A 71487-nucleotide genomic window follows, 5' to 3' on the forward strand; every position below is an offset into this window, starting at 1 on the left:
ATCGATTTATCTAAGTTGACTCAGATTGGCTCTGAGTCGCGAAGCCCTTGTTTGACTCAGATAGGCCCTTAGGCGTGAAGTCGTTATTTCTTAGTCGTGATGCATCCTTGTCTTCAACACCCCCCGTCAAGCTCAGCCGGAGAAGAAGGTTGAGCTTGATCCTAATCCAATCAAACCTATTATTGGGTATGGGCTTGGTCAAAGCATCAGCGAGTTGATCCTTGGTGGAGACGAAGGAGATTTTTGGAGTTGTTTTGATGACACCTGCTCTCCAACAAAGTGGAAGTCGATTTCCACATGCTTCGTTCTTGCATGGAAATTGGATTAGCTGCCAGATATGTTGCTCCAATATTGTCACAGTATAGAATTGGTGTTGGATCCGGTTGTAGTTTGAGTTCCTGCACAAGAGATTTTAGCCAGATAATTTCTGCCACAGCATTAGCTAAGGCTTTGTATTCAGCTTCTTGTTGGATCTTGCAAAAGTAGGTTGCTTCTTTGAGCTCCAAGAGATGAGATTTTTTCCTAGATAAATGAGATAGCCACTGGTTGATCTTCGATCAATTTGAGATCCTGCCCAATCTGCATCACTATAAGCATTCAAACAAAGGTTAGAGTTTTTAAAGAACTTAAGACCAAAGTGAATAGTTCCCTTGATGTATTGTAGGAAATGTTTTACTTGAGTCCAGTCAATGGGAGTAGAATGATGCATCGGTTGGCAAGCTCTATTTACTGCATAAGAGATGTCAGGTCTTGTCAACGTGACATATTGTAGAGCCCCGACACTACTTCTATAAATTTTTGGATCTACAGAAGTGTCATTTGAGTGGCAAGTGGAGTATTGACAACATGGAGTTGATGTTGGTTTATAAAATTCCATGTTAGCCCTTTTTAGAATAGAAGCTAAGTATTTTTCCTGCGACAATGTGCATCCATCTGACTCGGAGATAAGTTCTATGCCAAGAAAGTAATTTTCTCGTCCAAGATCCTTGATAGCAAACGGAACTGATAAAGACTTGATGACATATTGAATATCTTTAGTATCTGGACTTATAATTAAAATCTCATCAACATAAACAAGTATAAAAATAGGATGACGAGAGTGAATTTTAAAAAATAATGAGGGGTCTGTTTTGGATCCAACAAAGCCAATTGTAGATAGATGTACAGATAATCTCCTAAACCATTCACAAGGAGCCTGTTTTAGGCCATAGAGAGCCTTTTTTAGCTGACAAATGTGATTAGGAAATCCTTGAGGTTGTTCCATGTATATGGTTTCATTGAGTGATCCATGTAGAAATGCATTGGATACATCTAATTGATGTATTGCCCAATTTTTGGCGATAGCTACAGCAAGCAGAAGTCTTACAGTTGTATGTTTGATCACGGGGCTGAAGGTTTCAAAGTAGTCGAAACCCTCTTCTTGATTAAAACCTTTCGCCACTAACCTAGCTTGATATCATTCTATCTCTCCATTAGCATTATACTTGAGTTTGTATATCCATTTACAACCAATAAAATTCATTGTAGACAGTCTGGGAACTAGATCCCAGGTGTTATTTTGGATTAAAGCCATGATGCATGATGGAGGACCATCCTGAAGACGTCACGTCCGGCCGACACCAACCTCACTGAGCAGCTCGCGCTGATGCTCGCCACCCGGGATTCAAGTACCCCGCGTAAGCATCTCTATCTTACTTGCCTTGGTTTATGTTTTTGTTTGTGTTTTTGGATTTCATCGACTGGGCCACTGTTGGGCCTTGTTTTTGTCTTTTGCCTTTTAAATTTTCAGTTTATTTTCAAATTTTAAGGAGAGGTCAAACCACGTCTCGCGACAGTTCATCCTCCCCCACGTTCACTTGGCACCTATCCTCACTATATAAGGGGATCGCATGCCCAAGGAATATTTGGAGTCATTTGTGAAAGGAAAATTTACCTACACTTGTCTCCCCTATAGTAGTTTAGAGAGTAGAGGGAATTGGCTATTCCCGCCCACGTCGAGATCACTCCATGGTGTATAGCCCGCAATTCTTCCCACGTCGAGATCACTCCGTGGGGAAACATGCTCAAACGTACCGTCGAGATTACTCTAGTACGAGTAAAGAAGTTCAAGAAGTCGCCCGCGCCTGGAGCTGAAGACCTCCTCGTCGAGATCACTCCGAGGGAGCCCAAAGCCGAAGACTCGACGCCAACGCCCGCCTTCCACAGGATCATCATGATCCCACCAAGGTCATCAAGAAGCATCAAGAGGCCACGTTCTTAAACTTTTCTTGGAGCGGTTACTGATCAAGAACACCCAGAAGACCCTCTTCTTGGGTCCCATTGCTGCCAAATTCCACCAAGAAGCGTTCGCCTATCACAAACAACCGCCGCCGCCATCCCCGCCAGCAACGTCGTCTCCACCACCATTGTGCGCCCATCCCGGCGAACCGCTGGCGCCCGCTCACCAGGCTGCCTCCGCAGCTGCGCCCCGCTCGGTTCCTCGCCCCGCGGCTCTACCGCGCAGTCGCCAGAGGCCGCACGCGCGCCTCCCGCCCGCCCCTCTGCCAACGCCGCACGCCACGTTCCCGCCCATCGCCGCGCCCGCGTGCGCACACCTGCACGCCCTGCGCACCCGCGTGCTGCCCTCAGTCACCCGCTCGCCCGCCAGCGCCGCACATCCGCGTGGTCGCCCGCAGCCGCGCGCCTCTTCGCTCGCCCATCTGCCTGCGCCGCACGCGGAGCCCGCCAATCGCCGCGCGCCCGCTTGCCCACACGGCTGCACGCGTTGCGTGCCCCGCATCCGTCCGCCGCCGCGCGCTCTACGCGCCCGCCTGCCCGCAAGCGCTTCACGTCCTCGCAATCGCCCCCGAGAGCACCGGGCACTCGCCGTGCGCCCACGCCCGCCTGGCACATGCCCCGTCCTCCGGTCAAGCCCATCGTCCGAGCGAACTCCTCAATTGTTGCCGTCCCAGGCTCCGCCACCGATGCGGGCACGTTTACTAACGTCGTGGACTAACGACCTATCAGGTGCCTATCCGTCTCTCCTTCCCTATTCTCCAATATTATTACCGCTTTCAATATCATCTTCCACTATCTCGTCCGCTGCCCGGATTCCTCTCTATAATCACTGATAGGATAGCCAGCTTGTCAAGAGTTAGGGATCTTCTTGTGGTAAAGGTTTAGTCCACAACTTAGACGCCGAACTCCTCTGGGCCGTCAAACGCTCCTCACCTTCTTAGACGTCTAGTGGGTCTTCCGGGTCATTGGGAGTCTGATCCTAGGATCAAACCCGTCATTGACCGTCGTGGACTTACTACTTTATCCGCCGGTCTGGCTATTGCTCATTCTACATTTTACTCGTCGGCATACATTCTCATATAAGTCACGAATTCATACAACACATTCTTGTGGCGTAATACGAGCCGATCGATCCCGGCCGATCGTATTACCTCAATGCATTCTTGTCGGTTGTAGGTTCTGATTCAGAATCAAGGGTAGATGTTAAACATAAAGGATGACTTGAAGTAATTTTGGTCCTTTTGGTTTTCGAAGATAGTTTTGAGTATTTTTTTCTTGGAGAGTACGGAGATCAAATCCAAGATCAGCATAAATATCCTTTAAATCCCTTGTCTTGGTATTAGAAGGTGAAGATGTAGTGGAATCCTTAGAGTGATTTTCTGAGGTTGCATCTGAAGAAATTTCAGGTTCATATGGATTTTCTGTAGTATCATTCACCAGTTCTTGTGAACTTGTGATCACGTTATGTGGTACAAACTCATTGTATGATCCTAGAATACCAGGATCATTGTTTGGAGATTGTGAATTTGATAAACAACTTTCAGAATAAGGAAAAACGCTCTCATTGAATATAACATCTCTGGAAATGAAAATCTTACCTGATTGGAGTGACATACATCTGTATCCCACATGGGATCCACCATATCCCAAAAATACACACCTTTCAGATCTATATGACATTTTGTTAGGAGTACAAGATCGAAGGTTAGGATAGCATAAACATCCAAATGATTTAAGAAATCCATATTCAGGTGTTAGTGAAAACAATTTTTCATAAGGAGATTTATTGTGAAGTATTGGTGTAGGCAATCAATTTATAAGATATGTCGCTGTAGAGAAAGCTTCATCCCAAAATTTTTGAGGTAGAGATGCATGATGTAACATTGATAATCCAGTTTCAACAATATGCCGGTGTTTTCTTTCAGCAGTTCCATTATGTTGGGGTGTATGTGGGCTGGAAACTCTATGAAGTACACCGTGAGCTTTTAGGTGACTTGTGAGAGCTTGAAACTCCCCGCCCCAATCAGATTGAATTGCTGCTAGTTTTGTTGATAATTGCCTTTCCATTCTTGAATGAAAGTCAATAAAAACTTGTAATACATCACTCTTCCTTTTAAGTGGATAGAGCCATGTATATTTACTAAAATCATCAAAGAATATAACATAATATAGGAATCCAAAATGTGATAAAACAGGTGACGGTCCCCACAAGTCTGAATGAATCAATTCTAATGATTTGCTAGCATGTCGATCAGATGATTTAAAAGGTAATTGATGACTCTTAGCAATACAACATGAATCACAAATATAATTTCGAATTTTCCTCTCCGTAGGAAGTCCATATCTATTTATTATGTTTTGCAAAATTCTGAAATGAGGATGCCCAAGCCTATTGTGCCAAGTTTCAGGAGGTGACTTTTCTCCTATTAGAGCAGTTGGATTGAACGATGACGTCATTAGATGATACAAGCCATCTTTAAGGTCCCCCTTGAGAAGTACTTGGCCTGTCACCTTGTCCTTTGCCAAACAACATGAAGAGTGAAACTTAAAAATTACATCGTTGTCTGACATCAGTTTTTGAATAGAAAGTAAATTTTTAGTTATGTCTGGGACATGTGAAATATTTTTCAATTCGAGAGGATGTTGTGTAGAAAGAATTTTTGAAGAACCATGGGATAGGATATTCAAAGCTGATCCATTACCTATGTGAAGTTGTCCCGTGCCTTGGTATTGTGCAGCATGTTGTATATGTGATGAAGTTGGAGTGACATCATGAGTAGCGCCACAATCTGGATACCATGATACTGAGGAGCCAATTTGTGAAGGTGCTGAACTGTTAGTCATGTAGACTCGAGGACCAGTATTTGTTGTGTAGGCTTGAGAAGGTTGAAACTGTCTTTGATTGTTTTGAGATCCATAATTTTCAGCATTGAAAACCCCTTGACCTGTTTGCTGCTGATTTGAGCATGCCATCCTTGATATTTTCTGTTGAATCTTTCTCTACAATCATGTGCTCGATGTCCAAACTGTCCACACAATTGACATCTTGGAACAAATTTATTCTGACGCCCTCTTCCTCTATTGAATCTTCCTCTTCCATGCCCTCTTTCAACGTAATGAATCTGATTTTCCATGGGTGGAAAATTTCTTTCTGTGAAAATTTCAGCTCATCTTCTCCTCTGATTTTGGAGATGACATCTTCAAGTGTCATACCATCTATATGAGCATTTAATCCTGATACAAAGGCATTGTATTCGGGTCTTACTCCTCTTAGCAAATTAAAAATGACACCAGACTCATCTACTATTTGTCCTGCTGCAGATAACTCATCATTAATAGACCTGATTTTTTTAACGCAGTCCTCCGTTGTCATTGTACCCATTGTAATGCTTTGGAGTTTGCTACACAAATTCATAATTTTAAACTTCTTTCTGATTGTTACAATTTTGCAAATAGCTTCCCATGCTTCTTTTGCAGTACTGCACCTTACAATGCAAGGTAAAACTGATTCTGATAGAGATGTGGAGATCAACATGAAAACATGCTGATCCATTCGTAGCCACATCTCATGCTCAGGATTTCCTTGTATATTCCCATTTTCATCCAGAAAAGAAATTGGAGGAGGATCTTGCTCTATGATTTTTGCAAGTCCACAACTTTTGATCAATGGAATAAATTGTATCTTCCATAGTAGAAAATTATCATGTGTCAATTTTAGAGGAATTGACATACCAATAGGAAGTACTGCCGAAGTAGTCATGCGTATAGCAACAACATTTTGTTGAGCTTCTGAGCCTCTTCCAACATTGGGTCTTGGATCTGTCATCTTGCTGACAATCTGATGTTGCTGATGGCTCTGATACCATGAAAAAAGAAATGAACAAGAGGGAGATGGAGAGGTAGAAGGAGGAGGAGAAGAAGAATAGAGAAAGAGAATCTCTTATTGCATAACTCAAACATATACATTCATAGGGTATTTATAGTGTTGTAACACAGGGGTAAAACAGGGAATGAAGCCAATAGGAGAAGTTGTTGATCTGTAACTGCTTTGGCAATCGTTGTGAACTGAGTCTCGTTCACAATGGTTCTTTTTCTATTCAAATACTTATTTTATTTTGTGATTCTTATAGTAAAAGGGTTACGTGGGTCTCTCCTATTTGTTCATTATTAAGTGTATCCTGATTGGTCAGTTTCTACAATGTTCTATACTAAGTTGGCTATGTGGCTGTCTCTTATTTGTTCGTTATTAAGTGCATGCTGATTGGTCGCTGATAACACCCTAATTTCTGTCTTTATTTCACGTTATTAGCATGATTTTATGCATTTAAAAAGCTTAAAATGGGGTTGTTATCATATATTTACATGAAAATAGTGTTTTCTAGTGATTTCTGATTTTTCTCTAATTTTCTGTTAATTCTATGAATTTTAAAGGATTTATTGAAGCTTGAAATAATAATTTTTGAATGAAAATGGCATATTTAATATTTTATTTTGACATTTATCAGCATGGAATGAATCAGTGAATTTTATAGAATTTTCTAGAATTTTTTACAAATTTTTAGGATTTTTTCTGAGATTTATTTGAAGAGGAAATGTATTTATTTAAAGGAAAAAAGTATATTTATAATAGAAAAAGAAGTATTTTTATTATTTTCAAACTTTCAAGGGCCTTTTTGCGAACTTTCGTTGCAAAAAGACCCTGAAAACAGCTCTCGGTCGCGACTGCAGGCGTAAAGATCCAATTTAAAATTTTACAAGGTTTTATTGCAATTTTTAATATATATTTTTAATGTTTTTAGGAGAAATCGGAGGAGAGAGAGTGCGCCAGGGGCATATACGCAATTACTTTTGGGTGGCGTCCAAAAGCAATTCCATGCTTTTTAAGGACTTTTCTGCAAAAAGGAGGATTCAAAATGCGCCAGCCAATGAGAGAGCGACACATCATTGCGTGTTTAAAAACGAAATTAATAAATAAATCAATTTTAAATCCAATGGATTAAATTGGTTTAAAATTGATTTGTTAATAACTTTTGATCCTGAAGTCCGATTGAGATGATTTTTTAATGGATTTGTTCATCTTAATCCCCTCTTTCTATCTGTATGGTTGGATCATTCAGATCTAGCCTACATTGATAGATAAATATTAAGTACTAAACGGGGGTAAAATGGTGATTTTTACCATATAACCTAAATATAAAAGCTAAATTTCGAGAGGGGGAGCTCATTCTTGATGGTTCTCTATCACAGCTACAAGACAGAGAGGAGTCCCACCTTGGATCAAGTTATCTGGTACTTTTTCCTTGATTGTATTTGGATTTGTGCATTTTGAATGAGATTAGTTCAATTTCTTGTTTCTTCTTCTTGGTTTTGATCTGAAATTCTAAATCGCTTGGCTTGAGCGGCATGTACAAGCCCTGATTAGGATTGAGAGGAGAATTTGAGGGATTCAACTAAGCATTCAACTGCATTCCAAAGAAAAACTCTAAAAAAAATTAATTTTAATTCTTAGGAGACTAAATTACCCCCATTTCAGTTCTGAATTATCAAAGTTGCAAAAACAAATTAAACTCAAATTAAAAATTCCCTTTTAACCTCTCTAATTGACCTCTTGGATCCTTTTATTAGGATCAAAGAAGCCAATTTAGAGCTCCATATTTCTTCTATTCATCTCAAATCTTCTACCCCCTTTCTAAATTCTCATCAAATTAGGGTGACTTGATCCTCATTGAAGATCAAATTCAGTTTAATCAGAGTGAAACGACCAATACAATCACCAAATCGAATTCCTTACTAGCTTCCCTTGGACGACACTCGTACTTATCACTATACGTCTTAAGTGGAGTTCTTAAAAAATTTAATTGCATAAGCCAAAATCCACAACGACAAGGGCTAAAATTGCATCGTTTTTACCCCTATTTTCGACTTATCATTCGCTTCTATTCTTGTTATTATTTATTATTTTAATTGGTTCTATCAATTTATCTAAGTTGACTCAGATTGGCTCTGAGTCGCGAAGACTTTGTTTGACTCAGATAGGCCCTAAGTCGTGAAGCCGTTATTTCTGAGTCGTGATGCATCCTTGTCTTCAACAAAGACCACTCACACCGCAGAGGTGAATAACACACTTGTTGACCGATTGTTGGGGGGAAGACCGTGCAGTTTCAAGGCCGAAGAATCATGGTATCTACAGGTAATGTTCTGCTAGGAAACAGCATATCAAACAGCCTTGGGACTATGTATTACTTTGATCCAGGAGCAGTTGATGGGTGCAGATTGGACCGACCGAATTCCTCCACGTCCCATGCTTTAGGATCCAGAAGGGTAGCTCAAACCAATGCTCTAAAAAGGCGATCCGGCCGGGTGGCGTTCACCCCATTCTTTCGCTTCGTGTCTTTCCTCCACTTCTTATTACTTCTTCTTCTTCTTTCTGTCCTTCCTTCTCTCCTTCTGCTGATTTGGTGTGATCTGAAAATCGGGAGTAACTGCCACAAAAAAAAACACTTCCAGATCTGATTGTGAACGTGCCCATCATGGCCTTACATAGGGCCATGATGGGCCCATTACAAAGTCGATTTAAGGGACCAAATAAGGGACCCCTTTTTACAATGCTTAAACAGAAAAAAACATAGGGGAAAATTAAAATGATTTTGAAATAAAATGACGGAAAAAATGTGATGATATGGACGCGTCACGATGAGTACGCTGAACTCGTCATGATGAACACAAAACATGAAATTAGACGAATCAAAAATATAATGGTATCAATGACATCAATGCATCAACATCGGACGTGCCACCAACGTCATCCGACACGCAGGGCGTGCAAACTCGTCATTGACATCAACCAAATAACCGCCAGACTTGGAATGTGCCTCCACCGCCTCCCGAGATGTCCCACGTCATGACACGTCGCCAACGACAAATCCAGAACTGCCCTTTGATGTGACATGATTCACATCTGTCACGTTTTATTTTTACATCATTTCCTGTATTTTCTCTTTCCTCCAAGGCCTATATGAAGGCCAATGTTGTGAGAAACACTTTGCAAAGTTTATTTCAAAATTTGAGTTTTCTTCTTGGAAGGATTGCCCTAACCGCATCCTCGCTGAACCGTCGTTGTCGCCGCTGCTGGTCTTCACCACCATCTCCCTCGTTGGCACCCTTGCTCATGTAGACTGCCTGCCAGCCGCCCCGCCAATGCTGTCCACGCAGGCCGCCAACCCAGCCGCCGCGCAGGCAGCCAACCCGGCCGCCGTGCAAGCCACGCCCGTGCAGGCCGACACCGGCCGCGCACGCCTAGGCCGCTTTGATGGCGCGGCTCCGTCCGACACCGTAGGGTCGTCACGCAAGGAGCCAGCACCATCATCGAGCCCGCCACCGACACGTGTCCAGCCGACACGACGAGCCGCAGCATCGACACGCAACCCCGAGTTTAGATATTCGGCGTGAAGGCACGCCACATTCGGAGCGTTCGACTTACTCGTTTCTTACTTTCCCTTCATCGCTTTTCATCTTTATCGTTTCGTCGATGTAGTGAGGGGAAGAACCCATATGAGGATATCTTCCCCTCCCACCTACCTTAATGGGCCTTACAAGCCCTCTTATTTTCTTTCCTTTTCTTCTTTCCCTTTGTTGTTTAAGGGGGCCCATTTTCATCCTTCCTATATAAGGGAGGGGTGGACGCCCCCCAGACTCACTCTTGATTTTTTTTGGATTATAACGTTTGGAATTTGAAGAGTCATTCACATTGGAGGAAGGAAGAAGAAGAAAGGAGAAGAAGAAGGAAGAAGAAGCAGAAGAAGAAGAAGAAGAAGAGAAGGGAGGGAGAAGAAGAAGAAGAAGACAAAAAGGAGAGGGAGTACATCGCGCCACCCTGCCACCCACGCTACAGCCACCGCCCCGCCCAGCCTCTGCCGGTCGGCCACTCCTCAGCCGGTCGGTCTAGCAGCTGTCCGCCCTCCGCTCGTTGCTGTCTGGCTCGGCCGCCGCCGACCAACCTCCCCGTCGCCAGACCCGCCTCGCCACCGTCCATCGCAGTTTGTCCCGCGGCCTGACGATCGGACCGCCGTCGCACGATCTTACCGTCGCCAGACCGGCTTCGCAGTCGTCCGCCGCGGATCGCCCGCGCCCGCCCGCGCCCGCCGACGTCGTCTGACCCTGTAGCCGCCGAACGGCCTCCCGTCGCCATCCGGCTGTGCAACTGTTCCCCGCAGGTGCCCACCGCTGGCCGCGCCGCTGCAGGCCATCGCCGTCCAGTTCTACTGCCTCCGAACGACCTTCGCAGCACCTGACCGGTCTTGCGACCGTTCTCCACGGATTGACCGTGGCCTGACGCGTTCTCTTGCCGATGTATCTAGGCGGGCCGCCCCGAGGCCGCCGTAGTTGCCGCGCCAAGTGCCTATGCGGCGCCCAGCAGCACGCTGCGCCCTCCCGTGCCATGCCGATCGTCGCTGCCGTGCGCCCCTCCCGAGTGCTGCCCCGCGCCGCGACCGCCCGCGCGTAGCACCTCCCTGCAGCGTGCTGTGCGACGCCGTGCTGCGCAACGCCCGACCTGCAGGCCGCGCATAGCACGCTACTTGCCCCTCGGCTCAGCCTCACGACCTGCCTACCGCCCCGACCGCCGTGTCCCGCAGCTGCCGCTCTCTGGATCTCATTGATACGAGATATCTTTCGCCAGCGCGACGAAGGTACGCCCCCCCCCCCCCCAACTCTGCTGCTCTTTACGTCTCTTACTTTCTTCAGTGCACTTTCGTATTGCCTCCTCCGCGCTCGGGTTAGATATAGGTGAGAGCGAGACAGGTTGAGAAAACGATGTTCATCTTTACGAGAGTCGTACCGGCCCGGTACGAGTCGGGTTCTCCTGACGCGTGTGACCATATCAGCAGAATAGTCTCGTTCGGCGACGTACTCGCCCTCGACCCCTCGGGCGAGGTTCGGGAGGTCCGTTTGACCTCACCAGAAACAATCCCGTCATTCTCTGGAACGACAACACCGCATTTCGGCGCATGGACGTACGATAGTAGGATTTTCTCGCATTCACGTCATCAGTCATATCTGTCCACCTACATTGCTCGGACGACGCTGAACGTCGACGTCCAAACGGGAACCTGATTCGATACCGAGCCGCTACCCTCGGTGTCGATCGGACGACGTCTTGACGACGTCTTGACGACGTCTTGACGACGTCCGGCATCACGCTCGTGCCGACCGCTAACCCGGTTGCCCACGCGAGCGACACCGCTGAGGCTGCCACACTGACCGCCCACGCCCTGGACGCCTCGCCGCCATGGGTCGTCGTGCATACTGTTTTGGTGTCGGGGCGCTGCCCCGCACCCCCCAAGGGGGCAACTCCCCCCTTGACCCCTCGCAAACTGATCGCGTAGTTGGATCCGTGACACCCTATCAAAGCACACGTCAATCATCCCGCCAACAACGGCCCATGCCCAAGCACTCCGGCCACCGAGCAACCAGGCTTAGTCCGGCCGTCCCATCGCCAGGGTTGTTTAACGCTCGAATCGCCAAGCTATATCATCCAAGTGGGGCCATACAACGCCCGTATCGTCGAGCCACGTTACGACCAGAATTTCCCGCAGACTCATCCGGAACTCCGGTGCCGAGGTACGCCTGAACCCTTTGGTGTCATGTGTCCTCCGTCCAGTATTCCACGAGAATTCTTCCACCACCATCGGATTTGCTTTGAGTTTCTTGGAATTTCAACGATTAGTGGATTAGATCTTTTCGTGAGTTTTTCCCACGAACGCAAAGTCGAAAGTATTGGATTTGGTGCTTTGGCATTGTCGCGATGGTTGAAGACAGTATTCCCGCCCCCGAAGAGGAAAGGGGCTGCACCACCATTAGTTCATCGGTTTTAAGTTTTCGAAACCGGTCCAGTGGATTTGTGGTCTGCTTTATCCCGCCTATCCTACACCATTCCTGCATTCCGCACCCATCGTCGTCCATCCCGTCTTCTTAGTCGCCCGAACTCGTTGTTCAAGTTGTCTTGCAACATATAATTAAAATGCGAACACATGCATAGACGTGCTCTACCTGACGTATTTGAACCCCTTTGTCTTCACGGATGCTTTGGCGTGCCGGTTGGGCTGGGCACCGACCGACGATGATGCTGATGATGGCGAAGATGGCTCCAATGATGTTTCATCAATGTTGCTGGGGTGCGCTCCATCAGAATCCCTTGATTAGACAGTTATATATTTTAGCCAAAGAAAAATCATTCATGCATAAGATGTGCTCGATCTATCAAGTCAATGTACGACTTTAACAAATGTGACATTATTTTGATTGAAGTTTAGGTACGCTAACATTCATAGATTAATACATATCAATTCAATCATTTGTTTGCCTATAGAGCACCCATCATTTGTCTTAAGTGTCTCCATATTAATGGCCACAAGATCTTCCATATCGTGCCAATATGATAAGACTGTTTTTATTTTCCCATAGTTTGATGTTTGACTCGAATATCCATGGAATAATAATATTTAGGACATATTTAAAAACTAGTGGCCATTGTATTCATATCATAAGTCACTTATTCACTGCTTGTATTAATGACTTCATGATGCAGGACGGATGTCGTCGACATCCTACGGCGGGAGCGTGGTCCGTTCGTCCTTCTCTGAGGACAGTGATCTTGGACGGCACGTTCCGCTCTCGGTGGGTATCCCAGAAAGGTCCTGCGCGGGGTCCTCAATTCATAAGGGCCGAAGGGTGTCTCTATCTTCGTGTGGTCGACGCTCCACGGATAGTCGTAGAGGCGCTGGTGGGCCCGACTACTGGTGGGCGGGTAGGTTCAGCCAGCCGAATGACGAATATGGCGGCGAACAGTGCAGCAGCAGCATCAGCGCGGCGCGGCGCAGCGGTGGCGCCGAGCGACGGCAGCGGCGGCGCGGCGGCGGGCGCGGCGCGCGGCGGCGGCGGCGTCGGCGGCGCGAGCGGCGCGCAGCAGCGGCGAGGTGGCGGCCGCGGCGCGGCGGCGCGGCGGCGGCGGCGCTAAGCGGCGGCGGCGGCGTCGAGCAGCGGTGGCGGCGGCGCTGAAGCGGCGACGGCGGCGGCGTCAGCGGTTACGGCGGGCGGCGGCCGAGCGGCGACGACGGCGGCGCTGAGCGGCTACGGCGGCGGGCGAGCGGCGGCGGCGGTGGCGCGAGCGGCGGCGGCGGTGGCGCTGAGCGGCGGCGGCGGCGGCAGCGGCGGCGGCGCGAGCGGGCGGCGGCCGAGTGGCGGGCGGCGGCGGCTGAGCGGCGGTAACGGCGGCGTTGAGCGCGGCGGCGGCGTCAGCGGCGGCGGCGACGGCGGTGGCGACGGGCGGCGGCGACGGCGGTGGCGACGGGCGGCGGCGACGGCGGCGTCGAGCGGCGGTGGCGTCGAGCGGCAGCGGCGCCGAGCGCGGCGTGTCGAGTGGCGACGGCGCCGCAATGGTGGCGGCGGCCGAGGTAGTGGCAGCGCCAGAGGAAGCGCGCGGAGGCGCGGCGGCTGCCGGTGATGGCAGCGACGGTCGAAGGCGGCGGCGTCGGCAGTGGCCGGAGTGGGCGGCGGTGGCCGGAGGCGGCGGCGACCGGGGTGGGCCGCAGCTGGGCCGAGGCTAGGGCCGCGGCTGGGTCGTGGCTTGGGCCGCGATTGGACCGTGGCTTGGGCCGCGGCTGGGCCATGGCTTGGGCTGAGATCTGGGCCACTGGCGGGATTGTAGTTTGGGCCACGGTCTGGGCCGAGGTCCAAGACGCTGGCGGGACAGCGGTTTGGGCCGCGGTCTGGGTCGCGGTGATGGGCCAGAAGGCCCGATGGGACGGTGGCGGCCCGATAACAAAGGCCCACAGGGGCTAGGACTGACGTGGCAGCCTCAGGAAGCGAGCATGGGCGGCTAAGGGTAAACGGCGCCTCGAGGCGCGGGCTTTCGGCGCCTCGAGGCGCGGGCTGGGCCTGATTGGCGCGGTGTATGCGGCTGGGCCTGATTGGCGCGGTCGGCTGTTGCCGGCCCATTAGGCCGGATGGCCCATTGGGCCGGTCGGCTGAGCCTGGGCGCGCGGTGGCGCGGCCTGGCTCAGTGACTGGGCGCAGCACGGCTGGGCGCGCCGCGGGGCGGCATGGCGGGACGCAGGGCGGCGCGGGGTGGCGCCGGGCGGCGCGGTGGCGCCGGCGGCGCGGTGGCGCTGGCGGCGCGGGTGGCGCTGGCGGCGCGGGTGGCGCTGGCGGCGCGGGCTGGGCACGTCAGCGCGGGGCGCGACGGCCTGGGGCGCGGCGACGGCGGCGCGGCGCGGCGCGCGAGCGAGCGGCGTGCAGCGGCGTGGGATAGCGCGGCGGGCGCGCGGGCGGCGCGCGCGGGCGCGCAGCTGAGGGTGCCGCAGCGCGAGCTGCCTTCTTCTAGGTCACTCGGACCTCGCTCTTTCTGATTCCAAAAAGTTGTTTCTTAAAAATGGAAAATCTACCTATTCTATTACAAAGGGGTTCCTTATATAGGACCCATGAGGAAAAATAAGGAAAAACACTTAACCAAAAAGGTGAAAAATGCAACTAAACCTAGGAAAGAAATGCGGATACGTTGAGGGCTTCGCCATCACTTCATTATGAACTTTATCACATGATAATAATGATGGCACAATTATCTATTAAATGAAATTAAAATAACATGGATGTATGATTACCTTGACAGCCATATAGTATACCATAACATATTTTGATATCTGAAGGAGAACAAAAGAGTGGGTCCAGATACTGTCTTTTGCCCCTTAATCCTAATTTAAGATTGGAATATTTTGAAGAAGAGCCCCTTGTGGAAAAATACCAATTACCAAAGGCTGCTAGAGAAAGCTATTGCATGAATCATACAAGACCTCGTATTGCATTTGTGATTGAGCAATGAAGCATATTTATGAACAGCCCACAAAGCCACATTATGATTTAGCTTACAAGGTATTGACCTTACATATAGTTATCCTAAGGGAGTATAAGTAGCGGTGTATACTAATGCTGACTGGGTACGCTCAAGCATTAAAAGAAGACCTACAACTAGCTATTACTCATTCATAGAATAAGAAACAATCAGAAATTTTATTATATATTCTTAAGGTCAGTTTTTGGGCATTGGTCAAGTTAATTAAGCAAATTTTATGGATAAAAAGGTATCCTCAAAGAACTTGGAAGAAAACAACACAAGAAAAGATTTGTGCATAGATATATGAAAATAACCATCAAAATTTCATGTTACTTTGTTATGGGAAATATCCTCATCGATTGATATTTCACAAATATCCTCAGTAATGAATTTTTCTTTGCGACAGAAAAAAGCGTAATGAGAGGAAAAAACATTGAGTCATGGAGAAAATTGGGCAGCTAAGCTAATAGGTGATATCAAATGATTGTTGAGGTCATTCTTCAAGAAGCTTCTTGGCAAGCTAGGATTAAAATTACCTATTCACTTGTGTCATGTGGGTTGTATCCAAAGCTAAGAACAAAGCTTGCATAAAAAAAATGCCTGCCTCAACGTTTGGGCAGGAATGTTGAGCAACCTTTGCTTGTGTAGCAGATGTCTCCTTGGACAGTTTTAGATTGTTTGGGGGTTAAGGAGAGAGAGTAGAGCTTTTCCATTAACATCAATCACACATGTTATTATCATGAACGTGATTACATCCGAGGCCGTTAACATTAAATGGAGGAAGACTAGGGATGATACCGAATTAACAAGCTGGGGAACAATGCGTGTTGTTGGATAGGCGCACTACTGCACCTTGAGCCGGCAGTGCCCTCGCTCGCCCCTACGAGAACCGTAGCCACAAGCGTGCCCCCACAGGGTGCCACGCACCTGTATATTCATAAATTTTGGCACATCTACTAGTCGAATGTACCACATGTCTCGAGGCCCATACACCACACCCCTATGCTCGGGCCTAACATTGGCGTTCCTCGCACCATCTTCACCAGCGCTGGCACCTCTACTGCTCAGGCCACATTAGCACTGCCATGTTGGGCACCAAAAGCTTTGGTGTCGCACGCCGTAACACTACCCCCAGGGATGCCCCATGTCCCACAACCATCTCTGCACCCTCTCTATGCCATGCCTTAGTATCGTGGCGGAATGTCTGCAACGCCGTGTCCCGCACACGTTACGCCTGTGGCCTATGCTAGCAGCTTGTGCAGGCTGGACGCGTGCCGCGCTTAGTGCACCCACTCACGGCAGTCTGCACATGCACCACCTGTGTCTTGCCGCACAGTCTGCACATGTGCAGTGCATAACGCTCGCGCTTCCTCGGCCACCATCACGGGTAATACCCATGGCATGCGCACGCAGCCTGCCCTCATCTACCATGCTTTCACGTCGATGAGCAAGAGCACCTAGAGGGTATCGGCTTTTAAGATCAGGGTCGAGCATCACCATCCATGATGCGTGCGGTGTCCACGCCACAAACTCAGTCTCCTATTACGAGTCCAAGTATGTGGGGTCTGTCCTCAATAGTTAGCACAAATGCCTTTATGCAGGAACGCCGTCTACTTTGGGGCCGTACAACAAGTTTGAGGGCGCAGCCAGCAAGAGACCCTCCTCATGTTTATTTTTATCATATTGCATCATTTTGTTTATCTTTTACCCAACTCATTTTGTTATTAGGCCTCGTAAGTTTATGGCCAACATTGCAACCATACTAGCTAAAATAGAATGATTCAGCCTAGCTTGGCCCCATCAAGGCAAGGGAATAGATAGTAGTGCCTAGATATACAAACATATAGTGGAAAATTGCAGTGGAGCCAAGATAGTACGATGTTCAAATTATCATGAGGATCTAACCTAGACATGGTTGTTTTGTTCTTTTGTTTAAAACACAACCCAAAAATTCGCACAAAGGAACCGTACAGGGGCTTGTTCTTTGTTCTGCTCTCTTTCTGTGCGAAAATTAGAACAGAAGTTCGAACAATTCACACAATCCTAACAAAATTCACAAGATTCACAACAAAATTCGCACTATCCAAACAAAATCCGCAAACATTGTAAAATTAGCTCAATTCGAATAAAATTTTACGAATATAAAATTTGCACAATTCGAACAAAATTCTAAAATTTGAACAAAATTTATACAATTCCCACATTTTGCCGGCAGTGGGTCTCCCATCGGAGAGTTTGAATGTGACAAACCGCTTTCTCCTCGGTAGACATGGTCCAAACTGTGCGAGCGACCCCCGCTTCTGCCGGTCATGTGCGGTGCGATTGTGCGGTGCGGTAACTTCGCTGTGTGCTGTGCGGTGCGATTGTGCTGTGCGATTGTGCGGTGTTGTGCGATTGTGCTGTAACTTCGCTGTTGTGCGAAACCCCCTCCTTCTGCCGGTCGGCCCCCTTCTAGTTGCCCCCTCTAGTGCTTCCTCCGGTCCCGCCCCTGGCCTCCCCCGCTAGCCCGTGCCCCCGCCCCCCGCGCCCCCCACCACCCGGCCACCTGCGCCCCCCTTTCCCCGGCCGCCCGCGCCCACCCTACCCCCTCCCCGCTCCCACCGGCAGCCTCGCCTTCCTACTCGCCGCCGACGACCGTGCACAACCATGTCTACCTCGAGGGCAGGGGATGAAGCCATCAAGCACTAGGCAGCCCAACAATGGCGGACGACGCGGCAGCCCTGCAATGGCGCAGGCCTTCTGCTGCTTCTTTCGCGCCATCCTCAGCTTCCTCCTCTCCCGCTTCTTCGGCTTCTTCCGCATCCTCGGCTTCTCAGATTCCTCGTCGTTTTCCATCGCCTGGAGGTCAGAATGCGGCTTCACGTCCTCAGGGGACTGATTTTTGCCCTAAATCTTCCCTGATTCTTGATTTCACGGGCGTAGCCTGAAAGAGCAGCTCCTCAGGATCACCCGGGAAAAGAAGATGGAGGGAATCGTGATGTTCGCCTACGATAGCAATGTTCACAGCCAGGAGATGTACTCGCTGGAATTCTCCTCCATTCTGCGGCTGCGTCGGCCGCCATTGTAGGGCCTGCCTGCAACTAGTCTGGAGAGCTGCATGGTTCGCACATCTTTGATTCCACGGATTACGAGAGGAACCGTGCTTCCTATATTGGTTATTGGGGATTCGTATTGCCGATGGAGCTTGAGTGGGCGGGGTTTGTGATGAATGCGAAGTTCTTGTGGAACGACTCAAGAGACATTTCTCGCTGGATTCAAGATCTGAACTTGATCGAGAAAAACGCCGAATGTTGATCGAACCCAAGGAAGCTCGTGCGGATAGCAAGTTCCCAATCAGGTGTGTTCTTCTATTCGTTTTTTTTTCTTCCAATCTCCCCGGGCTATTTGATTGCGATGATATTGCTTCCTAACTTCTGTTCTTCGTTCTGGAGTATCGTTTTTATTTTTAAGTTCGTTTGTCAGTTTTTTGTTTCAATCTCACTGAGTTGTTTGGAACGGAGGGAACTGCTTTCTGTTTTCTGTTCTCGATCATGGATTCTCTTTTTTCTTTCAAATTCGTCTGGTCTGTTCCTCACATTAGTTTTTTTCCCATGTTTATCGAATTTCATTCGAACTGCCCGACCACGCCACCCTCTCAGCTTCTTCCCGAAGCACCACCCCCGCTCCTAGCACACCACCGATGACCGCCACACGCCACTGCCGCTGCGTCCGCCGCTGGGGCGGCCGTAGCAGCAGCCCTGCCGGGGCCTCCGGGACCGCAAAGCCCAGCGGGAAGCTGTTCCCACCGCCCAGCCCAGGAAGCCAAACCCGGGGTAGGGGCTGCCTTGCCGGCGCCTGGCCCGGCGGCGGCAGGGGGGGCAAGGACGAGCGCCGTCACCTCAGGGAGAAGCATGGTCCGTCATCCGTGACGGACATTTCGTCACGTCACTCGTCCAGAGAATCCCGTCACAGTCACGTCACTGTTATCCATATTTATGATATTCATTTTTTGTTACTATTATCCATTTCGTCCGTAGCATATAAATATTTTTAATTTTGGATGGCGATCACATGTCCATGTTGTGGTCACCAATCCTGATACTGCTCTCACCCGAGCACGCTTAACTTTAGATTCTAATGGGATCCGGCCCAATGCATTTGAGGTTCCCAAGGCTTTTTGGGTTAGCACGGAATCCAGAGGCCCCGGTCAAGGAATGTTGGGACGAAGCTTGGGTCCCTATGTTTACAGAAGCTTTATCAGAGCTGCGGTTTGGGGAGCTGATGGAGCTGCAAGAGTCACTGTTACCCTTCAGACCGATAGTTGATTCCCAGGACGGTTGGATATGGCGGGGGTCGTCCTTCTCGGTGAAAGATGCATATTTGAAAATCCGAGGAGCAGTTCGGGACGACGAGACGACAAGTAAGGCCTGCCATATGTTGATGATGCGCAAAGTCCCCCTTAAAGTGCGACTGTTCAGCTGGTTGTTGAGGCGTCGAAGGCATGTCACACGAGTCTACCGACGGAAATGGTCCCCTGCGGCTCCCACTGGCTGCCCTATGTGTAACAGGGGAGAGGAAAATTGCTCCCACCTGTTCTTCACATGTCAATTTGCACAGGGCGTTTGGGCATTGCAGCAATTGCCGGGGGTTGGATACCTCCTCAGACGAGGCCTTTTAAGCTTCAGTTTCTGACGGAAGACACGGAAGCCGACTTGATGGAGGACGCTTCCTCGCGGTACTCTGGACGATATGGATACATCGAAATGAGGTGGTGTTTAACGAGAGACCGGCTTCAGTAGAGAATGCCGTTCATGATGTGGAGGCGCTTAAGTCATTTTGGGGTGGAGGGAGAGGATAGCCTTTTTTGAGTATGATTGTACATCGTTTGTACACAATTTTTATCGTTAATGATAGCACGTAGGCCACCGGTTCGGGGTGGTCTTCTTTATTATTCAAAAAAAAAACTTGATTTCTCATGATAATGCTGCAAACTCCAGATTTAATCTTATGAAGTAAGGTTTTCCACTTGCAGGTGGTCCATTGACACACCTCAAGAGATAAGGGGCACCATGGCCTGACAAGGTTAAGGGCACCATGGACCATCAATCAAGGTCTGGGGGGGAAGTCACACCGTAGTCCCCATCGAAAGAGGAGGCGGTGAGACAAACAAATGCTACAAACAAATGGAAGGACCAGAGTCTCTGCATGTAATACATGAAACTTTGGGTAAGCTTCCTTATTAACGTACATGTTTTTTACATGGCTTACTTATCCTGAAAAATCTCTTTTCTCGCCCACACATCCACATTCATACACACACGCGCATGGCTCGAACGGAGTTATGAACTGATCATTTCTACATTCATCTGGACAAATACAATGAACTTGGCTCTTGTTGGGAGTGAGAGAGGGAGAAGCGCATAAGGTCTTCATAGACGTCACTGCGCGCATTGACCCCGTAGATAAAGTCAATGTGGGCATAGGAGTTCAGATAAATGGTCTCGGGTTCGGCGCGGAGAGATTGGATCATGCAGCGAACGTCAATGGGGTCAGCGAGAGCATCTTTGCCACCATAGGCGACCCATACAGGCAGTGATTTGGGGATGGCAGTCAGGTCATACTCTGGGGGCTTGCTCTGCATGTAATGCTTCAGGTTTCCCCACAACCCATAGTCATACTTGGCAAATGTCCCCTTCCGGATCACTGTAGTATCCCAGCCATGTTAGAGAGAGACATGGTAGATAAACCCAAATAGGAGATACATGATGATTTTATTTATATGATCGGAGTAAGATTATAGTGCAGGGACAAGGACGGGACAGTTTTATTGTCCCAGGACGAAAAAAATCGTCCCGTCCACAAGGTTGGACGATAATCGGGACAGAAATTCATCTCGAGACCTCCGTACGGTACGGTTTTCGTCCACTCGGACGAAAAAACCGTCCCGTCTGAGTCCCTGCACTGATTCCGGACGTTGGACGGCACGATCTTCGTCCCGTCCTGACCATCGTCCATGTCCTGGACAATCCAGAACTATAATAGGGCAGGGAGGCATAAGGGAAGGTTTTTTGTCCCAGGACAAAAAAATCGTCCCGTCTGCGAGGTTGGACGAAAATCGGGACAGAAATTCGTCCCAAGACCTCTGGGCGGGACGGTTTTTGTCCACTCGAATGAAAAAACCATCCCGTCTGGTCGTCTCGGACGAAGAAACCGTCCCGTACGCGTCCCTGCACTGATTCCGGACGTCAGACAGGATGATCTTCGTCCCGGACGATCTGAAAATATAAGTAAGATAGAAAGAGGAAGAGACGATACTAATGGGTTGATGGGTAGGTTTCTATATTTATGGTGAGAGAGAGATAGAGATAGAGATAGAGATAACTGAAAATGTGAATGATAGTCAGTCGTTCACTTGTAATGGGAAGATACCATTCTTAGGGAGATTCTTGATGGGTAAGTGGCATTCTTTATGAAATTGTAGCTGTGGTAGGCAGAGAGATAGAAGGAGACATGGTAACAGGTGTTGGCGAGGTATCAATCTGGTCATGCTCATTCGTCAGTGAGACATTAAGAAGAAAAAGAGGAAATGAGAGGGTCACTGCCTCACTCGTGATGGGTAGGTGCCACTCTTGCTTAAAAAATTTCATGGTGATAGGTTGGTGGCATTCTTAATGAAGTCATTTGTTGTAGCAGCGATAGCCGGAGAACAGAGATGCATGAGCTTTTTCGCAATGGGTAGGCTTCAATCTTATGGAGTTGGGACATGGTAAAACAAAGAGTTCAAGGCTGGTAGGGCGAGAGAAAGTGAGAGATTTAGATGGAGTCAATAGTGAATTCATGGAGAATAGATGCAGTAAGAGATCATATGAAGAAGGAAGTAGGACAAACTTTGGAAGAGATGACGAATGTTCCTTGCGGAAGACGGATGTGGCTCATACTTGAGATAATACTCCACACGTGAATCATTGAAGCAGCAATTTTTTCCTGTCATCACAACAAGTGACTCTTTGATTTCTGTTTCCGTCTTTTCCATGTTAATTACCAACATTAAAATGTCGAAAAATTGACTGAAAATTCATGGATTAGATGAGTGGCATGGAATCAAAGAAACCTGTGATAGAGGACAGGAAGCTTCCGCAGTCCACAACACCATCACACAAGAGGTCCAATAAACGGATCCCGATGTCGCTGTCATAAATTAACAGGAAGAGTATAAAAAAATAAAAATCTAAAAACCAACTGCATTAAATTGTAGTATGACATGCGAGGAAATAGGAGACAAACTTTCGGAAGTTAAGCTCATGGACACCCATTGTAAGAAGCACCTGCCCCATATGACAGAAATATTATATTGTCATCAATCTCCCTTTTGTTTTTGCTTCGATGATTTTCATCATTTCCCATTTAATCATTTGAACACCACAAACCTGATCAAGGTGCATTTCTACGGCTCTGAGCACCAGTTGCGAACTGATATGGTTCAAGTAAGCTATCGGGGAAAGGAGCGCGGCGCGATCAACCATGTCTACTATCTCTGGCTTAGTCAGCGCAGCTAACCCCATAATTGTTCCCTGTCAAACATGGAAAATATTTGGTCATGGAAGATGATGAGAAACACCAAAGAGTGTTTGATCTTATCCAATCTGATCATCATTATCAGAATTGATCGATCTATCTAATAACCACTACGATCCAATCCGGTTGCTGATCCCTGTTGCAGTAGATCTGATTTGGATTGATTGACTAAATCGACCGAATCTTTCTGAACTAGATCCAATTGATAAGATCAATCAAATCGCAATCAGTGCAGAGAGATCCGATCCGATTCGATCTTTCTGACCATTACTTCAGGTTAAAGGAGATGATTGCCAACCTGAGAGTGTCCGACAAAAAGGATTTTTGAATTTGTGACCGAATATACAAACTTTAGCATACACTTCAAGTCATACTCTGTGAGATCTTGCCAGCTCCACTCCCAGAAAGCCTAAATGTCAGGTCAGGATAAGGATGAAGAATCAGGTTCAAGAGAATCGACTATGGTTAGGACTTAACGAATATTGAAATATAAAATTTCAATTTTGGTTTTCAATGAGAAGATTTTAATAATCATTACGGTGATACCCTTTCTCTCACAGACAAGTTAACATGCCCGTGGCTCCAATGTGTTCCACGTACGTTGCCAACCCATACATCAAAACCTTGATCAGCAAAGATAAAGCCAAGTGATTGTTCAGGAGGATTCAGAAACCACGTGTCCCCTCCCTGTGAAATAAGTTGAAGTCAGCATATTTCAGGCAAGTGATAACCTCTGAAAAAAAAGAAACAGATCTATTTAAATAAAACACTTCCGACTTCCAGGGACAAACGACAAATCAGTAAGGGTAAAAGAACCAATATTTACATAGAGGAAGATTATGGGAAAATAATTTTCCCATAATTTTTGCATCTTTTTTGGCTTTCAGGCAACAGGAACCAGGACTATTGATTTTGACATTTTCCATCTTGTTGATCAGTTTATATTTTCCTCAAATGCGAAGATGATTCTGGACCACTTCAAAGAACCTCAGATTCCAAAATTCAATGAGCTATGAGAACGTGCATCTAATTGAGGATGGCTCTAAGCTCTGTTCTTGAAGTAAATGTCTGTTTCCTCGTATGCTCAGCTGTTTTTATTCATGCTGGAAGATTCATCTTTATTTGTTTACAAAACGTAGAAGTTAAACTTATTTCCGTAAGCAAACATCAAAGAACTTCAAATTCTCAAATTCAAGTGCATTTAGTTGAAGATGCAAAACGTCCGTTTCCCGGGAGATTCGGCATAATTCAATTGGTCTGATTCAGGTTGTCATGGTCCAAGCAGGACTAGAATTTCAACTGGACTTTCAAAATGAGACACGTGAGAAAGAAAAGAGCTAAAATCCAAAATCCCAAACCACAAATACAAAAAATCCTGAAGTTATGAGTGAGGAGGGGGAGGAATAGCAATAAATACCCTGAAAACCAACATATCACTACCTGAAATAGACCATGCTGGAGAAAAACAGGGCGAGAGGACTCCGATTTTTTGATGCGTTGAACAGCCAAAAGAAATCCATCCTCCGTCTGTACCTGATAGCGATAATCAAAAAAAAAATTAGCACACCCTGGAGTGAAATCGAAGAATTTATTTGAAGAAAAGATGTTAGGTATCTTATTTCACCATGGAGAATTTTTAGTTCCTGCAGGCCAAACAATTTTTAATATGCGTCAGAAAGAATCATTGAAACATGAATTGATATCATTTGTGGCGATATGAGATATGGTCCACACAAAAGTTTCCGCTATTACACCAGAATTGGTATTATCCAATCAAACGTGTTACTAGATAAACAGACCGAGGTAGGGAGGATTTATCGTATCGAAGTGTGTTAATGATGATGTGCACAAATGACACGTAAAACGCGGTAGGTGAAGGAAGAACGATCAACAGAGGTGCGGAGGCAATTCAGAATTCGACGCCGAACAAGATGGAGAATTCAGAATTCAGAAATAAAATTTAAATTTCTTCGTACCACGTGCTCTGTGCAGGAGTAACCGAGAGGGCGAATCAATTGATCGCAGAAGCCACCCTCGGTAGCCGGCGGCCGATGACTGATCTCCTTTTCTGCAAATGATTTCCCCAAGAAGAGAATCGCTAAAATCAAGCGCTGCAAAGAGGATGTCGAACACCTCGTCATTATTCACTCAAGGAAAAAATGGGAGGACAATGGAAAGCGTCTGAATGTATAATATAAGTTTCAGGACTCCGCATTCGTCATAATAACTAATAATTAAAATGTGAAGGAGAATATAATAAATATATATCCTTACAATTTCTTTGTAGACTGAGAAGATGGGGATGATGATTGTCGATGACAAATGTGGGACATAGGGGACTAACGACAATGGGAATGAGGATTTTCATTTACTGCCGAACTCAGATGACGAGGGTGAGACAAGAGTCGAAAGTGGGACGACAACAGCCGACAACTTGGACGACAACCATGGACGACAGGGACGACACGTGACGTTGCACATTAGATGACTGTCACCAATGGAGATGGCTAACGTGGATAATTGAGATGACAAATGACGATGACAGGATGATGGCCAACTCTAGCATGGATGGTGATGACAACAATGGCGGCAGCCACTGCTAACAACATAAACGATGACAGTTGACAATGTGAGAAGACGATCACTGACAAGGGGGATGATGACTGTCACTGATAGAGACGAAGATCATGGTCGGTGACTGGTGACTCCTTTGACGGTACGGTTTTGGACGGGATGGGAACGTGGACGAAAAAAAACAGGACGGGATGAACGTTGGGCAGGAAGATTTAGAAGAAACTCAAAAAATTGGGACAGAGCACGAGGTAAATCATCTATGTCCGGGACAATCCAGAACTATACTGGTGACCATCACTGAGGATGGGAGCCACGAGCGTCAACGATGCGGATGATCACATCTGACGATGGAAGCGATGATGGGCCATTGATTGTCAGTAATCGCCAATGACACAGAAGACTACCGATGGTGGCATGGACGCCAACGCTTCGACATCGGACGCGCCGCCACCATCAACTGAAGTTAACATCTCCTCTACGGACACAACACCGCAGTCAACCGAAGTCAACACCGCCGCCACGGACACGCCGCAACCGGCGTTACGCACGTCTCCACGAATGCTCACTCCTTCGCGCATCATGACACGTCGCCAACGGCAGATCAACAACTGCCCCTTGGCGTGACACGAAGCACGTTTTTCGTCTTTAATTTTTCGTCGCTAATTCCTCGTCATTTTCTCTTTCCTCCACGGCCTTTATATATAGGCCATTGTTTCAAGAAATAGTTAGGCAGTCATTATTTAAGAATTGAGTTTTTGTTTTAACTCTTCTTGGAGGACTCCCAACCTCCCCTATTCCCTCTAACCCTAGCCGTTGTCGTCGTCGCCGCCGCCGCCGCCGCTGTCACTTTTCGTCGCCGGTCTACCACTCCCTCGCCCCCTCTACCTCTCATCCTTCCTTCTCTTCCACCTCCCTTCTTCCCTTCCATTCTCTCTCTCTCTTTCTCTCTCTCGCGCGCCTCCCAGGGTTGCCCTAGGGCTCCCCTGCTTACCCCTTCAGGGCCGCCCGCTCCTAGGCTGCCTGCTTGGCCACCCAAGGACTGCCCAAGCCGCCCCAGCCAGGGCCGCCCAGGACTGCCTCCAGGCCGCCCCTACCAGGGTCTCCCAGGTCGCCCAGGCCGCCCAACCAGGGCCGCCTAGGGCCGCCCCCAGGCCGCCCGCTTGGGCCGCCCAAAGGCCGCCCAGACCGCCCCTACCAGGGCCGCCCAGGCCGTCCCAACCAGGGCTGCCCAAGGTCGCCCCCTGGCCGCCCGCTTGGGCCGCCCAAGGACTGCCCAAGCCGCCCCTGCCAGAACCGCCCAAGCGAACCGCCCAAGGCCGCCCTAGGTTGCACGCTTGGGGCCACCCAAGGACTGCCCAGGGTTGCCCCAAGGTCACCCCAAGGCCGCCCGACCGGGACCGCCCCAGACCACCCCGGCGCGCGCTTGTGCCACCGACGCCGGTCATCGTCGACGCCGTTCGACGCTTCAAGCCGCGCGCGCTCCGCGCGCTCTGGGTGCGCTGCACGCCCTTCGCGCTCTCCGCGCTCGCGTAGGCGCTCCGCACGCTCAGCGCCCATGCGCGCTGCTCCGCGCGCTCCGTGCGCTCCACGCACCCTACGCGCGCAAAGCCTCTTCACGCACTACGGTGCCGAGGTACGCCTGAACTCTTTGGTGAGGAAGTGTTCCTCGTCCAGGATTCCGCGTGACTTCTCTACCGCCATCAGATTTGATTTGGTTTCGATTTCTCAAAATCTCTCTATTTCGTGAGTTCTCTCGTGACGTGAATTTGGATATTGATTTTGGTGCTTCGGCATCGTCGTAGTGGGTGAAGACAGTACTCCCGCCCTCGACGAGGATCGGAGCTGCACCGCCAGCTTTCATCGGTTTTTAAGTTATGAATTCGATCGCGTGATTTCTGTGGTCTGTTTTATCCCTCCCAAACCCAGTCCATTCACTGCCTTCCACCCATCCTTATCATTTCTCTGTCCCTCCAGTCGTCCATTTCCTAGTCGTCCTACATCAACCGATGGCCGCCAAGGAAATGGACAGTGACTGCCGAGGATGGGAAGGAATGATGACCGTCAAGGATGGGAATGACGACCATCGAAGACGGGGATGACAAACACTGTGAACAGGAATGACAATTGTCGAGGAAAAGGTGATGGGGACCATCTAGCATCGAAGACCAGTGTCAGCTAGCTCATGCAGCATATTCTGAAGGAGAGACCCAGCCATCACTTGTGTGCACCCAAACTCTTTTTTGTCCAGTTATCTTTTCTCCCTTTTTTACCTATCAAATCTTGTTTCGCCTCAAAAGGTAAGGTAAAACCATAGAAACTTTTAATTAATAAAATTATTAATACTTATTCTTAATGAACTTCTCTTTCAAAATAGGAAAAAGGCGTGGTGCGTGAATGGATGTGCGATATGTTAATATAATATGGATCATGGTTCATGTTTCTAACCATGAAATAACCTTTAAACTCATCTAGTCGCATGCATAAAATGTTTTTGGACCATTAAACTTATCAATACTGATTCACAGGCTAGAGTGTCACATGCGTTAGATCTACATATATTGGTGAATATACTTAGATTTTTAAATAGTACTTTTATAGCCTTGGTCCTATAAGAAGAAGATGACAATGCAAGTTCAAAGAACTCAATGAATACCCTTCTATTCTTCTAGAGAAAAGGTTATTTGCATAAGCTGGAGAAAAAAGTCTACTACTCTTGCATTTTTGAATTTGATCAATGGGTAGCACCAAGGAAACTTGTTAATACCAATTCACTTTATATGATTTATTATGAAAAATGATAATAACAATAAGTAAAAAAATTTAATTCATTATGAGTCAATGTCAGCCGTCATCACATACCCACTCTATCTGTCAGTAACTGCATCTACAAAGATATACCTTTCTCACATGATTTTCGCCACAAATGATCACTCACTTAAAAAGAAATTGACATCAATTTTATGAAACATCAATGGCCATAATGAAAATTCATCAAACTCATTTTAATTCGCATATCTTCCTTTTCAGGTGGATTGTTTTTGTTCCACCAGGTGCTTGCTCTTTCTCAGCATTCAAAATTGGATTGAGTTTAATCTAAATTAATAGATCTCATTTTGTTGTGAAATACATATTGCCCATTACATTTCATGAAAATAAATTTGGTGCTTTATGCTTTGCATATCTTTTTCTTACTCATTCTCTCTCTCCATATCTATATCTTTCCGATTCTCTCCCTCCCGCTCTCGATATCTGATATCCTTTTCCATCTCACTGATGGATATTTTGTGGCAATAATCTAATCACAGTTTCATGTCATGTTTCAGTTCATTTGGAAACATATTTTTTCAATTTTATTCTGGTGTGATGTTGTTAATGAAAACCCTAAATATGTGCAGTGACTTAGTGAATTATGACGAGATCATAATACAGTGGTCACCGGTTTCTAAATGTGTATTCAGAATATTCATATTTGAATGATAATTGAGAAGGATGTTGGCTATCTTGAAAGAAATAGTTTAATGAATTGAGCCATATGACTCAAGGAATTGTATAAACTGGGGTTAAATATATTGTTTAAGGCTTCTAATTTATATAGCGATATTTATAATATTCATTAAGAGCATAGAGCACGGATCAAGTCCATAGAGAACAAGTATTGAATGAGTGAAATTTAAATTTTGTTTTAATTTATTTTGGATTTATATTTATTTTAGTGAAGGATAATTCAAAATATGTCCGGAAGGTCAGAAAATATTATTAATATTTAACCTAAAAAGTAATATCATATAAATAAATGTGAGAAATTTGATGGGAAGTTATAACTGAAATACAAATGAATTATAATTAAATATATTTTTCTGGTGATTCGTCAAGCGTGGTGGCAGCTGATGACTGTGGATGTGGTGGAGTGGAGCGAACAAAAGAAATACCATTGTTTACGCCACCTAGTGGGGGGGGGGGGTGCGACTGAAGAAAATTTTATTGTGTCTGCCGCAGAAACGAAGGCGCATATGCAGAACAACAAACAAAGTTAGGGTGGCCAATGTGACGGTGAAAACCTAGGTTACCGGAAATGATAAACTAGGAAAAAAGGACAAAGACGTGAGTTTAAAAAAAGATCATACTAACCTCGTCATCACGCGGCCAACGTGCCTGAGTGGTGCCTTTTGTTCATGTATCATTATCTGAAGTTCTACATATTCCCACTCCTATTCTTCTATTTTGGTTATACCATTTTCTTCTACATATTCCCTATATTCTCTTTCTTGGTAGTTGTATTCCTCTTCTTCTATTTTCTCCTCTCTCTCGATCGCTCCCTCTCCCTCTCTCTCGATCACTCCCTCTTCCTCTCTCTCTCTCTCGATCGTTCCCTCTCTTCTTCCTCTCTCTCGATCGCTCCCTCTCCCTCTCTCTATTTCTGTCGATCGCTCCTTCTCCTTCTCTCTATCTCTATATATATGTATATATCACTGATGTAACATGACTCGATGAGTTCGTCGGTCAGACAACACCACAGTGAGTAAACTATAGATAATGTGACAGATGAGTGGTGCAAATTTTAAAACAGCGAATAGTATTCAATTACCACCGTATAAGATAATAAGACCGGAAGCGTGCCAACTGCCAAGAAAAGAACTAGGGATACAAAGGCTCCAAATGACCCACAGGACAACTCGGACGCGAACGAAGATGAGGTGATCAATCACTGCCCGTATATGTTAGAACCTTTGTCGAAGACGATTCTAAACCGACACCAAGAACGGAGAAAATGCTCTTTCAAAATGGATGTGGCTAATCCTAAGTAAAGAAATCTCTCCGGCAGAGGAACGATGTTTTCGGCACTGAAGGAAATAATTAAGCTAAAAATTAAAGGGAGACGATGGAGAGGATCTTGACCTGGTTTTATCTTGTCTTCCACGTTCCTCAATGCCCAGGAGATCGACGACGGAAAAGTGCTCCAGCAATGCGTATCAGAACTGATGAAAGGCCTTTGGAATTCAATATAATAATAGACGATCCTCAAGAAGTTCCAACTGATTTGAAGCCACGAGATGTTGACAGACGAGAATTGACCAAATATAAGTGCATCAGATCGGTCAACACGTCCCCCTTAGAGGACAAATGAAGCACCCATTCAGGCAGAACCCAATCAGTTTGAAGGTTCCACCGATCGGCAAAGAATGATCGGCAAAGAATGATCGGCAAAGAAATGTTGACAGCTCTTCAAATTAGCGGGGAGGTTGGTTTCCCCGGAGTCGAATGGTAATAGCAATCGTCACGATTAATTTAAAGAGCTGTCCCATTCCACGTTCAAGTAAATATTTTCCTCCGCCGATAATCTATGATTTTGGCGTTGAGAAGCCAGACTATGCAGAAGAGGTTTTTACCCAACGGGAAGGCAATCGTTCACAGCAAACTCAGAGACTTTCATCAATTCAAGGAGGACCAGAATACCCAATTTCAATGTACTGCCGCCAACGTCAATTTGACCATAGAATGGCTACACCACCAGGTACCCTTGACATAACAATCCTGGCATTGAGAAAGACGGCCCGCAGAAGGTCACGATAGAGGAGAAGAACAGAGGCTGACCGCTCTTTGTTGACGAAAAGAGGCCGTCAACACTTCTTCTATCCTCGAGTCTTCTTTCGATGTTCTCAATCACGCAGATGCAATGGATCATTAGGGGAATGGTCCAATTGAGAGACCTTCCCCTAGTGGGCCAATTTAAACAAGTTACACCATGAAATAAAACTAGGCCTAAACAGGTGGCTCATTAAATGTCCTTACACACAAAGAAATACGTAAAATAAACTGCATAAATTACCGATCGATCGTCAAGCCGTGTACTTGAAGGTCGATTTCTTTGCGTTGGCTCGGGCGTCACGTCGCGGTTGCTGGGGGCTTGAATAGGAGCTTCTCGATAGTCCATCAATCACTCCCTCTTCCTGTCTCTCTCGATCGTTCCCTCTCCTTCTCCCTCTCCCTCTCTCTCGATCACTCCCTCTTCCTCTCTCTCTATCGTTCCCTCACGTTATCCCTCTCTCATAGTCGTTCCCTCTCCCTCTCTTTCTCTCAATCGCTCCCTCTTCCTCTCTCTCTCTCTCAATCGTTCCCTCTCCTTCTCCCTTTCTCCCTGTCTCTCTCTCGATCACTCCCTCTCCTCTATCAATCACTCCCTCTCCTTCTCCCTTCCTCCCTCTATCTCTCTCTCTCTCTTGGTCACTCCCTCTCCTTCTCCCTTCCTCCCTATCTCTCTCTCAATCACTCACTCTCCTTCTCCCTCCCTCCCTCCATCTCTCTCTCTCTCTCTCTCTCTCTCTCTCTCTCTCTCTCTCTCTCTCTCTCTCTCTCTCGATCGATCACTCCCTCTTCCTCTCTCTCGATCATTACCTCCCCCACTCTCTCTCTATATCCATCTACTTTGTCGTCCATTCATCCGTTATCTGTTCTGTATTCTGTAACGGACGAATAACAGAACAGATAACGATGACAGCCTTGTGACGATGAAGAAACAGTGACAAATGACGAAATGGACGAAACAACATTCCATGGACGGATAAAGGAAGGGAAGTCTGTTCAGTCTCGTTCCGTCCGTACATTTTTGTCCCACAGCTCTATTGTCCTGTTCTCTCATTGACTTGCTCTACCTGTTGGTCTCTTTTTCTCCTGATCTCTCTCTCTCTCTCCGGATCTCTCTTCTCTCTCTCTTCTCTCTAAATCTGTCCTCCCTCCCTCTAGTTTACAAACCACTCAAGTCCAATTTACAAACCATTCAAGGTAGTAATCGCCCAAACCATATCTGTCCGGTATTCAGTATCGGGCAACTGATATCCGATATCCAGGAAAAAATGGGACGGGGCTGGATATCGGATATCGGTCGATATCCGTCTAGAAGGGGTTAGACGAATATCGGTATCGGATATTAGGGGGGTGAGGACGAAAAGGGTATCGGATACCGGATATCGGTTTTTTGATATCCGAATGTCGGAGACGGATACTGGATGCCGGATATCGGTTTTCGATATCCGAATATCGGAACCGGTATCCAGATATCGGAACAGGTATCGACAGTGAAAAACACATTTTAAATATCAAGCTATGACTTACGTAAATAATAATCAAATGGTTTTATTCTGTTTGAATCTCAGTTAATATATAGAGTTTAAAATTTTTATTTTCTTCCGTATGGGATAACAGGAGTCGAAGTTCAATGTAAACTCAGAATCTCGTTATCCCACATGGAAGAATTTAGAAATCTTTCTTTGTATTTATTAAATGAATCTGACATTACATTAAATGGTAAAATTATATTATAATCCATATTCGCTATTTTTATTGGCCCTTATATTAAGTCATTATTTAACATGTTATCACAACGTCCAATAAATAGAAGCAAAAATTTATATATTCTTCGATATGGGATAAAGGGATTCGGAGTTTAACACCAAACCCCAATCCAGTTATCCCATATGGAAAAAAATAAAAATGTGTGGCTATATATATTAAATGTGATGAATTAATTCTTAAAAAGTTCTCTCATAACTCTCTTGCCCACGATAAATCGATCTAATCGTTGAATAATAATCAACTAATAATATTTTAAATATACTTTCGATGTGGATATCGAAAACCGATATCCGATGTCGTCATCCTCCCCCCCCGAGATGGAGACGGATGCCGACATCGAGATGGATATCGGTATTGGATATCGGCACTGTAGCAACCGATATCCGACATCTGGATAGCGGAATGAACGGATACCGGAAAATTGACTTTCCGGTATACGATACGGAATTCGTTCCGATACCGTCATCCGGTACCGGTATTGGGACGGGCAAACGCTAATTCAAGGCCAATATCCACCCAATTAGGCCTAGTGTGGCCCCAATAAGGACATTGTATCCACCAGACAGCTGGAGTCTTTTTGGTTAGATCTTCTTTTGTATCGACTAAATAAAGGTCTATCATCTGCTAATTACAGACCCACTTTGCCCCCATAAAGGCCAGATAAATGCCTAAAAGTTCCAATATTTGACTATATAAATAAATAAACAATTTCCCTAATCAAAGCCTACCAAGTACAGGCCCTTTATAGGCCAAGTTTTCCATGAATGTTTATCGCACTGTTGCATACAGATCTAAATTTTCAGCTGCCATCATTCTTGACTGAAATTTCCAAGAGATTTTCATTACTAGCAAATAAATGGCTTTTTCATACTGGCATGAGTATTTATCTCTCTGTGCCGTTGACTACCATCATTTTTGAGTGAAAATCAGTCCTAGTAAAGAAATAAATAGAGAGGGAGACGTGTAAAATAGATTAAGAAAGGACCACAGAGATGAAGAGACAGATAGAAACACGACGTGAGAGTCAGTCAGATTGAAATAGAAAGACAGCGTGAGAGAGCGAGATTGAGAGAGAAAAGAGAGACGGAGCGTGAGAAGAGAGAGAGATTAAGAAAGAAGCAGAGAGAGCGAGCGAGAGAGAGATTAACAGAGGAATAGAGAGAGAGAGAGAGATTAAGAGGAAGAAGCAGAGAGAGAGAGAGACGGTGAGAAGGAGAGAGAGATTAAGAAAGAAGAGAGAGAAGGATCGCAAGAGAGAGATTAACAGAGAAATAGAGAGAGGGAAAGAGCGTGAGTGAGGAATTAAAAAACGAGCGAGAGAGAGAGATTAACAGAGAAATAGAGAGAGAAAGTGTGAGTGAAAGAGATTAAAAGAGAAATAGAGCGAGAGAGCGTGAGATTAAGAGACATTAACTCTCACGGTCTCTCTCTATTTTTTATTTTTATTTTATTTTTTGGAGAGGGAGAGAACGTGAAATTAAGAGAGATTAAAAGAGATTAAAAGAGATTAAGAGATAGATGGAGAGATTAAGAGATAAATAGAGAGAGCGAGAAAGACACGCTCCGTCGCACTGCTCCCGTCATTGCCCCCGCGGCTGATTCCTCGTCGCGAGCGTAAGAAATTGCCGCATTTATAGGGAAGAAAAGAGAGAGGCGAAATCCCTTCCTCAATATATTTATGGTGTCCGGAGTTAGTAGAGTTACAACGATCTGGGATTGAAGGCATGGTTATAAAAAGATCCATTGCGAGTTTCCGAGACACAAAAAAAAAGATCCGTTGTGAAGTTTCCGAAAGACAAAAATAGATCCGTTGTGTTTATGTGGCTAACCAGAGTTGAGGGGTGTTGGGTTAACAGTTTCTTGAGAAACGATCCTGGCCGTTTAGGTGTTTCTATTTTGGTACATGGGGTACGTGTTCCGATCCCATTGAGCCTAGCCTACCGATCCGGCTGAATAAGTACATGGAACCGTATTCCATGCGAATATTACCATTCCCTTCCTCACTTGCTATCTGGAGCTTCTGCCATTCTCAAGGTCGAGCTTGATTTTGTTTGTTGATATTGTTTTCATCGCTACTCATTTTCAACGATAGCTTATTTTCTCTGTGAGTTTCATAATTTCTTAATCGTCCGTTGCTCGGATTTTAGCGACTTGCGGGTTTACCGACATAGTTTTAAGTTTTGATTGTGAGTAGCTCTCTATCTTATAATCATAACATGCAAGAGCTGGAAGGAAAATAGATGACGACTTGCGGTCGTTATAGTCCATAACTTATAATTATAGTCTATTGATGTCGCCGGAACCTGTATTCAAAGGTTGCAAGTTCTGCCCGTCTGCTGCCAGAATGCCAGAAGTTCCGCCGGAACACCAGTCGTTGATTGTTTAAAATACAAATTCTCACATAATCTTATGCGATTTGTTGATTGTTGGTTAGTTGATTGTGTGTGTGGGGGGTGGGGTCATGCGATTTGGGGCTGGTGTGATTGTCGCCCGGTTTTATTGGAGAAGGGAAAGTCTTGCGTCTCTCCAACGTGCTTCCTGATTTTATTATTTTTTTTAAGAAATGCTTCCTGATTTCGAAGAACAACGTTAATGGAAAGGGGATTCAAGAAAAGTAAATTATGATGTCACAGGAACATGTAGATAGTTATTCATAAGGGTGTTTCGTGCGATTTGGCCTGGTTTTGGGTGGGAACGAGAGAATATTGTTTCTCTCCAAGGTACTTTCAAGTTGTGAAATACAATGTCATGTGAAGATGGATTCAAGTTCACTGCCTCAGACATTAACTTTTGGGAGACTCTGAGACAACTAAAACTTGGTTCCATAATTTAGAGACAACAAATAAACGGACCTTAGATTCACTAGAAAATTTTACCACCTATCAGCAACTGTGATCTTATCTTTTTCTTTTAGATTGCCTTTCTTTTAGTAACCCGGATATCAAGGGGAAACAAGCAGAAAAAAGCACAAGTATTAAAGGAGAAACTATTGTCATTTCATAAGCTGAAGGAGCGAAAGGAATCCAGGTTTGCATATATTTGATATTGTCGCACTAGGTACAGATGCAAGCTGGGGACGAGAAAACACCAATGCATGAGGTCGAAAGTTTTTAATTCTATGCATCAATTCAAAATTTGGAGGGGAAGTAATTTGTGTAAGAGATTGAATTGTTTCCAAATTTTCCTTCACCATTTGTTTTTCGAAAAAAAATTCCTTCACTAATTTAATCAAACCCCGCCTTGGAGAGTTCATTTACTTTATGCCTTAGAAGCATGTGTATAGAAGTTAGGCTCTTGCAGCGGATCGAATGCACCTCTCAATGGTATGAGCCATGGGTCTAGACTCACTGGTTAAGCTTCTAAGTGGTGAAGATATCTGGTAGGCTGAGGAACAGACATGAAAATCAAAGGGTTGAAGTACTATTTTCCTAGGTTGAGTGCTGAGTGAACAACCTCATCATACCACCTTCTGTTATCAAATCTGCTTAGTTGTTTTGGATCTCCATTAAGTGGAATCTTACTTGGGGTAAGGGTGGTCATTTCTTCAAGTCTTGAGCACAGAATCACTTTTCCTTGAACTATCTAATGCCAAAATTTGAAACACATCCTTACCATCTCCATCTCACCCCCGACTACCCACATGTACCGTCATATATTGTATAGGAACCCATCTTGAACCCATTGCCCTATTACTTAAGATATGCCCAACTCCCAAGAAATTCTTTCCTCCCTCTCTGTTATCATTTTTTTATTCTTTTCCTCTTTCTTCTATTCTTCTCCATCATTCATTTTTGGCAGTTAACACCAGCTATTCTCTCTTTGAATTGGGATGATCTTTTATCAGTTTTTAGTTATCTATCATCCCTTGCTATTTTGGGAGACATGTCCTTCATGTCAGGGATATTATTTTTGTGAGGCTTACTTTGTTTTAGTTGGGATGATTGTTTTTATTCTTTTTCATTTGACCCCTTTAAAAAAAGCAAAAAAAGCAAAAAGCAAAAAAGTAAAAAAACAAGCGAGCAAAAAAAGCAAGCAAGCAAACAAAAAGAAAAAAAAAAGCAAGAAAGCTGATAAGCAAAAAAGTAAGAGAGAAAGAAAAAAAACAAAAAGAAAAAAAATTGATTGGGGCTCGTGGTAAATTTTTTATAATTTCTCCAAGGACATCAAGATTATGTGTTCATCAACATCTTCCCTTGTCTGATCTTGTCCACGTCTTCATCGCTTACTTTGAAATTATTTCTGCATCATTGACAATGCCGTATCATCTTCATATCGTTCTTTACCCCTTCTTTGTATTCTTCTATCTTGGGAGTTGGCTATTTTAAGTAATACGCGTCCTTTGTTCATCTTTTATTTCTTGTTATCCACCTATTACCCCTCTCTCGTGCCATTCCGCCTTTCTCTTCTCTCTTTACCCATAGAGACCTACTATTGTATCCTCACCACCTTGTATTCTTGATACACATTTGATATTTTGTGCTTGAAAGAGAGGAGAAGAATGGCCATCCTTTACTTTCAGGTAGGAGGAAGGTTAGTGGGGAACCCCGAACACTAATTAGCCACCATGTGTGAGAGAGTGACCTAGAGAGGGAGAAATGTTTGATCATCTCCTGGATTATAGTATCATACCCTGCGAGAAGTAGGCTTCACTCCTCATGACCACCAGCTCTTTCTAAAACCTCAAGGGAGTTGATCATGGATGTTCTAGTATCTCATGGAGATATTCATACTTGGAGGTGCAGTTGGTATTTCTAACACTTCATACTCATGCATTTAGGTTCCTAAGGTAAGTGGACAATCCAAGGAAAATTCGAGGGCATTGCTAAGGGAATAGCAGTGATTAAGCTGATGGGTCTGAAAACACACTAAATAATACATTTATCTCATGATTTTTTTTATATTTAATTAAGAACATGAAGCTCAAAATATTCTTCCGACCGCAGCCCTTCATTGTTGGGAAACGTTTAATGATTGGGTATAATGTCGAAAAAAGATTCGCCTTTATTTGTTTATTATTTATTTGCATATCATGTAGCCTGACATCATCAGCAGTTTAGCTTGTAAAATTTCAGATCTTAGGCCATAAATGAGAAGAAATGGAAGCCATTGACAGGTATCATCCAATGCCAAAAACTCTTACTTTCCACAAAATTTAAATGCTGGATGTCATTGTAAATGATGTGGATAATGATAGAGTGAAAAAGTAGAGTAAGAGTGGAAGGGTCGAGGAGGGAAAAAATAAAAAAATTTGAGGGAAGTAGCGGTAAAGAACTGGAGGAGAGAGCAAGGGAGAGAGGAAGAGGGAGAGAAAGATGGAAAAAGAGGATGTGATATGGCCAGGGGAAGCTTCTCTGCACCAAGATGGGTTTCACTCTTGAGCAAAGTTCTGGTGTGTCCTCCATGAAGGGTCTTAAGGTTAGGCTTTCTATATTTTATTTTTCAAGTTTTTAGTGATCTATCTCAATCGACAGGGAGGACGGACCTTGGCAATTCTATCTACCATGTATTGTTGTTTCCTTCAAGTTTATAATGGAAATGCTCCACGTTTCATGCTTGTACTTGCCTTATCCTTGTGAGTGTGAATTTTTTTGTGAAATTTCAGGTGTGACATGCCATGAAAGGCTGGGGACCATGGGTGACGTTGAAAATAAGGGTGACATAAAATGGACAAAGGACAGCCTGTTGACATCAGAACCAGTTCTACTCTTGCGCCTAATTCTATTGTGTGGGCCATGAAGCTCCATAAGGTTTCATCTTAGAAATATTTACTTAAATTTCCAGCATATGACCTAATTGTGACATATATAAATAATGAAATTTAATGTATCAAATTAGTTTATCTTTACGGTTTTTTAAATGAAAAAATTATCTAGTTCTTTCTATGTCCATAAATCAAAAAGTTTTATTTGCTAAATATTATTGTGAAAATATTTTTTCCTTTGCTCACAAATATTTGAGTTTGTTGTAAGAATAGTTTTTCAAACAGCTGTATTGTTAGAAAATATTTGAAATTTATTATTTAATAAATGAAATATCTAGTTTATTTATTATAATTATTTTTCTTATTTTTTCTCAGTCCTAGTTTATCTCGTACCATGTAATATTTCTTTCAAAAAAAAAAAATTGTGATATCCTGATTATTTTTAGGATATGAAACTTTTTATTATTGTTCTATGCAGTATAAATGTTGATAAACGCCTTCCACGGACTTACCACTCAAAGAAACGAAGAGCCGACTCTGATACACGTGCGGGCTGACTCGCACGTGTATATATTTGAATAAAGTGGCGGGAATTCAAGATCTCAGAGTGGGCGGGAGCGATCTATAAATAGAAGCACTAGGGAACGGAAAGACAGGAGAAATGGACTTCTTGACCAAGACCTGGAGATTCTCCACGACTCCCGCCGATCCGGCCGAGTTTCCCTCCGTCTTCGACGGAGTCTACCACGCTACGTTCTTCTCATCTTCAATCTTGTTCTTTCTGTTGTCAGTTACTCTCATTGGGATTCTCGGAATTGGAATGCTAGAATCGGAGATTTTCTGTTCATCGAGTTAGATATCACTTCGATATTGGATTAATAGCAGGAGCCTATCAAATGTCATCTCTCTTCTAGGAACTAAGTATTTTCTCTTAACTATCCCAAAATCATGAATACATGAAGCTTTGTTTTTGCATAATTCAATGAAATTCAAATGTTCTGTTTGATTATAAACATTGTGATGACTAATTTCATCCATTGATTAATTAATTTGTTCAAAAATCTGTATACAAATCTTTTATTCTTATTTTAAAAGAGACTACGTTTATCTCCGTACTTTTCTTCTTACAGATTCCATTTTAGACTTCAGACTATTTATTTATTTTAAAATTGAAAATTTTTATTTGTCATGGTTTAGTTTTGTCAATGTAAAATATTTGTTTGCGTACTGGTGGTTGTTTACTTGTGAAAGAGGCTTCAAATATGAAATTTACTTTATAATTCTCATTCTTCTAAATACTGTATTTCAAAATAGTATTGTTCCGTTATGTTAAATGTTTTCCTTGTTTTCAAAAAGAAAAATGTTAAATGTTTCCTGAATACTAATATTTGCTAGTTTATTATGCAGTAAACGTTTCTTTCTTTCTGTTCGAGAGATTCAGTATTTGCTCTCTCATGATTTTCATTCTTTTTGCTGGGCTAATTTAATTTTTTGGTGTCAAAACTTTTTCTTTTAATTTTGGAGTTCAAGTTTATCTTAGAAATTTCCCGTTTTACTCTTAATGCTATTTTCATCTTTTATAGATATTTAAGATTTAATTTAGGTCGTTTTTCAGGTGTCAAGACGGAATGTTTGTTTCCATACAGCATGTAGTTTACCTTTTTATTTAATTGTGCCAAACTGAGATTTTAATCATAACTGTGGTCAAAGTTAATTTTTTGTAAGTCGTTTAGAGTCTGAGTTTGTCTCCTCAACTTTACTCTTTGGTATTCGGTTACACGTTTAATTTTATTTTATCTTATTATTTGTAACGTTATTTATTTGTTGTTGTCCATGTGGGTTCAGTTCTGTATAAGAAAAATGTCTCGATTTTATTTCTGACTACTTTATTTTTAAAAAATAGTGTTTGGTGAAGTAACTGCACTAATATTTGTAATAGAAAGGTTCCTTCTTTCAGGTATTTCATTTTAGTCTTGTAGTACATTCCATAGATAAATCTTATAAAAAAAATTGATCTATTTTGTAGCCCATTCAAATATAGTATTTTGAATGTTCTGCTTAATTTTTAAGATATTAATCATCCATTTCAGGCGTTATTTAGTAGTTCAAAAGCTATATGTTTTAGAACATGTCCATTTACCCATGCCAAATTCAGCTCTTCACCCAAAATATATTTAACACTATTTTTATGATTCTTTTAGAGAGCGAGTTTATCTTATCAATTTTGCACCTATGAATTCATTTCTCTATTTGTGCATGTCCCCTTTACCTTTTCAATCTGGGCATGATTCATTTATTCTTATTCTTTTATGTTGAGGTCTGTCTATGAAAACTGCTTTAGGTTTCTTCCTGATCACATTTTTTTAAGAACTCATTGTTTCTAGTTATGTAGCTGAAAGGATGTCAATATCCGAAACGTGGTTGTGTGAGGCACTGGAGTTTCTCGCGATGTGGCACATTTTGAGTAATAAGTGTTATGTTATATTTAAAGTCATCCGAACAAGCTATCTCTAATGTTCTGCTGGATTGTAAAGATATTTAATTTTAATTTGAGTAACTTTTCAGGGCTAAAGACAGAAAGTTTGTTCTCTACAGCAGTTCTTTTTATTCATGCCAAATTGAGGTTTTGGCACCTATATGGTTAATGTTTTTTTTCTGATCCTTTTAGAGTCGTGGTTTGTCGCTTCAACTTTGCGCTTTGGTTCTGTGCTGTATTTTTAGTGCTATTTCATCTTTTTATTTTTAACATTATTTATTCATTCGTGCACAAGTGGGTTCAATTATGTATACGTAAAGTATCTGAATTTTCTTCCTGATGACTTTTACTTAAAGAGTTTATAGAAAGTTCTTGTTTGGTGCAGTAACTGCGCTGATGTTTGTAGTAGAAAGTTCTTGTTTAGGGCACTGGTGTTTTTACCGATGCAGCACATTGCTGGTCATCAGTTTCATGTAAATGTCTAATTTTACTGAATGAAATCTTTTGAATGTTCTGTTTGGCTTTTAGAAATTTCACTGTTTCGGGCATTATTTATTAGTTCAAAAGCTATATGTTTTAAATCATTGCCATTTACCCATGGCCAATTCAGCGCTTCACCCAAAGTATGTTGAACACTCTATTTCTGATTCTTTTAGAGAACGAGTTTATCTTATATATGTTCTGCCCATGAATTCATTTCTTTCTATGCGCATGTCCCTTTTATCTTTTCAATCTGGGCATGATGGATTTATTCTTTTAGGTTCAGTTTTTTTTTTTTGGCAAAATACACGGTGCCGGGTACGGCCAACCCCAGGGTTGTGTCTGTAGTCCGATCCAGCCGTGCCCTGGATGCCACCCAGGGGGATTTTATTTATAGGATGTAGTGTTTTCCAATGTTCATAGGCGTGGAACGAGTATATATGTCCCAATTACACTCGGATCCCACTCGTCCACGCCCATATGTAGGAAAAAGAAAAGATACATGAGTGATACCTCGCAGACGCTCGAGGAAGTGTGTTCGCCGTCATTCCTCCGGAGCTGCTCCGCGATGTCGATGTAGTGCGTGGTGACGCTCTAGTCGGGGTGTGTCCTCTCTGTCGTCAAGTGTGCTCGAAGTAGTGCCTGGTGACGCTCTAGTCGGGGCAGGAGCTGTCCATGCTGCGAACGCCAGCACTCCACGCAATCCTCCAATCCCGCGGGGCTGGCTTTGCGAGGAGGCGGCGTGTGCGGAGGGAGGGCATGCCAAGACGATCGAGCCGATGGCATCCTCGGGCCGTAGTGGGGAGCGCCTGCCAAGAGTGGAAAAGAGAGGAGGGGGTGCGAGCATGTACCGCGTGGTTGGCGAGGGCATCGGCTGTCTGATTACCCTCTCTCAGCTGGTGACGAAAGCATTTTAGGTTCACTTATGTTTATGAAGAGTATCTCAATTTTATTCTTGATGACTTTTATTTAAAGAGTTAATAGTTTTTAGTTAAGTAACTGCGCTGATGTTGATTGTAGAAAGTTATTGTTTAGGGCACTGGTGTTTTGTCCTATGCAGCACATTTCTAGTCATCCATTTTATGTAAATTTCTAATTTAACTGAATAAACTCTTTTGAATGTTCTGCTTGGACATTAAGATATTTATCATCCATTAGAGATGGCCATTGCCCTTGCCAATTGAGGAGGTAAGCCTCCAGATTGGAAAGATTTTGTGGGTATCATCACTTTGTTCCTGATCAACTCCACCATCAGCTTCATAGAGGAGAACAACACCGGTAATGCCGCCGCCGCTCTCATGGCCTGGCTTGCTCTCATGGCCTGGCTTGCCCCCAAGGCCAAGGTTTTGAGAGACGGGCGGTGGAGCGAAGAGGAGGCATCAATCCTTGTTCCTGGTGACGTCATCAGTATAAAGCTCGGCGATATCATCCCGGCCGACGCCCAGCTTCTTGATGACGACCCGCTGAAGATCAACCAGTCTTCTCTAATGGGGGAGTCATTACCGGTGACCAAGGGTCCGAACGACGGTGTTTCCTCTGGTTCTACTTGCAAACAAGGAGAAATTGAAGCTGTCGTTATCACCACCGGCGTTCACACTTTCTTCGGGAGAGCTGCCCATCTTGTTGACAGCACCAAGCAAGTCGGTCACTTTCAGAAGATAAATAGGAGACAGTTACTGAAGTCAAGTGGGCTCGGTCTTCAATATATCAGAAGTGTTGATCCATCTTTATGGTCGACCAACTCAATGCCTTCTTTACTGGTCCGTGAACATGCTATTCTGTTGAATCATGGCTCCTTGAGAATAATAGCCATGAAAGAACGAGTTATTTTATTCGATTATGACCGGAAAGGTGGGAAGGCATTTCTGAAGTTGAGGATAATAGACATGCCCTTTGAACTTGAGGTTCTGGAAGCTGCATTGCTCTCCAGAATACAACGGCTAGATCAGAAGCTTTTCAGTCTTGAGCCTCATCATCCCGACAAGGAGCGGCAGTTCGCAGTGCACGATTTCTTCAGGGGCAATTATTTTGAACAAAACATCATTGTTAATCAAAATGCTGCTACTCCGGCCGCTGTTGAAGGGCTTACTCAGAATTATGAAAGGCGACATCCCTGTAATCTTGAAGATGTGAAGTTGGTGGCGCTTGATATGGGCGCGTCGGTGGTGGGAGCAAAGTACAGAGGAGAGTTCGAGGAGAGGCTCAAGGCCGTCTCAAAGAGGTGGCAGAAGCTCACGCAAATGGAGAGCATCGTCTGATCTGCATCCGATCGTCCACAGACTCGCGGTCCAGATGCGGTCGTTCCTTTCCTTTTTATTATAGCTTGTTATGTTGATCCTGCTAAATGATCGTCTGTTGCTCGAAAATGGTTCCAAGATCACTGCATCATGCACCTGTTCATGCTCGAAGAGTTCAGGGCACCAGATCGACTAAATGTGAATGCGATAATGGCACTGTTGCAACACCTTTCCCACTTCCACATCTGGGCTCCCTATGCCCGCTTTTCCTCCTCTTCTTACTCCGTGCTGACTCCACATCAGTGGCTTCGGACGTTCGATCGTTCTTCTCTTGCAATAGGGACTCGGCTGCTCGGCTACAGACCCAGAGATCTCTGGGCTTAATAGTATCTGCGTATGGCAAACACAGAGATCTCTGGAGCTACGCAAAGCTACAAGACCAGGAGTTGCAACTCATAGCTGATTTCCTCGAGAAGCGGAAGAAGCAGAAGGATGCAAAGATCAACACAGACAGATACAAACCCTGGGCCCCCAGCAATAGCAGTACCCATGTCTAAAGTGGAACAGCCTTAGGAAACAACCAAATGCTTATCAAGTTACTGGACGGAAAGACATGATGCATCCAAATCACCCGAGCCCCAATTTCTGGCGAGACCTTGAAGCAACATCTCTACAACATAACCCGAATTCCCCCGCACCTCCTCCACCTGGTCTCTGAATCCAGAGAAATCTACGACCAGACCATCATCTGCTCGTCTAATGATGGTCTCTACCCGTCCTACAGTCTTCTACTCCACCTTCGTAGTGGTTCTGGCTTTAGGAGAAAGGGTGCAGATGGCATGCACGCAAGGAGGTAATGACGGAGGATGCTTCAAAGTAGGGTCTGGGACAAGGATGGAAGAGCCAGGACGACACTCGCTGGTTGAGAGCAACTTGAGACAACATTATTGGCCACATGATCAGGAGAGCTACACAAATACAGCGGGGCTGTAGAGGCCAGGGTATCAGGTGGGAAGGCACCCAGGCTAGACAACAGTAAAGTTTGGGTGGCCTGGTAGTCTCGGGTTGCTTAGACCATGCCCAGTGGCCTGGTGGGATGCGAAGACCATCAGGGGGCAAACTCCACAATGGTGGGTATATCCACGCAACCTGCAGAAAAAGTCGAACAGACCTACAGAAGACGATGCGCATGGGGGAGTGGGAGATACAATGCTATGGAGTCTAAGTCTCCCTCACCAAGCCAGGACGATGCTTCGACAACGCTCTGCGTCAGGGGGGGAAGAGAGTCGTAACAGAACAGGGCAGTCAGAACCTCTCCCAGGGTCTAGCAGAATACGCACTGTTGACCAAGTGCCAGAGGTACAAGAAGTGGACGGATGGATAAGAGTTGGTCCACGACGACAACGAGTTATCCGTCGGCCAGAGCTATATAGAGTGGGAGGGACTGGAGAGCACTATAGTGGATGCGTAAAGAGCGGGCTTACACAAACATAGTGGTCAACGGGATTGCACTAGTGAGATGGCGCCGGGTTCTCTCAACCGAGGGGATCCAGAGTCTCAGACATAGCGGCCAGAGCTCAAGGCATCCCAATGGGATACCAGACCAGACGGGCGCTGGAGGCTTCGGTCAGACCTTGAGCCACTCTCAAACTTGTCCTCTCTTATGGCTTGGAGTCGGAGGACCCAAACATAGTTGTGCTGGAAGTCGAGCGTATCCAAGCAACCACGCCTCAGCCCATTCTGAACTTTTGGGGCCCATAAGGAATCTATGAGGTTAAAAAAATCACGACAAAATTGCCACTGCCACCGCCACCGCAATCGGCTAATAAATAATGGGCTGTGAGAGAAAAGGCAAAGAAGTAGTAACTCCCTCGGGGGGGACGTTTGTTGCCTGAATGAAGACGGTTGCCCTAGAGCCGAGGAGACAGCAACCAAAAATCAACTCAGGGAAGCAGGATGACCCCAAAGGGATCTCACACAATCAAGGAGACACAATGCAGGTACGACAGGAAAACCAGATGCCACAGACATCTGCCTCAAATGAGTCGCCAGTGTAGTGAAAGGCTTGATATACAAACGTAAGAAGTTGGGCATCCATCATGAGCGGAGAATAGTTGGATGGGCAAAGGCCAGGAAAAGTGGCCGCCTGCTGTTAGTAGATGAATACAAGGCCCGAGGTAGCAATTGAGAAGACCAAGGATTGAAAGGGGCGTCCGCACCCATGGCAATTGCAAAGAGATCCTTTGCCATCCCTGCAGTGCCATAGTAGAGTCAGCTAACGAATCAATAACCACGTTGAACTCTCCCAACCACGCCACAATAGAACCGGCGATGGAACAAAGAGCCTCCACAGAGCACAGAGGCCCCACCCAATTGTGCTGCAGCAGAGCTAGTGGGCAATCAAACAATCACGGAGGACCCTCCAATTTGTGACTCCACAGAGCCTGTTGGAGAACAAACAACAACGGAGGACCCTGTGATAAACCACAGTGATAAAGTGATAGCACTGAAAGTTGGACTTAAGCTGGCACAGGGCAGCGAAGGGGATGAAGTGTATCTCATGGAACGTTCGTGGACTCTGCAACGAAAATAGGCGCGGAGTAGTGGGAAGGTATCTGAGAGAATGGGGAGCCACCGTGGCATGCCTACAGGAAACCATGCTTGAAAAGTGTGAGTCAAGGGAATGGAATACACTCGGGAGGGGCTCTCTTGAAGGTGTTTTGGTGGTCAACTCCATAGGGAGGTCAGGGGGCGGCATGGAGCGAGTCTTTTAAAAAATAGACACATGGATGGGTCAGTTTGCTGCGGCAGTCAAATTAAAATGCATATATGACAATTTTGAAATGGTCGCAGCTTTGGTCTACAGTCCAACCAGTGCCTCACGAAGAAACGACCTATGGAGAGAGTTGGCCGATCTAGTGGGCACCTTCCAAGGGTGCCCTTTACAATAGGAGGTGACTTTAATGTGACATTGGAAGCACAGGACCGTCCGAACGGAGTGGGAGGGAGAGACGTAGATTCAGAGGCTTTTTGGGCTTTCATTTTGGAGTCATTACTCCACAAAATGGGACCAATTGACCGCACATATACATGGAGAAGCACAATAACAGGTTGTCGAGATTAGACCGATTTTTATGCTCAGTGGAGCTGGCAGAACGTTTCCCACCTAGGATCAAAGTTTTGGATGACCTGGAGGATACTCAATTTCTGGAAGAAGATGAAGAAGCCCTTGATCGAAGAAAATGGAGGGGCGTGGTCACCAAAGACAAAGGTCTAGACAACTATGGCCACCAACATAATCTGGACAATGTGATAAGGCTGAAAAGGTATCCCTGCACTTCGAGCAAACTTGGGACAAATGAAGTTACTTGTGGCTCCTCCATCAATCAACACCCTCGCTCTGTGTAGGTGAACAATTCCCCATAATCGAAAAGTTCCATGGATACGAGCTGATGGAGTCCTCATACTTACTTGCATCGTCATAAGGGTCCCTCCGTAAACAGGGTTGTCATCCAGTTGCATAAAGTCTTCTTCTGTTAGTGGGTGTGACTCTTCCTCTTCTTCTTCCTGTAGCATATAAATACTCACCTTCTTGAGGCATTTATGTCCGGGAACAAATACTTCATTGCAGTGATAACACAGGGCCTTCTCCTTTCGCTGTAGAAACTCTCCAGGAGATAAATGAGTCATTCTTCCTTTACCAGTGCGGTTTATTTATTCTCCTTTATTAATCGGTATAGCATTTCAAACACTTGACTCGACATTGGTAAATTGTCCTCCTGGTGAAACGGAAGAACCCCCCTTATATCTGGTAGGGGTGTGTTGACTAACAGGAGTAACTAACTTCCCTGAGGGTCTGGCGTCTTGCATTAACAAATTACTTTCGGCTTCTAATGAAAAATCCATTACCGCTTGGATACCATTAGCTCGGAACAAATATCAGGTTGCAGCCCCCTTAAATAAGCTGTCTCATGTACGTCCAGAGATAAGTGGGGCAGGAAAGCCGCCAGTTCTTCGAATTCAGATCGGTAATCGCAAACGGATCCTGTTTGCTGTAGGTTCATAAATCTTTCACATAGTGACTTTGAGGATAACTTGTACCCTTTTTTTGAATTGCTCTCTGACGATATCCCAACGTCCTAGCCCAAAGTTTTCCTCGGTGTAGAGAGGCGAGATGAAGTTTTCATGATCAAGTATGCGGTGTACCTTACAAAATCGCTCCACATAGCTTAACCATCCTTGTGCGTTAGAGCCATTGAAATAGGATAGATCACCCTTCCTGAACTCCGTTTTATGCTTTTCTTGTGCCATCGGAATGCGCCCGTATCTCCTATCGGGAGGGTTAGCTTGCTTCGTAGTGGAATTGATGGAGGCAAATTACGGTGTTATTTTTAATAGTCGTTGTAATTTTAATTTGCCTACAATCAAATAAATTTGTAAAATGTATAGAAGCTTACTCATGTATAGCGTGAGTAAGGTCGTCTCCACAGGGACTGGCCTTTAGGTTTAAGTTCAGTAATTGAGTTATCTTTATTAAAATGTAGTGATAATACTAAAGATAATAAGAATAAGGAGAGACAAGTAATAAGAGAGTATAGAGAATATTAGTTTAATAAGAATATGAGAGAAGAGAAAAGATCTAAGATTATGTATATATGTGTACTAGAGATACTAAGAATGATAAGTTAGTAAGGAATTTGATATTATATTTAAGAAGGATAAGAACCTAGTTAGTGAAAACATAGATAAGTATGAATAAGACTAAGTTTAATGAGAGAGAGAGATAACGAGTTGGTAATTATCTAATTATAGTATACTAAGTAAGCATACGTATAGAGAAATATTAAGGAGTAAAGAGGGAGTAATAGAAATTAATAAGTACCTATAGCAATATAAGAAGGCAGAATGATCCGTAGAATTAGCATATGTATTTATATATATATATTTATATCAGTTATATTCTTATATATATAGTTTATATAATTGATTTAGTTGAACACCCGAAGGGTGTCAGACTAAATGCCCGATAGGAGGTCAAGAAGTAGAGAGAGGTGTGTAGTATTTAAGTAATAGTATGTTTTTTATATGTTTGACGAAGATATTATAAAGATAAGAGGGTGTTTCTGTCGAACACCCGAGAGGTGTTCGACAGAATGCTCAAGAGAAGGCGTGATATATTTTTGATGTTTTTTTTATAAAGTTGAAAGGGATAGACTTTGGTAAATCAAGACATATTCATCGAACACGTGAGGTGTTCGATGAAATGTTCAAGTCTGCAAATTAAAAGATAGAATTCAATAAAGTATCAAAAGATACGAAGTATCAAAAGATAGAATTCAATAAAGTTCCGCTCTCCACCGAAATGGATAGTCTGACAATGTTGTATAAAATCTTGGAGTTGATCCAGACGGCTCCTCCTCGGAAGCTCCTTCTCGATCTGGCGGTCCTCCCTCCTCGAGGTAGAACTCCTCCCTTTCAAGCCGATGGCAGAGCCACGACCGTAGCTCCACTCTTCCCCTCTGAGAACTGAGGATTCAAGATCAAGAAAACGATATTCTTTACCTGGAGACTCCTCCTTTATTTATAGGTCTATGTGGGAAGTTCCCGGCCAATTCATTTAGTTTGGTCAAACGACCGTTGACCAGATCTGGTCTTCCTTCTTCGGTAAGTCGTGGAGTAGCGTCTATCACAGACCACGGGTCATATCAGGAGAGTTAAGAACCCGATGGGCGAGCGACAGAGAGGACAGTTCCAGTGGGACATAAAGGAATATGATAGAGACTATCGTGGCAGTCGAATACAAGGAGACCGGGAGGAAGGGGAAGATAGAGTTGAAGATGGGAATGTACAACAAAGCTTCTCCCATGGTGGCGGAGGCAGAGACAGAACGAGAAGGCAAGACCTTCCCAGGGGTGAAGATAGAGGGTGGTTTTTTTGGAGGGGTGAACTGAGGCAGAAGTGGAGAGGAGAGGTGGAGAAGATCACCACGGTGGTCGAACAGCCCTTCGAACGATTATTGTCGGGGACTGAAATGATTCCGTGAGGCAGGGGGGAGGGAAGCAAAGATAGTACAGATGGATGCAGGCAGTCAGACCACAAGGAAGGGGGAGAACAAGAAAATGGGGATGGGAGAAGGGCCAAAGGAAAAAACAAAAGCTCTTACCGTGGATTAGGGAAAGGAGAGAGGAGGCGACATGATAAGACTGGAGGTGCTAGTAGAGGTGAGAAGGCTGGTTATTGCTTCAGGACAGCCAAAGGGGGACTGTTGGAAATCCATAGGGCAGAACACCACGAAGGACCTACAGATGACACCAACAAGCAGGAAAGGCAGTGGTGTTAGCCGGACCTGGATAACGGACAACTATTCATCCACGGAGTCTCAATGGCGGCTTACATCAGAATCAATGGCTTGACGCAACAACTAATTGATCAGGTGCAGTTGAAATGGCGACGAGTACACCCGATAGATGGTGCACCTAAGGAGGCGCAGGTTACAACTATATTAGAGGCTCGAGATATCCCAGTGGGTTATAGAATCAGGTTGGTGTTGGGGGCAATGATCAGATCATTCAGCAGACTCCGTTGTATCATCTCAACCGGACTTGTGTCCAGAGATCCTAATTGTGTGATAATGGAAGTGGAGAAACTCAATGGGGGCCGTGATTCCCCCGTGGTTAGACTGAGGGGTCCGGAGGTCGCCAAATGGAAAAAGAGGCAAATCATCACAAGCCAAAAGGGGAGACGGTACGAAGAATGAAGAAGGCCGAGGAAAGAACAACCATCACAAGCCAGAAGGCAGAAGGTTAGGGTGTTTGCCTGGATGCTCGCCAGGAAGCGGACAATGACCCACGTGAGACGTCGAAGGTTTTTCCTGGCAGAATCATCACTATGCCTTATGTGTACGGAGGAGGAAGTGGAGTGCGAGCATCTTTTCTTCCAATGTCGGCTCGCGCGTGCGATATGGGCTAGCCAGGGGCTAGCAGAGATTATGTCGAGCTCGGTATTATGGGCCACAATGCCGCGATGTCAACGGGGGTTTGGGATGGAGCGGGGGATGAGATTCGCGGTACTTTGGGCAATATGGTCCCATCGCAACGAGGTCTTATTCAAGGGGACGGCAATGTCGGTGGACAGGGCTATAAATGAAGGGGAGAGACTTATGTTCTGTTGGTTTGGTCCTGGCTGAGGTGGAGGGTTATGGGGGGCACGAGGGGCCATTTGTTTTTGGCTTAGATCCCTCCTGTCCACGTGTACGGAGGTTCACCAAGCTGGGTGATCTTCTTTATTGTTCAAGAAAAAAAAAACAAGCCAGAAGGGAAAGAAACAGGAAGCACAGTGGAGTAATGAAGTAAAAGAACAACATCTGTTGAGGACAAAAGGAGGAAGCTCCGAAAATGGTAGTCTATATACAAAAGAAGGCAGCACGGAAGGGTGGAAGGAATCAATGAAGTTGAGGAATGGTGGTGTGTTTGCAGGAAACGATGTTGGAAACTTGTGAAGCTTGGGACGATACGGTGTTCTCTAAAGTGGAGACAGAAGTCAAACTAAGGAGGATCAACGATGACTTTGAGATGGTCATAGAATCAGTGTATGGGTCGGCACAAGCCGCAAGGTGGAGCGGACTTTGGGGGGGATTGACAAAGGTGGTCTCCAACTCTGGTTAGCCACACAATCACAACGGATCTATTTTTGTGTTTCGGAAACTTCACAACGGATCTTTTTTTTGTCTCGGAAACTCGCAATGGATCTTTTTATAACCATGCCTTCAATCCCAGATCGTTGTAACTCTACTAACCCCGGACACCATAAATATATTGAGGAAGGGATTTCGCCTCTCTCTTTTCTTCCCTATAAATGCGGCAATTTCTTACGCTCGCGACGAGGAATCAGCCGCGGGGGCAATGACGGGAGCAGTGCGACTGAGCGTGTCTTTCTCGCTCTCTCTATTTATCTCTTAATCTCTCCATCTATCTCTTAATCTCTTTTAATCTCTCTTAATTTCACGTTCTCTCCCTCTCCAAAAAAATAAAAAATAAAAAAAAAAATAGAGAGAGACCGTGAGAGTTAATGTCTCTTAAACTCACGCTCTCTCGCTCTATTTCTCTTTTAATCTCTTTCACTCACACTTTCTCTCTCTATTTCTCTGTTAATCTCTCACTCAAGCTCTCTCTCTCTCTCGCTCGTTTTTTAATTCCTCACTCACGCTCTTTCCCTCTCTCTATTTCTCTGTTAATCTCTGTCTTGCGATCCTTCTCTCTCTTCTTTCTTAATCTCTCTCTCCTTCTCACCGTCTCTCTCTCTCTCTCTGCTTCTTCCTCTTAATCTCTCTCTCTCTCTATTCCTCTGTTAATCTCTCTCTCGCTCGCTCTCTCTGCTTCTTTCTTAATCTCTCTCTTCTCGCGCTCCGTCTCTCTTTTCTCTCTCAATTTCGCTCTCTCACGCTGTCTTTCTATTTCAATCTGACTGACTCTCACGTCGTGTTTCTATCTGTCTCTTCATCTCTGTGGTCCTTTCTTAATCTATTTTACACGTCTCCCTCTCTATTTATTTCTTTACTAGGACTGATTTTCACTCAAAAATGATGGTAGTCGACGGCACAGAGAGATAAATACTCATGCCAGTATGAAAAAGCCATTTATTTGCTAGTAATGAAAATCTCTTGGAATTTTCAGTCAAGAGTGATGGTAGCTATGGAACGGCACGTCCGGGACATGACACCCCATAAAAGGGACGGGACGGTGACGGGTGGCGACGTGAAGAAATGTTTGTCACGGCACAGTCATGTCACTCGTCCGAGGATTTTAAAAAAATCTGTCACCGTCACATCACTCATCCTCCCGTTCTCGTTTCGTCGCATCACCGTCACGGTGACGGCATCAGCGTCCATAGTGACGGGAAATTAGAGATAGAGAGAGGGGATTGAGAGAGAGGGACTGAGAGAGAGAGGGATCGGGTGTGAGAGAGAGAGAGAGAGCGAGAGAGAGAGAGAGAGATCGGGAGAGAGAGAGAGAGATTGGGAGGGGGAAAGATCGGGAGAGTGAGAGAGATCGGGAGAGAGAGAGAACGAAAGAGAGAGAAGCGGGTGCCCGATAACGCACTGTAGAACGACAACCTGAACCGTGAGGCTGGAAGAAGAATCCCCGTACATGGCGGAGAGCAGAGTCACGCCTATCACAAGTGTGTTGGCGATGGTGGCAAGCGAGAAGGCGGAGATCCCCCAGTCGAGGGCCACGCCTCCGCGCGCATAAGACATCGCTGCGGCAAAGAGAACGACGATCTTTTGAAGCGAGTTGGCGGCGACGAAGCGGAAGTTCATCTTGTAAGGGTTGTTGGAGTCGATGAAGTGGAAGCAGAGTAAAGGCACGACGAAGACGGCGACGAAGCGGTATATGCCTGCGCACTGTTCAGGAGTAGACATAGTAGTTCTGTTCGGATGGTGCGAATTGCGCGAGTTGTTCGGATTTCCGAACGGAACACCAATGAAAAAGAACAGAACTTCGCACACGAGGCTGTGCGGTTCGCTTTGTTCGAATTGCGCGAATTAATTTTACGGGTTTTTTTAAGGAAAATAATATGGTCAAGACTCAAGACTCAAAACTCAAGACTCTTGACAATATTTGGAGAGGAAAAAAAATACAGGGTTTGTTCTTGCGCTTGGAAGGCTCCGAGAACGCTGACGGGCTCCTCGCGAGCACGACGCAGCCTCAGTTCTCCTCTCGCGGAACTCATGTGAGTTGAGTTTCAATCGTTTTCAAGGTTTTGTGAGTTTGATTTATGTGGGTGTGTTCTTCGGCGGACCGAAATTCTGGAATTATGGATGGTTTTAGGATTTTTTTAATCTCTAATACTTTCGTCGGTGAATCTGAAGAACCGATGAACCTGCCAAAAAATGCAGATTTTTAGTGTTGAAATTAGAATTAGGAATGAATTTTAGAGTTGTAATTAGGGTTTGATTCGCGTTTGCTTGCTCATCCTTGACTGTTTTTTTTTTGGCCAATCAAATTGGTCTCTTGTGAATCTTGATTCTCGCGTACTTCATGCGAGTTATGCTTGCATTTAGTTTTTTACTCTCTTTGCTTTCTCCGGAGTATCGTTCGTCGGAAAAGCCAAAGAACACAAGAGCTATCTTAATGAGTGAATTCTCGAGTTCTCTCCAAAAAAAATTTCTTCGTTTCACATTCGCTTGCTTGAGTTATATCCGCATTCTCTTATATAAACTGTTTTTTATAATCCCTGTAGCCTCCTCCTACTTTTAATTTTTATTTTTTCTTCTTGAATTCAAGGCATTTTGGGGATATGACGGCCAAGATTTTGGAGGGGGCGCCTCATTTTCTTCAGTTCCTGACAGAGAGTGGAGAATAAGATGTTCATCATCATTTTCGGAGAGTTCTGAGTTCTCTTGTGAGACTTTGTGGACGGTGAGATTGTTAATCCAGGCGAATTTTGCTATATGCTTTTCTTTTTCATGCAAAAACTTCAAAGATCGATGCGAGCGTTATAATCGATTTTAATTTCTTTTATCTCAAATGATTTCCTTCCTTTTATGTCAATTCTAGAACTTGGCACCTATCATTTCCAACCTTAATTCCTCCAGAGGAGATAAACTTTGTCAGGAGGGCCCTCGAGGTATCCCTTAAATCAACTTCTCACATCTGTAGGAGAATTATTTCTAGGCATATAAGTTCAAAATTTTACTCTCATATAGTCGTTTTATTTCATCGAAAGTTTATTGTAGTCGTCTGGAGCAGAGATACTCCTGTGGCTATAAAATGTAAATGTGGTTATTGGTCAGTAAGGTGGCATATGAAGCTCACAGTGGACAGAAGAGACGAAGCGGTGAACCTTGACTGGTTCACCGCTTCGAATATTGGTTATTTAGACAGACAATTAATTAACAATGACTGGTTCAAATGGAAGGATCTGTATTGAAATCCAGAAGAACACTTGCAGCGGTCTGACTTATTTTACGGTTTCTTCCAAATATTTCTTTAATGTTTTTAGTTGATGAAATCATTGTTTAACCAGGATTGTTTCTAAGGGAAGGGGCTCTCTGCCAGGATTGTTTCTAACAGCGTTCTATCTTATTTTATGTTTTCTTTGAAATAGTTCTTCAAATATCAGATAACTGGTCAAATAGTTATTTAATATGAACTGGTTCGACAGAAAGGGGATCTCTTGCGACTCAGATGAAAGCTTAGTTCTTATAGCTATCTAGTTCTTTCATTCAAATATTTCTCTAAAACATTGTTTAACTGGAGAATTTTTCGAACAACAGAACTGGTTCCTGAGAGAGGGCCTCTCCACACATTAGGTTTATTGGACGGATGGTCCGTTTCCTCTCTCTCCTTCTGCTTTAGTCATCTCTCTCTATATCAGTCTTCTACCTCTCGTTCAGTTTCTCTTGCCCTTTCTCTATCTGTCTTTTATCTTTCTGTTTCTCTCTGTCTATCAGTCTCTATCTCTCTTTCTGTTTCTCTTGCTCTCTCTCTCTATCTCTATCTCTCTTTCTGTTTCTCTTGCTCTCTCTCTCTATCTCTATCTCTATCTCTCTTTCTGTTTCTCTTGCTCTCTCTCTATTTGCCTCTATCTCTTGTTTTGTTTCTCTTGCTCTCTCTCTCTATCAGTCTCCATCTCTCTTTCTGTTTCTATTGCTGTCTCTCTCTATCAGTCTCTATCTCTCTTTCTGTTTCTCTCGCTCTCTCTCTATCAGTCTCTATCTCTCTTTCTGTTTCTCTTGCTCTCTCTCTATCAGTCTTCTATCTCTCCTTCTGTTTCTCTTGGTCTCTCTCTCTATATCAGTCTTCTATCTCTCTTTCAGTTTCTCTTGCCCTCTCTCTATCTGTCTTTATCTCTCTTTCTGTTTCTCTTGCGCTCTCTCTATCTATGTCTATCTCTCTTTCTGTTTCTCTTGCTCTGTCTCTCTATCTGTGTTTTATCTTTCTGTTTCTCTTGCTCTGTCTCTCTATCTGTCTTTTATCTTTCTGTTTCTCTCTCTCTATCAGTCTCCATCTCTCTTTCTGTTTCTATTGCTCTCTCTCTCTCTCTCTATCAGTCTCTATCTCTCTTTCTGTTTCTCTCGCTCTCTCTCTCTCTCTATATCAGTCTTCTATATCTCTTTCAGATTCTCTTGCGCTCTCTCTATCTATCTCTATCTATCTTTCTGTTTCTCTTGCTCTGTCTCTATATCTGTCTTTTATCTTTCTGTTTCTCTCTCTCTCTGCTTGGCGTCTCTCTATCTGTCACTCCCATTTCTCTCTCTCTCTCTGTTTCTCTTGCTCTCTGTCTCTCTATCTGCCTTTCTCTCTCTCTATCTGTCTTTTCTTTTCTCTTGATTTTTCTCTTCCTCTTGCCCTCTTACTAATTCACTATTTAGAAACCTCCTTTCACATAATTTTGTCAGTACCTCTCGTAATCTCCGACTCAGTCCTGCTCTGAAATTCTCTACGGTTGTAATTATCTGATTATATGGATTTATCAGTCAATTTTGCATATACATATTTCTTTATGTTTTATCAAACCGTGATTCCATTTGTCGATCACTTTCCTCTTCCACTTCCCTCTCATTCCATAACTCCATCTTCAAATCTCCCTTTCTTTACATGTGTAGAACAGGTGGGCTTGTCATAGGCCTGAGGGTGTTACTCAGGATTCAACCATCGTCGAAAGATATACTCGGCCAGGAGGTGGAAAGCTAGTTCTGCAGCTCAAAATACCCAGCCAGAAATCTGACAGGAATTTTGAGGGTTTGGGTCTGCAGAGGGACTTCAATTTTGTAGACAGTTATTTTCCTCAAAAAATGAGTCGTACTCTACAAAATAGACATGGTGTATCCCACTTATTTTGAAGACAGTTATTGCTCCTCTCTACTTTCTCACTCCCTAAGTATCTCTTTCTACCTTTCTATCATTCACTGAGCTTCTCTTTTTCTATATCAGATTCTCTCTCTCCTTCTAATTCTTTGATTTTGTCTCTATCTCTTATTTCCCCTTTCAATCTATCAAAATCTCCCTTTCTCTGTCTTTAATCCCCCCTTTATCTTCATCTCTCTATCTCCCTATCCATTTCCTTCTGTCTTCCTCTCCCTTACTCACCCTCACGCTCACCCTCTTCTTCTCTCTTTCACTTTCACTCTCTCTCCCTCTCCCTCTCCCTTTCGTGACAAAACTAGGAACATTAACATTTGTTTTAAAAAACGGCATCTTGAATTTGTTACCATATGAAAACTTAACAAAAGTTATATTATTATTGTAGAAATACCTAAATATATTTTACTGAAACCTAATCGTTCACCCTCTAACCAAGTCCTAGAAAATATGGAAGTACACTCTGTTTCATGCATGTCATTTTAATGAAATTAATTCTCAAAAATCTATTAAATTGATTAATTCCTTCCCCTTTAGAACGAATGAATTCAGTTATGTCACCCAAAGAAATAAGATGAATTACCAAAATTAATTCAGTAGAATCTCCTCCTCTGATTAAATTGCCAAATAAATTCGTTAAATCATTCCAATTTTTTTTCTTAAAACTAAGTTACAACAATAGCATAAATGCCATTATCACTACATTTAATGACTGTTATATTTATACTGAAAATAATATACTGATTACAGTGTTTCGTGACAAGCGATTCATAAATTAAGATAACGTCATACTAAACAATTATGATTATTCAAATTATACTTTATGCATAACATTTTTTTGCAATTTACAGCATTTTACGCAATTTCCAAACAATTATGTTCTTTCTGTTCGAATTTTGTTGGCTTGTTCGAATTTAGTCATTTTGTTCAAATTTGTTCGTTTGTTCGAATTTGTTTGTTTGTTCGCATTTGTTCGGTTGTGCAAATTTTGTTCGGTTGTGCGAATTTTGTTTGGTTGTGCAAATTTGTTCGTTTATGCAAATTTTCTGTTCGTTTTAAATGAACAGAACAGAACAACCACGTCTATTCAGGAGTATGAAAGAGAGAGAGAGAGAGAACGAAAGCGAGAGAGCGAGAGAGAGAGAGAGCGAGAGAGAGAGAGAGAGAGAAAGAGAAAGAGAGGGCGAGAGAGGGAGAGAACGAATGAGAGAGTGCGTGAGAGAGAGAGAACGAAAGAGAGAGAGAGACACTGTACGTCACTGTGTCGGACTTTTCGTCACCATCACCGTCACGGGTAATACGTCACCGTCAGGGTTCATCTGGTTCGTCACCGTCACCATCACGTCATCCATCACGAGTCCGTCACGGAGACGCGTGATGTGACAGATGACGTTTGGCGATCCCTAATGGCAGCTACCATAATCAGGGAATAGTGCGATATACATTCATGGAAAACTAGGCCTATAAAGGGCCTGTACTATTTGCAAATTAATGGCTTTTTCTTATTTGTTTATTTATTTACATAGTCAATATTGGAACTTTTAGGCATTTATCTGACCTTTATTTGGGCAAAGTGGGTCTGTAATTAGCATATGCTACACCTTTATTTGGTCGATGCAAAAGAAGATCTGACCAAAAAAACTGTAGCTGTCTGGTTGTTACAACGTCCTTATTGAGCCACACTAGGCCTAATTGGTGGATATTGGGCAGATACTTGGCCTTGAATGGTTTGTAAATTGGACTTGAGTGGTTTGTAAACCAGAGCGAGAGAGGACAGATTAAGAGTTAAGGAGAGAGAGAGAGAAGGAGAGAGAGACAGATCGAGAGAAAGAGAGTCCAATAGGCAGAGAAAATCAAGGAGAGAATAGGACAGTAGAGCTGTTGGACGAAAATGGATGACGTTCTTGAAAGGATGGAACAGGACTAAACAGACTTCAGTTCATGGAATTTTGTTTCGTTTGTTTTGTCATTTGTCACTGTTTTGTCAACGTGAAAAGTCCGGCATCATGATCTGTTCCTTTATTCGTCCGTTACAGAAAATGAAACAGATAACGGACGAATGGATGACGAAGTAGATAGAGAGAGAGCGGGAGGATGGGAGCGATGGAGAGAGAGAGAGATGAAGAAGAGGGAACGATCGAGAGAGAGAGAGAGAGCGGAAGGGAGAAGGGAGGGAGACTGATAGAGAGAGAGAGAGAGAGAGAGAGAGAGAGAGAGAGAGAGAGAGAGAGAGAGAGAGAGAGAGAGAGAAGGAGGCAGGGAGAAGGAGACGAAGCGATCCAGAGAGAGAGACGGAAAAGGAGGGGGAGCAATCGAGAGAGTGAGATAGAAAATCGAAAAGAAGGGGGAAAGGGAGGGGGTCTAAATGGCTAAGGACCCTCCCTACACAACGACGAAGACACAAAACATGGATGAAACAACAGACATGAATACAATGATTCTGAAAAACACAAAATGCAACTAACAAAGAGGACGAGAAATCAAAACATGATAGAGAAACATAATTCACCCGACACTTGGCGACGATGGCGGCGGCGCGGATGACGCCTTCAATGGGTCCAAATGGTGTGCGCCATCACAATTAAATTATGCAATTTCTTTTTGCATTATTTGATTTGATGAATTGGATATGTTAAATTGGTGAATGAGAATTACTGTGTGCATGATACCCATTTTGGTGTATATAATCAACTTTAAGATTATAATGTGCCTTATATTCATGCAGACACTAATTGGCCCAAAGGAAAATAGGTGTTTGGCCTAATCGAGTGGACACATGGATAATTAAAATTGTGGTATTTGTCTGGTAGGCTTTCAATTGAGAAGTTGAATTGAAAATATCTGATTATGAAAGCATGTCGGTCCAAAGGAATACTTGTTGTGTTATTTATAATACTAAGACGCATTTTGTGGTGTTATTTATGTGAATACTTATTGGTCCAAAGGAAAATGCGTATCTGGCCAAATAACAGTCACATTAGTAATAATATATTTGATGATTATTAAGTTATAATGACATCATTGAATCGGCCCAAAGGAAGGTTCTTGGAATGTCATTTCACCGTTCAAATTTGACTATTGCGCCATGAGAATCACCTACTAGTCAATGTATCATCCAAAGATGAATAGTGATGTTGTCCTAGATGTCTTGAGATGGAGAATACCATTATTTTTTTAATTGTGCCTTAGTTATTTTTATTTTCGTGTGAGTATATTTAATTTTTTGTTTAGGCTCAAGTTCAGTTTCAAATGTATGCATGAATGTAAATTCCATTCCAATGCTCAATGGTTCCAATTTTAAGAAATGGACGGAATTTGTGACACTCTATCTCAGTGCAATGGACCTCGACTACACATTGAGGAATGATCAACTAAAGGGCATCAAAGAGTGCTCCTCGGTTGAGGAAAAGAATGTCTATGATAAATAGGAAAGGTCAAATCGCACGAGTTCGATGGTCATAAAGTGCACCATTCCTGAATCCTTGAGGGACACAGTAGCTGAAAAGGCTACTGAAGCAAAAGTTCCTCTTCAAGATCTTGAAAAGAGGAACACAAAAGTGATAGAGCTGATATTATTACCCTTATGAATCGCCTAACTACCATGAGAGAGTAAAGGCAACATAAGAGAGTACATAACTCAAATCTCTCACATTCGATCCATTCTTAAGGCTCTACATTTGGAACTGCCTGAGGAATCTAGTGTCTCTATGAATCTCAACTCTCTTCCAACACAATTCAATCAGTTCAAAGTGAGCTATAACTGTCAGAGGGACCCGTGTTCTCTCGATGAGTTCATCTCGCATTGTGAGCAAGAAGAATAGTGATTGAAGTCTGAACAGTGTGAAAGTGCTCACCTCGCTGTTGCCTTCAAGGGAAAATTCAAGGATAAAGGAAAGCGCAAGGGGAATCAAGCTACTAATGGTCCGCCTAAAAAGAAACAACATAAGGAACATGGTTGCTTATTTTATAAGCATAGCGGACACGTGAAGAAAGAATGTGATAAAGATCCTGCTTGGTTCAAGAAGAAAGGTACACATTTTTCTCTTGTTTGTTCATAAGTCAACCTTGCTTCAGTACCAAGACACACATGGTGGGTAGATTCGGGTGCTACTAACATAAGTGTATCAATGTAGGGCTGCCTCAACCATCAAGGTGATGGCAAAGTGATGGAGGTTGATGATGTTGGTGTTTTCAAGTTAAACTTAAATACGGGTTAAGATTTGTATTTGAATCAGACTTTTATTGTACCATCCTTTGGACGCAATTTAATATCTATTTACGCCTTAGACAAATCAGGTTATCATTGTTCATTCGGAGAAAGAAAGTTTACTCTGTTTCAAAATTCAGTACTCATAGGTACTGGATGTTTGGTGGCTTATGAAAACTTGTATTTAGTTGACATTTTCACATCTTCATTAGACTAGTCATTGCAAATGAGTACGTCTGGTGTGAAACGCTCGTTATGTAATTAGTATTCATCATCTTTATGGCATAAAAGGTTGGACACATTTCTCAAGAGAGGATTGCTAAGCTTGTGTTACAAGGAATTCTCAACTCCCTAGATTTTAAAGACTTTGACACATGTGTCAAATGCACCAAGGGAAAACAAACAAACATAACGAGATCAGGTTCCAGTCGAGCTTCAAAAGTCTTAGAATTGATACATATGGACATTTGTCACCCTTTCCCTACGACATCTTGGAGTGGTCAACAATATTTTACTACATTCATAGATTTTTATTCTCCATACGGATACTTGCATCTCATCCATGAGAAATCTCAAGCAATAGACATATTCAAAAGTTACAAAGCTGAAATTGAAAATCAACTTGGCAAAAGCATAAAAATCATCCGTCCTAATAGTGGTGGTGAATACTATGGCAGAAATGATGGCACCGGAGAACAACGTCGAGGACTTTTTGATATGTTTTTGGAAGAGTGTGGTATCGCTCCACAATACACTATGCCAGGATCTCCTAGTATGAATGTTGTTGCTGAACGAAAATAGAAAACTCAAAGACAAAGTAAGAAGTATGATTAATCAAACTTCTTTACCTTAACCCCGTTGGGGATAAGCACTAAAGGTGGCAGCGTACATTCTTAATAGGGTTTCAACTAAGGCAACTCTAAGGACTCTTGTGAGCTTTAGACAGGTAGAAAGCCAAGTGTAAAGCATTTAATAATTTGGGGTTGTCCTGCTAAGGCAAGACCTTACAAGTCTAATGAGAGGAGACTTGACTCTCGAACAGTTAATTGCTATTTTGTTGGATATCCTGAAAGATCAAAGGGTTACAAGTTTTACGATCCTACTACTGAACTTATCTTTGAGACGGGTAATGCACTATTATCTGAGGATGATGAGTTTGTGGGGGGAGACGAGGATAGAAATATTGACTTTGAAGAGGATTATTTAATAATACCTCAAATTATTTCTAAAAATACTCAAGATCTAGTACTACTTGATATTGTAGAAACGACTCCAGATGAAGAAAATAGTCATCAAGCTTCCATCCCAGAAGAAAAAACTCAAAAACCTCAAGAATCAATGCCAGTACGAAGATCCACAAGAGAAACGAGATCTGCAATATCAGATGTCTTCTACATTTATCTCCAAGAATATGAAGAAGCAATGAGCATTCACGAAGATGATCCAATTGGCAATTGTCAAAGTGCCATGTCAATTGGCAATCCAAAGACACGGTTCAACTAAATCTGCGGGTGAATAAAGTAGTCACCATTAAACTCTCAATGACCTAAGAAATTAACTAGACACCTATGACACAAGTATCTTGGCAGCCCAGTAGTGTCTGCAACTTTCGTTATCAAGCAATCAATCTTCTACCCCAAGAAATATCCTATCACTCGACGACAGTGGCTATCCTACGTGCAGAATCTTCAAACATGGCTGTGGAAAAGATAGCAGATGAGGGCACTGAAGAAAGTAATAATACTGACTAGGAAGGGGAGACGAGACAAACCTGGCATGGAGTGCGTGATACCGATGAAATAATCCCGATGATGTGGATGGGGAAGTGCAATTAATCTTTGGACGTAGGCTGTAGGAGGATGTTCATCCCAGGTGCACAGCTTGGAGTCGAGACAAGGACACCCTCGGCGTGCTTGTGGAATAGTGACATAGAGCAAACAGTAGGGGCACGATCAGTCATGTAACTCGGTCGACGTGGCGGGTCGCTCGATGAATATTACAGAGAGGCGACGTCAATAGATAGTGTAGGCACAGTGGGGTGGCACGCCGGTAGATTGGAGATTGATAACGCACTCATTATTATATTAATATCATAAAATTTACATGTTCAGAAATTGATGTTATCAAGGTTAAAGTAATTAACTTTCTTCTTAGAATTGTAGTCTTATTTTTATCCTGTTTTGGGTACTTAACAGAATTTCCAACATCATATTTGTGATAGGAATTGCAACGTCGCTGATGTGTTCTAAAATTTATGACGTATACCCTTCAATTCCTTGTAAGAAGTCACCTTTTTTTCCTATTTCTTCTATTAAAATCCCCCACCTGATTCAAGGAATTATTGAGATTTTGGCTAAAGTAGCTTCTCATCGTCTCCTGGTGACCTTAGTTGCATTTTCAATGTGCCATATGATTTAGAGAAGTGCAGGTAGCCTCCCAATTGTGGAAATTTTTAGTTGATTATCGATTTAGGCTGTCTTTTATTGATGTACAATAATTTTTTTGCTCTTTAATATTATTAAAATTTTTAAAAAATAGTATTTCTCTTTGAAACAAGTTGATACTCCCATCTCCGCTCATTTGCATTTGAATAATGGTGCCAAAGTACAGATTGACATTCATGCGAGCTCTCTATTTTACTCGTGGAATGAGTAGTCTTGAATCTCTCTCTATCTAGCCTTGGGGATGGGATCGTTTGAATCTTGATCAAAAGATTAGAACAAACAAATGCCTATTCCAACAAATTGTTCAAATCTTTCAATCGAACAGACCTTTGTGTGTTCGATCGAAAGTTTCAAACGATCAATTTGGTTCTCGCCACTTAAGCATTAGACATGCCAAAGAGATCAACAATCTTCTCAAGGTAACTCATCTGAGTCCACCATAACCAACCTCTTCCGGTCACTATGGATCTCCATACCAAGAATCTTCCTTGCAGCTCCAAGATCCTTTATGTCAAATTCCTTTCCCAATAATGCCTTTAGTCTTGCAATCTAATGTAAGTTCTTTGATGCAATGAGCATGTCATCCACATACAACATCATAATAATGTAAGACCCATCATCACACCTTTTCAAGTAACCCCTAGAATCAAACTCATACCTGGCGTAACCAATCTGGATCATGTAGGATTCAAACTTCTTGTACCACTGCCGTAGAGATTGCTTCAATCCATAACGCAACTTTCTCAATTTGCTGACAAGATATTCAGCTTCAGGCGCAAGGAAACCCCCCTACTGCTACATGTGAATAGTCTCCTCCGAATCTCCATGAATAAATACTTGTTCCATCCAACTGCTCCAACTCCGTATCCTCACGAGCAACAATAGCCAACACCAAGTGAATTAATGTATGCTTCACCACAGGTAAAACTATCTCATTGAAATCGACTCCTTCCTTTTGAGCAAAACCCTTTGCAACACGCCTTGCTTTGTATTGTGTGGCCCACACTCGACATTGGAGGCTTATTCTTGAAGATCCACTTACATCCAATAGCATGCTTCCTCGCAAGCAGCTTGACTAGATCCCATATGTGGTTCTTGTCAAATGATGGAAATATATGTGGCCAGCAAGCCACTCACACATTCTGCATCTCGTTCCATGTTCATTAATAGAACATATTCATTATAGTGCACGTGTGATAAGCCGAAAATAGGGGTAAAAACTATGCAATTTTTAGCCCTTGTCGTTGTGGATTTTGGCTTATGCAATAAAATTTATAAGAACTCCACTTAAGACGTATAGTGATAAGTACGAGTGTCGTCCAAGGGAAGCTAGTAAGGAATTCGATTTGGTGGTTGTATTCGTCGTTTCACTCTGATTAAACTGAATTTGATCTTCAATGAGGATCAAGTCACCATAATTAGATGAGAATTTAGAAAGGGGGGTAGAAGATTTGAGATGAATAGAAGAAATATGGAGCTCTAAATTGTCTTCTTTGATCCTAATAAAAGGATCCAAGAGGTCAATTAGAGAGGTTAAAAGGGAATTTTTAATTTGAGTTTGGTTTGTTTTTGCAACTTTGATAATTCAGAACTGAAATGGGGGTAATTTAATCTCCTAAGAATTAAAACTAATTTTTTTATAGCTTTTCTTTGGAATGCAGTTGAATGCTTAGTTGAATCCCTCAATTCTCCTCTCAATCCTAATCAGGGCTTGTACATGCCGCTCAAGCCAAGCGATTTAGAATTTCAGATCAAAACCAAGAAGAAGAAACAAGAAATTGAACTAATCTCATTCAAAATGCACAAATCCAAATACAATCAAGGAAAAAGTACCAGATAACTTGATCCAGGGTGGGACTCCTCTCTGTCTTGCAGCTGTGATAAAGAACCATCAAGAATAAGCTCCCCCTCTCGAAATTTAGCTTTTATACTTAGGTTATATGGTAAAAATCACCATTTTACCCCCGTTTAGTACTTAATATTTATCTATCAATGTAGGCTGGATCTGAATGATCCAACCGTACAGATAGAAAGAGGGGATCAAGACAAACAAATCCATAAAAAATCATCTCAATTGGACTTTAGGATCAAAAGTTATTAATAAATCAATTTTAAACTAATTTAATCCATTGGATTTAAAGTTGATTTATTTATTAATTTCGTTTTTAAACACGCAATAACGTGTCGCTCTCTCATTTGCTGGCGTTTATGTGGCGTTTATGTGACATAAATATTATTGACCCAACGCAGTTTATGTGAACGGCTTTATCAAAACTTGAAGTGTTAGGGCTAAAGATAATACAATATATTGTATTTTTTAGTGGAACAAAAATTTAGGACTATGGTCCCATGGGGGAAAAATAAATAGCTGTGACTCTTCCAACTTTTTCAGGTATGGTTCAGCCAGAAAATTGATGGTGCATCAGAAATTTTCCTTAGAGGATGCCTCATCATGTGGAACTCCCAAAATAAATGACCGATGGTGTGGCCCATGACTGAAGACAGATTTTCCTTTTGCAGGCTAACATTTTGTAAAAAATGTTAGTCTATGGTACTCAACTTGAAAGCATTCCAACGCTCTGAGATGCTAGTAGTGAACTGTCAAAACATTAATTTTAATCCAAATAAAATCCAGCAATACACTGTCACAACAGTGCCATCCATCCAAATAAAATCTAGGGATGGGCTGTGACAATAGTGCCATCAGTCCAAATAAAATTTAGTGATGCATTGTACAACAGTATCATTCATCCAAATAAAATCTGGTGATGCTGATGCAGGACGACTAGGGGAAAGACGACTGTAGGGTTGGTTGGACAATGACGGGTGGAAGATACAGGGTAGGTTTGGATGGATGGATAAAACAGACCACAGAATTCCACACGTTCGAATTCGAAACTTAAAACCGATGAAATACTGGTGGTGCAGGCCCATTCCTCGTCGAGGGCGGGAGTACTGCCTTCAACCACTACGACGATGCCGAAGCGCCAAATCCAATACTTGAATTGATGTCATGAGGGGAAACTCAGGATAGAGAGAATTTTTAGGGAAATTCCAAATCAAATCAAATCTGTCGACGGTGGAGAATTCTCGTTGAACATTGGACGAAGAACACATCGACACCAAAGAGTTCAGGCGTACCTCGGCACCGTAGTGCGTGAAGAGGCTGCTGGGCATTCTGGTCGTGACGAGACTGGTGTTTCGGGCATAGTATGGCCCTCTGGACAAGATGTCTGGACGTTCCGGACGTTGAAGGGAAGCGTGACAGAGGGGCGATGGTCACGAATGGACAGCGGGCAGAGGCCACTAAGCGAGCTCGGGCGCTGGGGCAGACGGCCTGGGCAGCCCTGGGCGGGCGACCAAGGGCTGCCCTGGGCGGCGGCCTAGGGCGGCCCTAGGCGGGCGCCTTTGTTGTCCTGGGCGGCGGCCTACGGCGACCCTGGGCGGGCAGCCTAGGGTTGTCCTAGACGGCGGTCTTGGGCGACCCTGGGTGGGCGCCTTGGTTGTCAAGGGCGGTGGCCTGGGGCGACCCTGGGCGGGTGACCTAGGGTTGTCCTGGGCGGCGGTCTAGGGCGGCCCTTGGCGGGCGCCTTGTTTGTCCTGGGCGGCGGCCTGGGGCGACCTAGGGTGGGCGGCATAGGGTTCTTGGGCGGAGGCCTTGGGTGGCCTTGGGTGTGTAGCCTAGGGCTGCCCTGGGCGATGATCTTGGGCGGCCCTGGGCGGGCACTTGGGTTGCCCTAGCGGCGGCCTAGGGTGACCCTAAGCGGCGACAAAAGAGAGAGAGAAACGGACGATGGACGAAGAGGAGGAAAATACAGGAAGGTGGCTGGCGACGACGACAGTGGCGGCGGCGGTAGGGATGGAGAAGGGATAGGGGAGGCTGGGCAATCCTTCAAGAAGAGTTAAAAACAAAATCAATTCTTGAATAATGACTGCCTAACTGTTTCTTGAAACAATGGCTTATATATATAGGCCTTGGAGGAAAGAGAAAATACAAGTTACTAAAAATTAAAGATGAGGGGCGTAGTTTGTGTCACGTCAAGGGCAGTTGTTGATCGGCCGTTGGCGACGTGTCATGATGCGTGAAGGAGCGTGCATGCGTGGAGACGTGCGTGACGTTGGTGTGTTGACTTCATCCGATGACGGTGGCGGCACGTCCGTAGAGGAGGCGGCGACTTCGGTTGACGGTGGTGATGTGTCTGGTGTCGATGTGTTGACTTAGGTTGACAGTGGTGACCCGTCCGGTGTCGATGCGTTGGCGTCGTCGCCATCAGATGCACTGTTACAATAATACCATTCATCCAAATAAAATCTAGTACTTTAGTGTCACTACAGTAATGTTAGAGCTGGATCATGAAAGAAAAGGGAGTTTCGGACCTCAGAAAATAGAGTTTCTTTTTTTGTCTCTTAATCTGATTCTCCACATTGCTTACATCTATCTTCAATCTGTTTTTTCTATAAACGTTGAAACAGAAAAATCCAAGCCCAAAATTTTCCATCACCCTATCAATGATGAATATCAACAACGTTGATTAAAGAATAAAGTTAATTTATGAATTCAACAAATTTCAGATATCTTGAGAGTGATATTTTTCTTAGATGGCTTACTACTCTTATAAAAGAGCTGTAGAGGATTATTTGAACTATTAAATGCTTTAACTCATAAGTTGACTTTTGAATGGTGGTCATTCATCTGACACACACAGCGTATCTCTCTCTTTCTTACTCTCTATTTTGCTCTTTTGCTCTATCTCTCTTTCCCACTGTCTCCTCTCCATTCAACATCATCCTTCAGGATTGCATTAAAATAAGGACCCAGCTACACGGGCAACCGGTTGCCCCAAAGGAATCTTGGGCAACCAGGACACGTGGAAAAAAAACCACGTGTCTTCCAAGGATTGGACGTAATCCCCTCTCTCTCTCTAAAAACCAACCGGTTGCCTCATTTTTTTTGGCGCTCTTCTTTCGTGCTCTCTCTGGCCCATTTCATTTTCCTATATTCTCTCTCTCTTCTCGGCGATTCGCCGGCTTCCGGAAAATCCCCGCCACCAGTCACTGCTGCCGCCGCCACCGGCCTTTGCTCGTACGCGCCAGCCCTACGCGCAGCTGCCCTGTACGTGTCCGGCAGCTGCAACCCATCCCGCATATGTGCGCGCCCGGCGCCCACCCTCGCCCAATCGCGCGGCCCTCTCGCACGCGCGCCCTGCCGACCAGCATCCGCGCAGCCCCCTCGCGCGCATCCTGGTGTCCGGCGCCCGCGCGGCCATCTCTCGTGCCCATCTGCGCGACCCCAGCTGCGCGAGCGCCTGGTCATTCGGCGCCGTGCAGCATCCTCACGGCCTCTCCGCGCGGCCCTCCCGCGCGCGCCCTGCCGTAAGGCACCCACGTTGCCCCACGCTGCCGCCCCGACCATCAACGCCGAGACACGGCTACTAGGCTACGTGATGACGGACCGGTAGAAGAAGAATCAGGAATTGAAGTCCTGCTTGAGTTCAAGAAGAATGGTCGTGTGATTTGGAGAGACATCATCGACTGTGAACTTGAAATTATCACTGAAATTGTATCGCGGTTGAGAGGAATCCCGTCAACATACTTCTGGAATTCTCTTGTTATTAGTTCTAAGTTTATTTGGCATCGAAGAGAAGTTGATCAAAAACTAGAAGAAGCCCTGCGCCAAAGCGTTTTTGGGAGTTTTATTTTTCGATTTCTTCAATGGAGACTCCAATCAATGCCGTTGTGATTCCCCTGATCTAGATCGTCACCAGAGGTTGTAATCGATGAGAGCTTACACTGAATCTTCTCCATCTATTGTCGGCCTTAATGGGGCATCAGAACCAACTGCCGTTGATCTAAATTGACCCTAGATTTATTCCCGTTGATCGCTGGTGTGCCCATTCTCTTCTTCGTTCCGCTCCGGTTGCGGAACGCCAATATTGGTCCAAGTTTGTTTTCCTCCCAAATCTGTTCCGCACGTTTTCTTCCTCGATATTGGATTGCATCAGAAACCTCTGCTGTGGCAAATGATCGGCTCCTTACTTGATCGACACCAACAATGTGGTTCTTCTGGCCTGATCGGGTTGGGCTCCTTCATAAGAAAGTTGTCGCAGATTAAGAAATATGAAGAGAATATTTACTATTCATGAGCAATTGACGATTCTACGAGGCTTTCCGGAAGCCGGAGAATCACCGGAGGATCGCCGGGAAGAGAGAGAGAATATAGGAAAATGAAATGGGCCAGAGAGAGCGCGAAAGAAGAGCGCCAAAAAAAAATGAGGCAGCCGGTTGGGTTTTAGAGAGAGAGGGGATTACGTCCAATCCTTGGAAGACACGTGGTTTTTTTCCACGTGTCCCGGTTGCCCAAGATTCCTTTGGGGCAACCGGTTGCCCAAGATTCCTTTGGGGCAACCGGTTGCCCGTGTAGCAGGGTCCTTAAAATAAACCAAACAGTGCATATTGAGGGGGTCCTCGTAAGATCATTAATATTCCAACAAGCATCGAGAAAGTTACCTCCTCATATCCAGCAATATGAATATTTTTCTATTGACTGCAAGACAATCAGTAGACCAAAAAATACCTATCCAATTGGCTAATCTTGCATCGAACATCAGAAATTTAATTTCTTGGTAAGACGCCATCATGAGATTAAAAGTAAATTGCATTCATACATGAGATCAACATAGGGCGGATAATTTTTTATTAACAGGGAAATGGGAAAGTACGTTCGGAAGCAGTTTAAATATTATGTACATGCATGCAGGTCATGGCGAGCCCTACGTCATACGCTGCTGTGCCCTTCGCCCGCTGACGTAGCCTTCGCCGGCATGGCCTTCAGTATCTTCACCCCAAGCGGGTTGTTCTTCCCCTGCGCCAAGAAAGCGCATAGAAATATTCATGAACTAATGCGGTACAGAGGACAAGCAAGAAAGCTAAGTTTGAGCGGTTCATATCAAAGATGTAAGAAATCAAAGAAAATATTGAATTACATACTTGAAACATAGCATGAAATTACAAAATAGGAGAATCCCGCGTTTTGAGGCGGCAAAAAAGTACGTAAATGGAATGCATGCATGCACGCGCGTCGTGGCGTACGTGCATGCACGTCAGAAACGAGCATGAAAAAAGGTCAAAACTGAGTCTTTTCTTTCATCTTGCTTCGTTTTCTTTTATTTTTCTCTTGAGATTCTTACCACAAAAACCAAGGAAACAACTAACATTATCAGGGAGAAAACAAGAAGCGATTATAAAATAGCGAGGCGTTTAAACTGAACTTCGAGAGGACGGAATGCGTCTTTTCTTTCATCCTTCTTCGTTTTTTTTTATTTTCCTCTTAAGATTCTAATGTCAGCGTATTAATCAGGCAACATAAATTAAGGAAACAACTAACATTGCCAGGGAAAAAACAAGAAACGATGATAAAATAACGAGGCGTGTAAACTGAACTTCGAGAGGACGGAATGCGTCTTTTCTATCATATTTCTTCGTTCCTCTTGATATTCTTATGTCAGATTATTTACGGTGCAACAAAAAACCAAGGAAACAACTAACATCATCATGGAAAAAACAAGAAACAAGTATAAAATAGGGAGACGTTTAAACTGAAATTCATGCGTCTTTTCTTTCATCTTTCTTCGTCTTATTTTAACTTTCCTCTTGAGAGTCTTATGTCAGATTATTTACGGTGCAACAAAAATCAAGGAAACAACTAACATCGTCATGGAAAAAACAAGAAACGAGTATAAAATAGGGAGACGTTTTAACTGAACTTCATGCGTCTGTTCTTTCATATTTCTTCGTCTTATTTTAAGTTTCCTCTTGAGATTCTTATGTCAGATTATTTACGGTGCAACAAAAATCAAGGAAACAACTAACATCATCTTGGAAAAAACAAGAAACGCGTATAAAATAACGAGGAAAAGGAAAGTGGGGGGGAGAGCTGACCTTGGCGAGGCAGAGGCCCTTGGCAAGGTCACAGACGGGGAAGTCGTGGGGGCAGCAGCTGTAGTGATCGTCGCAGCAGACGGCGTTCTCAAGCGGGCAGCAACCCCAGGCGAAGCAGTAGCGGCCGTATTCGAAGATGCAGCAGCAGGTGGTGCCCGCCGGGCAGGTGTAGTATTCGTCGCAGACCGTGGAAGGGGCCGGCGGGGGGGACGGTGGCGAGGGCGGCGGCTTGGGCGGGTTAAGCCCGGTCTTCACCGGGTACGACGCCTCCATTGCAATTCCGCACTTGCCGGTTGCCGTGTTGGCCAGGTTACGGGCCAGTCTCACGTAGCCGGCCTCTCCCCAGCTGTCCCCCCACGAGTTTCTCACTATCCAGAAGTCCTTGCCGTTCTGCGTGCCGTAGCCCACCGCCACCACGCCGTGGTCCAGCTCCGTCCCGCAGGCCCCGTCGAAGATCCCCTGCATGGAGCCCCAAACGATCATGATGATGATCATCATCA

General features: G+C 44.3%; 3 protein-coding genes and 2 long non-coding RNA genes across 12 annotated transcripts in view; 3 read left to right on the plus strand and 2 right to left on the minus strand.

Moving 5' to 3' along the window:
- Nucleotides 1-17639: 17639 nt before the first annotated feature.
- LOC144709477 (uncharacterized) lies at nt 17640-27544 on the plus strand. 3 transcript variants are annotated; one of them, XM_078583045.1, is made up of 3 exons: nt 17640-18007; nt 18086-18500; nt 27266-27544. In XM_078583045.1, exons 1-2 carry the CDS (start codon nt 17832-17834, stop codon nt 18228-18230), a joined length of 321 nt encoding a protein of 106 aa, XP_078439171.1. In that variant the 5' UTR covers nt 17640-17831; the 3' UTR covers nt 18231-18500; nt 27266-27544. The 3 variants fall into 3 exon arrangements, with proteins under 3 accessions (XP_078439171.1, XP_078439170.1, XP_078439169.1); XM_078583044.1 differs by lacking the exon at nt 27266-27544 and adding an exon at nt 20175-20314; XM_078583043.1 differs by lacking the exon at nt 27266-27544 and adding an exon at nt 18802-19212.
- LOC144709476 (lipase 1) lies at nt 20364-24889 on the minus strand. The gene is made up of 9 exons (XM_078583042.1): nt 24694-24889; nt 24158-24250; nt 23264-23404; nt 23016-23126; nt 22570-22713; nt 22427-22467; nt 22254-22330; nt 22031-22126; nt 20364-20845 (listed from the first exon to the last, which is right to left on the minus strand). Exons 1-9 carry the CDS (start codon nt 24856-24858, stop codon nt 20505-20507), a joined length of 1209 nt encoding a protein of 402 aa, XP_078439168.1. The 5' UTR covers nt 24859-24889; the 3' UTR covers nt 20364-20504.
- Nucleotides 27545-34583: 7039 nt separating the features above from the next.
- On the plus strand, nt 34584-39189 carry LOC144709521 (uncharacterized). Of its 3 annotated transcripts, none has more exons than XR_013583050.1 (3): nt 34625-38056; nt 38244-38388; nt 38821-39189. It is a non-coding gene; the product is annotated as an uncharacterized LOC144709521 (long non-coding RNA). The 3 variants fall into 3 exon arrangements; XR_013583049.1 differs by having other exon boundaries at nt 34639-34675; nt 35556-38388; XR_013583048.1 differs by having other exon boundaries at nt 34584-38388.
- A 13943-nt stretch (nt 39190-53132) lies between these two features.
- On the plus strand, nt 53133-56417 carry LOC144709365 (uncharacterized). Of its 4 annotated transcripts, none has more exons than XR_013583009.1 (4): nt 53133-53264; nt 53819-53953; nt 54092-54161; nt 56143-56417. It is a non-coding gene; the product is annotated as an uncharacterized LOC144709365 (long non-coding RNA). The 4 variants fall into 4 exon arrangements; XR_013583010.1 differs by having other exon boundaries at nt 56148-56417; XR_013583008.1 differs by lacking the exon at nt 54092-54161.
- Nucleotides 56418-69686: 13269 nt separating this feature from the next.
- The window catches only part of LOC144709355 (cysteine proteinase RD21A-like), a 4373-nt gene continuing 2572 nt past the window's right edge, over nt 69687-71487 (minus strand). Inside the window, exons 4-5 of the mRNA XM_078582895.1 lie at nt 70988-71446; nt 69687-69911 (exon numbers count right to left, since the gene is read on the minus strand). Coding sequence (XP_078439021.1) covers nt 69825-69911; nt 70988-71446 — 546 coding nt within the window. The 3' untranslated portion in view covers nt 69687-69824. The remainder of the gene's footprint in view (nt 69912-70987; nt 71447-71487) is intronic.

The sequence above is a fragment of the Wolffia australiana genome, chromosome 11 (genome assembly GCF_029677425.1).
Source record: "Wolffia australiana isolate 7733 chromosome 11, ASM2967742v1".
Taxonomy (NCBI): Eukaryota; Viridiplantae; Streptophyta; class Magnoliopsida; order Alismatales; family Araceae; genus Wolffia; species Wolffia australiana.

Coding starts and splice junctions, on each gene's coding strand:
- LOC144709477 (XM_078583045.1), top strand. CDS start 17,832: ATGAAGCCATCAAGCACTAGGCAGCCCAACAATGGCGGACGACGCGGC. Junction 18,008..18,085: donor TCGTTTTCCATCGCCTGGAG/GTCAGAATGCGG, acceptor TCACGGGCGTAG/CCTGAAAGAGCAGCTCCTCA.
- LOC144709476 (XM_078583042.1), bottom strand. CDS start 24,858: ATGACGAGGTGTTCGACATCCTCTTTGCAGCGCTTGATTTTAGCGATT. Junction 22,127..22,253: donor CTTCCTGTCCTCTATCACAG/GTTTCTTTGATT, acceptor TTGTGATGACAG/GAAAAAATTGCTGCTTCAAT. Junction 20,846..22,030: donor CATTCGTCATCTCTTCCAAA/GTTTGTCCTACT, acceptor GGGATACTACAG/TGATCCGGAAGGGGACATTT.